At 37.9% G+C, this 72,089-nt stretch overlaps 3 protein-coding genes, 1 long non-coding RNA gene and 3 pseudogenes across 5 annotated transcripts; 6 read left to right on the top strand and 1 right to left on the bottom strand.

Moving 5' to 3' along the window:
* The first annotated feature begins 4,851 nt into the window (after positions 1-4,851).
* Positions 4,852-8,220, top strand: LOC110768428 (receptor-like protein 7). Its single transcript, XM_021972155.2, has one exon. It carries the CDS (start codon positions 4,925-4,927, stop codon positions 8,051-8,053), a length of 3,129 nt encoding a protein of 1,042 aa, XP_021827847.2. The 5' UTR covers positions 4,852-4,924; the 3' UTR covers positions 8,054-8,220.
* A 2,309-nt stretch (positions 8,221-10,529) lies between these two features.
* On the bottom strand, positions 10,530-25,043 carry LOC148293525 (protein FAR1-RELATED SEQUENCE 5-like). Its single transcript, XM_088254503.1, has 4 exons — positions 24,311-25,043; positions 10,919-12,480; positions 10,755-10,817; positions 10,530-10,655 (listed from the first exon to the last, which is right to left on the bottom strand). Exons 1-4 carry the CDS (start codon positions 25,041-25,043, stop codon positions 10,530-10,532), a joined length of 2,484 nt encoding a protein of 827 aa, XP_088110629.1.
* A 6,707-nt stretch (positions 25,044-31,750) lies between these two features.
* On the top strand, positions 31,751-34,209 carry LOC148293524 (uncharacterized). The gene is made up of 2 exons (XR_015836369.1): positions 31,751-33,242; positions 33,685-34,209. It is a non-coding gene; the product is annotated as an uncharacterized LOC148293524 (long non-coding RNA).
* A 7,701-nt stretch (positions 34,210-41,910) lies between these two features.
* LOC110768418 (uncharacterized) lies at positions 41,911-44,896 on the top strand (annotated as a pseudogene).
* Positions 44,897-50,404: 5,508 nt separating this feature from the next.
* LOC110768417 (secreted RxLR effector protein 161 pseudogene) lies at positions 50,405-51,145 on the top strand (annotated as a pseudogene).
* Positions 51,146-53,714: 2,569 nt separating this feature from the next.
* On the top strand, positions 53,715-57,354 carry LOC110762151 (receptor like protein 24-like). Its single transcript, XM_088253956.1, has one exon. The coding sequence runs from the start codon at positions 54,018-54,020 to the stop codon at positions 57,243-57,245; it is 3,228 nt and encodes a 1,075-aa protein (XP_088110082.1). The 5' UTR covers positions 53,715-54,017; the 3' UTR covers positions 57,246-57,354.
* A 1,523-nt stretch (positions 57,355-58,877) lies between these two features.
* On the top strand, positions 58,878-65,829 carry LOC110773789 (receptor-like protein 6; annotated as a pseudogene). The gene is made up of 3 exons (XR_015836389.1): positions 58,878-60,446; positions 61,459-62,520; positions 64,843-65,829. The product of XR_015836389.1 is annotated as a receptor-like protein 6 (transcript).
* Positions 65,830-72,089: the final 6,260 nt, after the last annotated feature.

Below are 72,089 nucleotides of genomic sequence, written 5' to 3'. Positions count from 1 at the left end.
TCGAACTCTGCACTGTCCATTTCTGTAGGCACGTCATCTTCCCCTTCCTGATTGCTGCTGGTCGATGCAAATGGAAATGCATAATTTATAATATCCCTAACTTGTTCATTAGGATCAACACTAGCTTCAACATTATCACTGGCTCTTGTGGCCCTTGAAGACGAAGCAATGTCTAATTGTTCCCCGTGATGGGTCCAAGTGATGTATGTCTTAATCATTCCAATCCTCACTAAATGAAATCGAACATTTTCAATTGTGTCCCACAACGTGTTGTTACAGCTCCTACAAGGACAACGGATTCTAGTTGCACCTGGGTTGTGTGTCCGTGCAAAGTCAATGAAATCCTCGATTCCATCCAAGTATTCGTCTGCGCACCTATTCGGGTTCTGTATCCACCTTCTGCTCATAATTCCTGGAACCACAATCACAATACAACAATTATGTTGTATTCTTAGCAAATCATAACGTCACCTTATGCCTCCGGTAAGGGCCCTATCCCATTCGGAAATGCATAGTCATGCCACGTAATTTACAGCTACATGAGATTAGATTTCGACGTGGATGAATTTCGGCAGCATCTCGCTACAGTTCTTGAGGTGTACTGTAGATATCAAATACCTACGTACCACCCGAAGAACGTACCGAGATGACACCAAAATCTCCACAATCGAAACCTAATCCTATAGCTGTAAACTACGTGACACGACTATACATTTCCAAACTGTCCAAAATATGGGACAATTCAAGAATTAATTGGACCGTAGTCGTGGTTTACCCACCCATGCGCGGTCCAACTAACCTCGAACGGGAACTAAGCTTTACAATAAAAAAATGTATGAAGTTAATTTCAATTAACTTCGTACATTGCCGTGCATAATTTAACAACAGAATACAAATATATTTTCACAAAAACAATATATAAATAAATTAAATTAATATTTTAAATAAATACAAAACTAATAAAATACCTTCTTCAATATGTCCTGAACTGATTTGCAGCTGAGAAAATGGAGAAAACGGAGAGAGAGAGGGGCAGAAGCAGAGGAGGCAAAACTGATTTTTCAGTTTGCCTCTGCAATTGCTGAAATGAATCTGTTAAAGAAGACGGCTTTGCGCGACGAACGATTAATTCGTCGCGCAAAGAAATAAGTCGCGCAAATTCCACTTCAGCGACGCGCAAACTCGTGCCGCCATCACATCTTTGCGCGACGAACACATTCTTTCGTCGCACATATAAATTCCGTCGCGCAAAATCGACATGCTTGGCGCGCAAACACGTGCTGACATCACACCTTTGCGCGACGAACACATTTTTTCGTCGCACATTGCAACTTCCGTCGCGCAAAATCTACATGCTTGGCGCGCAAACACGTGCCAACATCACACCTTTGCGCGACGAAACAATCATTTCGTCGCATATGGTCTTAGTCGCGTAATTGAGAATTTCCGTCGCGCAAAAGCCCAGTTTGACGCCACGATAACCACCGTGCGCGACTAATTTTCGGTTTCGTCGCGCAAAGTTGTGGCGCGAAACAACTGGAACACTGTTTGTTTTCCCGCTATTTATCTTGCGCGACGTATTGGTTTTTTGGTCGCGCTAATCATCATTTAGCGACGAACATACATTCATCGCGCAAAGATTTGTCGCGCAAACGTCATCATTTATAACCATTGAGTATTTTGTCCCATTTCTAGATCTCTGAATATTTGTTATTTGCGATTTTTGGGGTATACAATCTCACAGTATATACAAACACGTTTAACGGTTGGATCGTTGAAATTAGTTTTGTAGAGTTGAATGAACACTTTTTAGTTTCAAAACATATTTCGCGTTGTTCTCTTTGTAGGGAAATTGATAACCCCGAAATTTATTCGTATGGAGGTTGATAACCATACAAAAAGATTCTCCTCTACCATTCTCATAATTAAAAGGGTATGAATGATGATCTTCACTAAAATCCATGAAAAATATATGATTTAGATGGCAAAATTAAAATTAAGGCTTAGGATTAATGGTTTTGTATATCGTACCTTGCGCGACGGATATTGTTTTGTCGCGCAAAGATGTCATGTGCGACGAGTTCTGTCGTCGCGCAAGAATTAGGCACCAGAATATTTGTTCGCGGTGTTTTCCCCTTGTTTTACGCGACGGTCGTTTTTCCTATTGCGCGAAATTTTTTTGCGCGACGACAGTTATTGGTCGCTCTGTTTTGCGCTACGCATATTATTGTCCGTCGCGCGATGATCTTTTATACGACGAAACTTCTTCGTCGCGGGAGTGGGCGCTACGCATATGATTGTCCGTCGCGCGATGATCTTTTATGCGACGAAATTTCTTCGTCGCTCTGTTCTGCGCTACGCATATTATTATTCGTCGCGCGATGACCTTTTATGCGACGATTTGTACTTCGTCGCGCAAACTATCGTCGCGCAAATAGAAAAATGTAGTAGTGTTTGAACAGACTGTAGTTGTAAGTGGGGATGATAAAAGACTGAAAGTAGGTTCGTGGGTAAAGCTAAACGACATGCAAGGTTGTTATATAATGCGAACTTGAATTCAACCCAAATTGTTAGCACTGCCTCTCAATGACGTGGATTTTAGTATTAAATCTATAGGTGAAATTATTTCCATATTTCAAAACATAGTTAGTAAAATACGGGACATAAAAAACACAAATAAAATGTTTACACATAATATGTAACAAAAAAAAGAAGGAATATATGAAGTAGTTTACTTGTTTATTAATTTTTTTTTAAAAGATACATAAATTAAACACGAATAATGTGTAAATGTGTGTATGTATAATACAATCACTATATGCAAAATTTTCTAACTAAAGAGATCACGTTAATTTTTTGGGAAATGAAACTCAGTCTATAGATTATGCATTACATGAGAATGAATATGATTACCAGTAACAAGTCTTTAACTTGGTTTTTCACTTTTCTTTTTCTTTTGATAGTAATTAGGCTGTGTACCTTACCTAATTGAAAAAAGTTAATTGAAGGAAGTTAGAAAAAGAAAAAAGAAAAAAAGAAAGAGGTCCGATGTCACATATAATTGACTACACTCATACTTTTTTTTTTTAATACTTTTTAAAAAAAAAATTATTTTTGTTAGGGTGAAGCATATAATTGACCAGAATTTAGTTGTAAGTTGGGATGATAGTGTGAAACTAGGTTGGTAGGTAAAGCTAAACGATATGCAAGGTTGTTATGGAGCTCTTTGGTTCGAAATTTCCTCAGTGTCTTCGTGTCTGATGGTCGGATTGGGCCACAGAAATCATCTGTTTTCTTTGACTGGGTCATGAGCTATGACTATTGATCTCGGCCAAGTCAATACTCATCCAAAAATCCAAGTAGGTAGGAAATCATGTAGACTGTAGCAGAGCCCACTACACAAGATAGGGCAAGACTTCAAAGTCAACAAGTCAATCCAGAAAGCGATCTCACATCACAATTTCCACATTGTTCTCAATCCGACATGTCAATATCTCAGGTGACAAATTTTCCATCATTCACACACTATTGCAAAAGTGTAGAGTTTGCTTCTTTTGGTTGTTAAATGTTTAAAAATTCGAGTTTAATTGGGTTTAACTTGGAATAAAATGCACTGAGAATTTCTGGGTTAAAATTTCGTAGTTGGAAAGTAGCAAGTTGATATTGCATGCATGATGCAAATTGATATTGCACTAGTGTATTAAACCCGCTCATTTCTTTGGGAGCAACAGAACCTACAATTAATATGTTATTTTTAATTTTTCTTTTCACTATGGATAAATGCTTAAGAGTATCCATAATAGGCTTCCTAAACCACTTCCTTAGCTAAAATTTAGTAAGTTTAGTAAGAATCAGTTGAGAACTTGAGATATGGTCGAGTAGAATTAGTCTCGCTGAACAATAAGAGCCAATCAAGTCTTCTAAACCCAATTTCTAGTAAACACCGACTCATTCCAAAAAACAAAAGAAAAAAAAAACATAATTTTAGCAACCGACAACAATATGGAAAATGAAGAATAAAAACAATTCAAACTAATGTGGTAGCTAGTAGGGTAGTTAGAATCTAAGGGTTTTCTTTTGTAAGGAATAAATAGATAAATAAAAGAAAGAATAGTAATGGTTATTGACATGGCATAGAATAAATGGTACCCTGTAAATAAATAAATAAATTGGTAAAAAGTAACTTTTGTTGTCTATATTTTGACGAATTTTCCATCTGGGTTGTTGTATTTTTGATAAAATTGAAAGAAAATTTGACTGAGTTTATAATGTCCTTTGAATTGCAAAAGATTTAATTACAACTATAATGATAAAATTGACATAATCGGAAAATTGAGGTTTCCCTTTTTTTTTTACATAATTAAAAGTTGCTTTTTAAGATAAAAGATATCATGAAAGATTTGATTCCTCCCAATGTATAATTGTTTGGTTATTCACATGTCCAGATCAACTCTATTATTTTATCAAAAGCAACTCTCCATAGAAAAAAAAACAAACAAACAAACAAATGTAAACTATTTAAGAAACCAAACTCTTCCATTGCATGACAGCTATAACTTAACCCAACCCCAAACATACACGGAATTCTTTACAGCTTGCCATGCAAATTGCAATTATAAAGAAAGACTTTAAAGTGAACAAGTCAAGCTAACCACGAATCTCGTGGAGGCCTTTTTTGCTACATCATTATTATTTTTCTCTTGTCCTATTTTCCTGGTTACTACTACAAGATTAGGTGTCGGTGGAAGACTTCAAAGTCAAGCCAGCAGCGACGACAAAGATTTAATCTCATCAAAGCTAGGAGGTGTCCCTTTTCCACTTGTATTCTACCATGCATATATATATATTAAAGCCACCACAACCTTTCTTTCTCATCAGTTGTTTGTTCATCACTTTCCCTCATCAGCTAAATTTTTTTTCCAAAATGAAAACTTTGCTGCGTTACTTGTTCCTCCTCTGCTTCAATATCCTCCTCCCTGCAGTTCACAGCCAGTGTATTAAAGACCAGCAACAATCGTTGCTCCATTTGAAGAAAAGCCTTCAATTTGATCAACCTTCATACTCCTCAACCAAGGTTATATCTTGGGATTCAAGCACCGACTGTTGTTCTTGGGTTGGTGTTAATTGCACTAGTAATGGGCATGTTGTTGGTCTTGACCTTAGCAGCGAAACTATCTCTGGTGGCATCGACAATGCGAGCAGTCTCTTCCATCTTCAACATCTTCAAAGACTCAATCTGGCTGATAATTATTTTGGCTATGGCACTCGCATTCCATCAGCAATCGGAAAGCTTGTGAACTTGAGGTATCTGAATTTATCATATAATAATGGTTACTCCGGGAAAATTCCCATTGAGATTTCACGCTTGACAAGGTTGGTTGTCCTTGATATTTCCCAGTCAGTCTACCACCTTGAGGCCCCGAATATAAGCATCCTCTTTCAGAACCTCACACAGCTGGCAGAGCTGTATTTCGACCAAGTAGATTTGTCAGCAGTGGGGGCTGACTGGTCCCAAGCGATATCATCTTCACTGCCAAACCTGAGGGTGCTGAGCTTGTCCTATTGTCATCTTTCTGGTCCTATTGATCAGTCTCTTGCTAAGCTTCAGTCTCTCTCTGTTATTGGATTGGGTGGTAACGAAATCTCCGGTCCAATTCCAGGATTCTTTGCCAATTTTTCAAAGTTGACTTCCTTGACGCTCAGTGGTTGTCGGTTGAATGGAACATTTCCCAACGAGATCTTTCAGGTACCTACTCTAGAAACTATTTATCTTGGGAGTAATTACGAACTTGGTGGTTCCTTGCCAGAATTTCCCAAGAATAATGGATCTCTTCGGTCCTTGATTCTACGCCAGACAAACTTTTCAGGGTCACTGCCTGAATCAATTGGCAACCTCAAAATGTTGTCCATGATAAATCTTTCAAATTGCAGTTTCCATGGATCAATCCCCTCGTCGCTCTTTTCTCTTCCCTTATTGTCACAACTAAACCTTTCCCACAATCAATTCTCTGGTGAACTTGCATTTTCTAATGTTTCTTCCAACTTAGTTACCCTTGATTTAAGCTTCAACAATTTGGAAGGACAAATGCCTGTGTCTATCTTTAATTTTCGAGGCCTTGAATCACTTCGTCTTTCTTCCAACAATTTCAGTGCCTTTCCGTTCAATGGCCCTCAACAGCTGAAAAATCTTACATACATTGACCTTTCGTACAATAGCTTGCTGAGTTTATACAATGGTACTGATTCCTCATATTCCTCATTTCCTCAACTTGCTTTCTTGTATTTGGCTTCTAACAAATTGAGAACAATCCCATATTTCTTGAGAAATCAATCCACGTTATCCAGTGTGGACCTTTCAGAAAACCATATCCAAGGCAAGATACCCGATTGGATTTGGAGTGCCAATCTACTTTATACCCTAAATCTTTCTTGTAACTACTTGGTAGCACTAGAAGCTCCTTTATTTCATTCTACAGTGGAAACTCTTGACCTTCATTCAAACCAACTCCAGGGGAAAATCCCAATTTTCCTACCATATGCCAAGTATCTGGATTACTCGAGAAATAATTTCAGCTCTATACCATCGAACATTGGTAATATCCTCACAAACACATTGTTCTTCTCTCTTTCAATCAATAACTTGCATGGGCTCATTCCAGCATCAATATGCAATGCCTTATATCTTCAGATTCTTAATCTATCCAACAATTCTCTGACTGGCATGATTCCCCAATGCTTGACTGCAATGCGTGATCTGAGTGTACTTAACTTAGCGAGAAACAACCTCACTGGATCTATTTCTAATGTTGAAGTTACTGAAGATAGTTCATTGCAAATTCTAGAGATCGGTGGGAATCAGTTAGGTGGCAAGGTTCCAAAATCTCTAGCTAAATGCACTATGTTGGAGGTTTTAAACATTGGAAACAATAATATAACAGATAGCTTCCCATGCTTGTTGAAGAACATTTCCACCTTGCGTGTCCTTATTTTGCGCTCCAACAACTTTTATGGAGGCATTGAATGTCTCAACACCAATGGCACCTGGCCAGAGCTTCAAATCATAGACCTAGCTCACAATAATTTCAGTGGTGAAATACAGGGAATACTTTGGAGAACATGGCGGGAAATGATGGCTACTGAAAATGGTTCCTTATCGACAATCCTCGTTGGATCACATAAAAAAAGAAAACCGTTGAAGTGGATAAGCTGCAATGAACCTGAACAATCCTGCCTTAGCTATCCAAATGCTGGTTCTTCTTATGCACCTGAATCTTGCTTTCCAACCATAAGACAGTGCTATGACGCACTGGGTGATCTTTCTTCTGCATATGATGGTTCTTCTTATGCAGATGATGGTTCTTTAAAGTATGGTGTAAGTGTAACAGTTACTAGCAAAGGTTTCGAGATGGAACTGGTAAAGATTCTATCTATCTTTACCTTGATTGACTTCTCAAGCAACAACTTCAGAGGACCCATACCTAAGGAAATGGGAGAATTCAAATCACTACGTGTCCTTAACTTGTCCCGAAATGCATTCACGGGCGAAATCCCATCCTCATTTGGTAACATGCAAGTACTCGAGTCCTTGGACTTGTCACAGAACAAGCTGAGCGGGCATATTCCACCGCAGTTGGTGAAGCTTACCTCCCTTGCATCCTTAAATCTCTCATATAATCAACTGATCGGCAGGATCCCAACCGGTAATCAGTTTTCAACATTTGTAAATGACTCATTTACAGGTAACAAAGGACTATGGGGGTTTCCTTTGACGGTGGATACCAAAGCAGGATTTCCACCACCACCAACAGTGAATGGAAGGCCTCCAAATTATGGACGTCATCGTGAGGTTAATTGGGATCTTATTATTGTCGAAATTGGATTTACATTTGGCTTTGGAGTTGCCATTGGGTCACTTGTGTTGTGCAAGAGATGGAGTAAGTGGTATTACAGAGCTATGTACAACATCCTTCTCAAGATATTCCCTCAGCTGGAAGAAAGAATTGGTATTCATCGAAGACATGTTTACATAAATCAAAGGTGGTGGAGACGTTGAATTGATTAGGAGGAACCATGCAAGTGTGGACTCCTTGTTAATTATGCCTAGGGTATTTTAAGATCCAAGAAATAAGAATTGTGTCTGCCTTTCTGGTGTGTATCTTTTATATTTCATTTTATATTTGTGGAATGTAGCAAATATCACAAAAAAAATTATGATTTTATGATACTCGGAGTTGGAGGGTTAGAACACATTAATTATAGAACAAAGCAACTAAACTCTTTGGCTCGAAATTTCCTCAGCAACTTCATGTATGAGGTGAGAGACCAAACATCTACAATCCAAGATTACGGAAATCAATATGAACATACGCGTACATGATATAATGGGAACCCTAGACCACAGGCCACAGAAGTAAATTATCCCTCCCACTGGGCCATGAGCCATGACTATTGATTTGGACATGTCAAGCTAGCAATTTTTTCAATTCTACCATATTTAAGTTTTTTTTTCTTTTATTTCATTTTTAGATTGAATTAGCATACTTATAATCAATTACAATTTTTTGAAATTAATTTAAATTGAATTTGAACGTGACTAAATTGACCGACATAGGTAAAATTATAGGAACTATTTTAACATTTAAATTTTAAATCTATAATTTTTGCAAGGGGGTGCTGCGTAGAGTTTTTAATTTGTAATTCGATATAAACTTAGGCAAATTATACATATCGTATTAATTCTTGAGAATATTTAATTCAAATCACACTGAGAATATTCTATGTCAGAGAAAAACATGAGTACACGTAGGTGGGACATGGGAGTATGCCCTATCATATCCGTCCAATTTATTGGAGTCCGGTTTTCCTGTTACCAAAGTTCCTGTGCCCCCATGTTTCCTCCTTAGTTTTGTGACATGTGGCACACAACTTAACAGGAGTTTAACTCTGTTAAGTCTCTTTTAGTATTTTTTTTCTTTAATTAAAACAATTAAAATATATTATATTAGAATACACGTTTGACAAAAACATTTTGCAGGCCGCTTCATCTTCTACGCTACACTTCAACCCCTACGTCTTCTCTGCACTGCAAAACTCAGCCAGTTCATCTTCTCCGCTCTACAAAACTCAACCCCTGCATATGATTTGTTTTTCTAGTTCGCTCGTCGGCTGATGGTTCATCAGGTAAGCACGCTATGCTCTTCATGTTTTTTTCTTTTGTTTTTTGATTGCTGGTTTTTGAGCATCGTACGCAAAACTCAGCCGCTTCATCTTGGGTATATAATTATCAAATAAATTGCGTAATGGGTATATAATTATCAAAACTCAGCCCCTGCATATATTTCACTCGTTGACCGCTGGTTCGTGAGGTAAGCCAGGCTCTACTTCATAATTTTTCCCCCCTTTTTGGTTGCTGGTGTTGGAGCCATCGCATAAGAAGCTTTTAAACGATTAATTTGCGATAATTATATACCCATTATGCAATTCATTTGGTTTCAATACTTTTTTTCCAGAAAAAGAGAAGGAAGGAGGTTGATCGCTGAAGCATACCTCCAGCATTTGGTTCATCAGAAGTTAATTCCCATCCTGCCTTTTTAAATTGATCCTATTTTCAAGCTTTGTCTATGGACACTTGGCTACAAAGGCAATTCTGGGAATTTTTGGGTGTCCAGAGACGTTTTTCGGGTGTGAATCAAAAGCTAATCACCCTTATATACGTAGGGATGAATGCTTTATTGGGTGTCCACAGATACACTATTTAATGCATGCTTTATTGGGTACTAATAATTTGGAATCTGTTAAATGGTGAAATGGTTAAGAGTGGTGATTTGATGGGGATGCTGTCCTGAAATTACCCACAGAGTATACTTGGATATTGATATTGAGGGACAGCACTTAGGTACAGCTTCATGTCAATACTATTACATGAACTACTACAGGCTAAAAGTTAACAAAGAGGAAGCTCACAGCCCAGATGATGTTCTAGTGAAAAAGGTGCAAAGAAGAAGGGATCAAATTCTGATTCAGGAAAAGAAGGTGCAAAGAAGAAGGGATCAAATTCTGGTGAAAAAGGTTCTAGTGGTAGTCAAAGTAGTGAAGGTGGGCATGGTAGGCAAGGAGTGAACATTGAGAAGCAACCATTGCTGAGGTTCGTAGTGATGGGAAGGAAATCCTGTACAATAAAAATTATGTATTATTTTTCCTCTAAAATCTTTTCTATATGACCCAAAATTCTATGAAGTTTGTATGAGGTTCTGCATTATTAACATCATTGTGCATTCTTCATCATGTTCTGACATGGAGAGAGCTTATTTGAAAGTATGCAACATGATTAATGACTTCGTGGCTCGAAATGCAAGTAATATTTTCATTGAATATAATACTTCAACACCTTAAGAAGGCAGATATGCCAAATATCAGAATAAGTTCAAATGCAAAGACAGGACAAACATAACAAACATTCTAAATCAAACAGAGTTCTAACAAATTATGGAACCCTTGTCAATTGAGAGCTGAACAACCCAAATTCAACATTATGACGCTTGGTGACTCTTGTCAATTGAAAAAGGTGGATCTACTTCAACATTATAACTCTTGGCCCCGGCACTTGTGAATTGAGAGCTAAACAACCCAAATTCTCCTTCCAATGGTGATTGTGCCTACACTCATACAGTATATATATGTCAAAAGAGTGAAATATACTCAATCAAGAAAATAATTATGATTAAGAAAAGTTTTAACTAAATGCAATGAAGTACTTGCAACAAGTTGACCATGCTAACTGGAAATTCCATGCTTAAATTATTGACAGCAACAAGTTCCTACAATTTTTTGGGTTCAACCAATACCGTAAGAAAAATACAATGAAGCTACAGGGAAATAAACAAAAAAAGATGAAATTAATAACGAATTTATACAATACCTGTGAAAATTCTGATAGAGGTGTTGGAACAACTTTTGTAGTAGGAACACATATTGAATCAACACTGCTTGAATGTTGCAATTCTGTTTTTCGAGTTCTTCTCTTCTTTGTCAGCTTCTCCAAAGCATTTTTTGGCCTTTTAGAACTACCAACAACTCTTTCTTTAATTTTGATTCCTCTAACTTTAATAATATCATCATCAACATTAATACACTCATTTAACTCAGATCTACTATTCATTACTGGTGAGATCACTTCAAACGTTTCTTGACTTGATTTTTCTTTCAAACATGCATCCACCTCATAAAAAGTCTGGTTCAATTGTTGTATAACAATTTCATACGCCTTACCACACCCTGCTACCCTTGTTGCTAATTGAGTATGCAACCGACACAACTCTCTATAACGTCTTACAATTTCTAGCTTAGGGTCATTTGTACTTGAAGAGGAATTAATTTTTGCACTCATAGCCTTCACATTTTTTGTCCATCTCTTCAAGATGTATTGAGCTGGGATACTTTTAACATTTCTTGTAGAAAGAACCTTCAAGGCATGTGCACATAATATTCCTGCAAACTCAAACTTCTTACAACTGCATAAAGTTACATTATTTGTTGAGTCAAATGTAACTGTATGTTTCCAATTCTTCCCATACGGGATAACTTCATACTTGCTAATTGTTCCCATCTCATCATTGAAGTGCAAAGCACAATCATAAGCCTTACATAGCTCATCTTGAAACACTTTAAACACTTTCGGTGTATACACATTTGCTGCATGCTTCAATATTTCTACAGGAAATGATAATGTTGGGGAACTTTGACTTGCTTTAAATTCAGCTTTCAACTCTTCGTAACGACGATCTTCAACCAACCTTTGGAAGTGTTGAAAAAATCTGAGCAAGTCATATTTGTAACTAACATATTTTTTTATACAACTATTCATGCTTTCACTCCGCTGGGTAGTAGTAATATCTGCACAAAAAGTTTGTCGCCCATAAACTAACGCCCATTTCTCCCTTATTTTAAACAAGCGACTCAACCAATCATTGCCCACAAGAGTATATTTTTCAAGCATACTATTCCAAGCATTTAGAAAATCACCTTCATCCTCATAATCATATATGCAACTACTAAAATCTTTGCTAAAATCTTTGAACTTCTCAAAAACACCGCTAAGGTGTTTGGCTGCATTCTGATATATGTGCCAAATACATAAACGATGAGATGTTTCTGGCCATTTTAAAGCTAATGCTGTAGACATTGCAGCATCTTGGTCTGTAAGAATGCTCTTTGGCTTTTTTCCAGACATAGCCTTCACAAAAGTATCAAACAACCACGTAAAAGTTTGAATTGTCTCATCATATAATAATGCAGCACCAAATATAATAGTTTGCTTATGGTGGTTGACACCAACAAACATTGCGAAAGCTCTTCCTTCTTTATTTTTTCTATAGGTAGTGTCAAAACATACTACATCACCAAAATAATCATAATCTACCATCATCCTCGCATCAGCCCAAAAAATATTAGTGATCAAATCATCTTCATCCACTTGCACTACTAGATTTTTGTATTTGCGCGACGAAGGAGTTTTGGTCGCGCAAAGTACATTTGTGTCGCACAAATAGTAATGCGACAGAATATTCGTCGCGCAAAATATGTCGCGCAAAGATAGTAAAGATACACTTTGCGCGACGAACATATTAAAATTGACGCGCAAAATGAGCGACGGTAAACCTTCGTTGCACACTATTTCGCGGGACGATGAGATTTTTCGTCGGTCAAAGTTTTGCGCGACGAATATATGTTCGTTGCATTAACATAGCGCGAGGAATCATAAGCGTCGCGCTAAAGTACAGGGACGAGAGCATATTCGTGTCGAAAATATTTGCGCGACGAAATATAGTCGTTGTAAGGACACTGCGCGACGACTACCATGCGTGGCGCCGGTACTGTGCCACGAGTGTGTTCGTGATTAAAATATTTGCGCAACGAAATAGTTTTGTCGCATGTACTTAGAGAGACAACTTATTTCGTCGCGCAAAATAAAATAAATTCTTTAAAATTTATTTTTACGGTTGTGTATTTTGAAAAACAATTTGCGCGACGGAAACCGTCGTCGCGCTAAAGCAGAGGGACGAGAGTATATTCGTGTCTAGAATATTTGCGCAACGAAATATAGTCGTTGTAAGGACACTGCGCGACGAGTAACGTTCGTGGCGCAGGTATTGTGCGACTAGTGGATTCGTGTTTAAAATATTTGCGCGATGAAATATTTTTGTCGCATTTACTTAGAGAGACAAATTATTTCGTCGCGCAAAATAAAATAAATTCTTTAAAATTTATTTTTACGGTTGTGTATTTTCAAAAAAAATTTGCGCGACGGAAACTTTCGTCGCGTAAAAAATAAATATATTAATTTTAATTTAAAATTAAATTGAATTATTTTGGTAAAAAAAAAAAATAATGAAATGAAATTGCAATTAGAAAAAGGTAATAAAGAGAAATATGTAAAATGTTATAACATAATGTATTTAGTACAGTAGAAATATTTAAAATGTAATTAAGAATGTTAAAATCTAATCAAACAACCCTCCAAGATCTACATTGTCGTCTGGCAAATGCAGCTCGGAGGTCTGGACATGGTTGACAGGGGGAGAGGTGTGGTTGCCATGCTCGGAGGTCGACGGGGGAGTAAAAGGCGGGATTGAAATGCCGGAGTGAGCGAGGGACTATAGAATATGAGACAAATGACTCTTGAGGTCCCCCACCTCTGTCTTCAAAGCAGTCACCTCTTCATTTGACTCTGATGATTCACGGGGTCTAGGTGGCCGCTGCCTGGCATTCCCCATCCCTCGACAATATGTCCCTGAGCGCCTCCCGAGACTCTGATCCAAGGTTTCAGTCAGGATTTGAAATCCTGCATCCGATGGAGGAACCACGGACTCGAGCGGCGTATCGGGAGGAAGCTGGGAGGCGGACTCCTGAAGAACCAACTGGCTCCTCTTAATCATAGTCGTCTGTTGAACATAACATAAAATATGAATTAAAACATTCATATAATAACTATAAAAACTTGAAGGCTTACATAATAATTTAAATTAAAGGCTACTTACATGAAGGGACTCCGCCAACTCATTCCCAGGTCGAACATAAACGTCGCCAAATACGTCAATCTCTGGGAATTTGGACCCCCCCTTAAATTGAGCAGAAAAAAAAAATGTTAGTACGAAAAAAACAAATTAATATTAATGACATATTAAAAAATAGATAAAAACGACTTTATTATTACCTGGCGCCGCGCCTCCATCCTATAAGAGAAGGGCCTGGAACCTGAATGGTGGAGAAGAGTCTTCCTCTGCCTATTGCCCTTATTTGCTTTGGCCTTCTTCTGTTATACAAAAAATAAAAAGTATTAGTTGAAAGTGAATTTATAAAAAATTAAATACACATTAGTAAGAAACATGTAATAAGTTTCAATTTAATATATAAAAATACCACATAATCGGCCTCTTGAAAATGACCGCAGAGCCACTGCCAACTATCCTCCCGGCCCTCAAGCTCCTTCGGGCAACCCTCTTGAAGAGCAACCTGCGTATCATCATATGCCTGAAAATGGTGATGCAGATCGCTCTTCCACTGCTTGTACCTGTCAGCAAAGAGTCTGTTGATGTAGGCTAATAACTCTTCGCCGACGTTCTCCAAATTGTAGTTTGTCTAAAATAAATTCATTACATACATTAAATATTAGAAATAAAATTTGAAGGGAAAAACAATGAAAAGGTATAAAATACATACCGACAGGTGTCCTAACATCTCCATCCGCACCTGATCAGGCATGACCCTCCAGGACTTCCATTTGATCGGGCAATAAGTCCGAACGACGGATCCAATGTCATGGGCCAACGAGCTGTGCTGGTCAGCCGTTGGTGCAGCCCGATGTCGCGCGTCGTATGCGATGTTGATACGACTTTTGTTCACCCGGGTGACTTTGGCCGTCATCAACTGGCGACAGGGTCCTCGGGTGTTCTTCTTGGCTGCAAAGAAATATAAAATTAACATTAAATAACAAATCCTACTAACATTCTTGGTCTGAAACAACTAGAGTTGAAGGAAAATCTTTACCTGGTTGTGACCCCGACGCACTAGCAGCAGATGGCGACGTGGTGTCGGTCGTGCTGGGAGGGCGATGACGCCGCCTGGCACTAACTGGTTGCGCCACTGATGACTCTGATGACACCGGGGCCCGGGAGACGTGGGGAGAAACTGGCATGTCCTGCAACTGTGCTACACCAGTGGGAGCTGACACCGCAGTCGGGGGAGCTGAACTAGGTGAAGTCATCACCGTCTTACGACGTCTGATAAGTTGTGACATCTGATAAGGTCTTACAATTAAAAAAACATCCTTGGGTAAAATTATTATTTTGTAAAAAAAAAAACCTCAAAGCCTAAAGAACAACAAATTCAATATTTAAAAAACAAACAGAAACATGTATTCTTTATATGGCAAAAAACAGAAGCACATTTTTTAAAGCAAACAAAATAGAAACATGTATGATATTACAAAAATCAGAAGCACATAATAAAGAAAAATCAAATTGCTGCCCAATTTTGAAATAGTTTGGTTAGTAGCACATAGTTTAAAGCCCCCGAAAATTAATCAAAATACAAAAAACAGCAGCAAATGCTCCAATCAAATCTGAAATCTAACAGCAATACACCTAAAAATTCACAAATCGTACACCACAATGCAATTTCAATACAAAAACAAATCTGAAATAAAAAATACAAATCCAATAAAAAAACAAAATTGAAACAGCAATTTAAACACTTAATATGCCGCAATACAAATCCAATACAAATCCTAACCAACCATCAAATTAAGCAGCAATTTAAACAATTACAAAATAAATATACAAATTGAAACAGTAAAACAATTCCAAACTTAATCCGAAAATTTCTGAAATAAAACTTAAAAATTGAAAAAATATATATCAGGGAGCGTTGGGAAATTTACCAACTGGGTTTCGAGGGAGACCGGAGAGCACGGTAGTTCGGCAGTGGCGAGCGAGACAGAGAGTGGGGGGCCATCATCTAACAGGGATGAGCGGAGACGGAGGAGGCGATAGACTGACAGGGGACGGAGGGGAGAGGGACTGAGAGGGATGCGAGGGGACGGAGAAGAGAGGGACTGAGAGGGATAAGTGGGGACGGAGGAGACTGAGAGGGATGAGTGGGGACGGAGGAGAGAGAGCGGGCCAGAGGAGCCACGATATGCGAGGGATGAGAGGGTTCCGGGGAGAGAGGGACTGAGAGGGATGAGTGGGGACGGAGGAGAGAGGGATAGAGAGGGATGAGATAGAGGGAAAGGAGAGAGAGCGGCTGCTAGTTAGGGTTCGAATCGGAAATGGAGGCTGCGATTTTGATGTCGAGACTGAGAGAGTGAGAGAGGTTGAAGACAGACCAAAACTGCACGTTTCTTTCCCTAAATGTTTGCGTCTTTGCGCGACGAAAACACATCGGTCGCGCAAAGTTAAATTTCGTACTTTGCGCGACGGATAAATAAATGGCGTCGCGCAAGAAATTTTTAATACGCGGGATTATAACCGCCAAAAATTTGAGAACTTGCGCGACGAAATGAACAAAATCGTCGCGCAATATAAACCCTAAATCCTGAGAAGTACATTGAGCGACGGCAATTTCATTACGTCGCGCTATCATTTATTGCGCGACGAATCAGACATATTCGTCGCGCAAACTACAAAAAGTAAACAATATAACATGTTAGTGAATATGTTGTTTTAATGGGGCTACGCATTGTACGATGGGTGTTTCACCGATCCAACCGTCAAACTTGTTTGTTTATACTTAGAGATCGTGCACACCAAAAATTGAAAAAATGCAAGATTCATAGATAATGTTACGGGATCAAAATTTTCGACGGTTATAAACTAAAAATCACGATTTAACGGTTTTTTTAACTCCGATTTTGATGATTTTTTACGGGTGCACTCCTTTACTGTATATGAATACAATGATTGAATTGGATCGTCATTTAAAGATATTTACAATAGTTGATACCACAAAATTGTATGTTCTATTTAACAAACATATACAAAATGTATTCATTTTTTTTTAATATAGTGTTTTCATGACACACGGATTCTAGGAAAGTAGTTTCAACGATCCAACCGGTAGAGTTGTTGGTTTATACTCAGAGATCGTACACGCCAAAATTTAGAAAAAATATACACTCACACATGATGTAACGGACCAACATTTTCGACGGTTACAAATGAAAAATCAAATTTGAACGATTAATTTAACTCCAAATTTGATGATTTTTTACGTCTACAAACCTTGACCCCGTATGAATATAGTAACTGAATTTGATGTTCATTTAAAAATATTTACAGTTTAATTTCGCCTTTTTTTTTAAAACACACTTTGCGCGACGATTATATACGTCACGCAAAGTGAAACAGAAAATAATAAATAATTTATATTGATTATTTTTTAAACGATTATTGCGACGAGGCACAAGGTTCTTTCTGTTATTTCGCACTAAGTTGAGATTTTTAGGGACATGTCTTTTGCGCGACGTGTAAAGTTTTTCGTCGCGCAAGATTATTTTCTATTATTTCAAAAATTTGTTGCATATTTGTTAACTGCCGCGACGAAATCCGTCGTCCCGCAAAACCTCCTCTTACGACGGGTAAATATTTTCGTCGCGCAAGATTATTTTCTATTAATCAAAGATTATTGCATATTTGTTAACTGTAGCGACAAAATTTTTCGTCCCGCAAAACCCTCTTGCGCGACGCTATAATAGTATTCGTCGCGCAAAAATGAGACCGGTCAGAGACTACCGGTCGTTTTTTTACAGATTCTTTGGCCCTTTTTTGCAATTCCGACCTCTGTTCAGTTTTTAATCTATAACTTTCTGACCGTATGTTCAAATTTCGATTTCTTTATACGGTTGGATTCAGCACAGAAAAACAAACAACATTTCGCGAACCAAAAGTCAAAAACAGTTACGGATGAAGATTTCCGTCCCGCAAAAATGACGACCGGTCGTTTTAGACAAAAGTACTTTTTTTTTTTAAGTACAACTCAAGTACATGAGCATTGAGATTCTTTCTCAATTTGAGATGTCGCTGACCAATTGGGAAGACGTGCAACTTTTCAGACACGAGATTCATTTCCTAACCGTAATAATTTGCATTTACGCCATAATTAAATGTAAAATAATTTAATTACAAAAGTATGAATGACTTGAGTTCATTGCTTTTTACATTAATCTTCTCAGTAAGTATATCCAAATTTTTTAAACTTCGTTTTATTTTTCCACATACATATATAATTGGAAATTATATATAACAAGTACATATATTCAACAAAAGTAGAGTTGCCAATATATTTACACTAACGTAATTACATTACAAGAAATTACCAATACTAAAACATATTAAGCAACAAATAAATTGCATTATTCATCATCCGAACTATAATAACCTTCGTTGTCTTTGCTATCATCACTTTCAGTCTCCCAATCATCCTCATCCTCCTCCTCCTTCTCCATAACTACATCGTATCTAGGAAGATCACCGAGGTCAATTGTAATGGATTGAATTGGTATTTCTCTTGAAGACACTCCTTCGAGCTGAAATGGTTCCTGAACAACATTTGTATCGCGAAGCGTTTCCGCATCATTTTCCATGCAAGATTCTGACCGTTGGTCAGCGACATCGACGTCAGATGGGTCTAGTTTTGGTATAGCATATACGTTCCTGTGATCCATCTGCTGAACAACTTTCCACCCGCTCCCTGCTTTAGGGTCATCTACATAGACAATTTGTTTTGCCATGTTTACCAAAATGTATGGGTCGTCATCGTACTAAGTTCTGTTCATGTTCACAGATAGTAACCCTTGATCGATTTTAACACTTCCCTGCCTATTTGGGTTTGTATCAAACCATCGACACTTAAACATGATGACTTGGTATCGGTCTTTGTAAAGCAATTGCACGACAGTTGTGAGTTTGCCATAGAAATCAATGTCCGTACTTTCCCCTCCACCTGGAACATGGACACCGCTGTTTTGCGTACACAACTTGTCATCTCGTGCAGTCCCTAAAAACTTGACGCCATTAACATGACAACCCGAGAATAATTCAGCTCGAATTGGGCCGAATGCCAAGTTATACAACTCTTCACTGTAAGTGGGGGAATTATCTGATTTCAACTTATTCACCTAATATTATACAACAACATTCACATGTTAGTTTGAGAAAATGAAATACTACAATATATATGTCAATTACAAAACACTTTTAACTTACATATTCCAAAAACTATTTTGGAAACAATTCACGGTGTTTCTTGGAATACAAATGCGATGGATGTTCTCGCTTCATCATCTCTTCATGCTCATCTAAATATGGCATTATCTCATCACAATTGTTCAATACGAACCAATGCGCCACCTCCATGTCATTTTTGGAAAACGACTCTCCTCGTACAGGATCTCCAAAGGGTCGTGCACTTTGGGCAAAAACAGAAAGTTGCTCATTTCTCACACCTCCGTCATTATTGCGCTGAGGTCGATTGAAAGCCGTGTCCACGTCTTTTAAATACATTCCACAAAAAGTAAGCGCCTCATATTGAACCCAAGCCTCTACAATTGATCCTTCGGGCTTCGCTCTGTTGCGTACGCTTTTTTTCAGCTCTCCGAGTAGCCTGCCAAAATAAAATGAAAAATGCAAATTAGCAAGTAGGAAGCATGAGATAATGATGCTTACACGAATGATGATGATTATATACCTTTCCATTGGATACATCCAGCGATAGTTGACTGGACCAGCAAGCAATGCCTCTTCTGGTAAGTGAACCATCACATGAATCATACTCGTGAAGAAAGCCGGAGGAAATATCATCTCAAACTTGCATAAGACTTGGACAATGTCATGGCGCAACTGATCAATGTCTGTCTTTCGCAACGTTTTTGCCGTCAGTTGGGAAAAAAATCTGGACAACAATATGATTGGCTTCACTACATCTTCCGGCAATAGGTGTCGAATCCCCACAGGAAGTAGGCGTTGCATAAACACATGACAGTCATGGCTCTTGAGTCTGGTAAATTTACCCCCGTCAACATTCACGCAACGTGCGATATTAGAAGCATATCCGTCAAGAAACTTAACAGACGAGACAAACTGTAGAAACTCTTTTCTGTCATTCGGTTTCATTGAAAAAAATGCAAGATCTCTTATAGCTTTATCAGTGCCCCTTTTCAGCCATAAACCCCTTCGTATGCCCAATCTTTCCAAATCAAGACGAGCTTTTATCGTGTCCTTTGTCTTCTCCTTGATATCTAGAACCGTTCCTATCAATGTGTCAAACACATTTTTCTCAACATGCATAACGTCGAGATTGTGCCTCAATTTTAGTTTCGACCAATATGGAAGCTCAAAAAACATAGACTTGTGCGTCCAGTTCATATGTGTAGCAGGTCTGGTCCGACTAACTGTTTTCCCAAATGGAGCAAAATCCAAACCATTAAGCTGTTCCAAGATTTGATCACCGGACGATTCTCTAGGTCTTGCGCGACGCTCTTTGTTCCCGTCGAACTCTTTATCCTTTTCCCGCCACTCGTGGTCCCATGGCAACCATCTTCGATGCCCAAGGTAACACACTTTTCCAGCGTGCCAACCAGAAGTTACATCTTCCTTGCATACAGGGCATGCCATATAACCCTTTGTGCTCCACCCCGACACCATTGCATATGCGGGAAAATCATTCACAGTCCACATAACTGCCGCCCGCAAAGTGAACATCTTCCCAGTGGATTTATCGTACGTACGCACACCGTTTGTCCATAAATCCTTGAGCTCATCAACCAACGGCCTTAAGTACACATCGATTGACCTGCCAGGATCCTTAGTTATCAAAACATTCATCATCATGTACTCTTTTTTCATGCATTTCCAAGGCGGCAAATTATATGGGAATACGAAAATCGGCCAAGTGCTGTGGTGTTGGTTTAGAACCCCGTACGGATTGAATCCGTCAGTGGCAAGTCCCAACCTAACATTTCGGGGATCAGCAGCAAACTCGGGGAACGTTCGATCGAACTCTTTCCATGCCTCCCCATCTGCAGGATGCCGCATCACATCGTCGTCTACCCGTTTTTCCTTATGCCATCTCATGTCTGTGGCAGTATGCGTCGACATATACAATCGCTGCAATCTTGGCTTCAGGGGCAAATAACGCATGACTTTTTGTGGAACCTTAGTCATTCTATTCTGAGACGTCTGTTTGAACCTCGACTCATTGCATATAGGGCATGTATCCAATGTTTCATACTCTTTGTAGAATAACATGCAATTGTTTTTGCAAGCGTGGATTTTTTCAAAACCCAATCCAAGACCACTCAACATCTTCTGTGCATGTCTGTGGTCTTTCGGCAAACAATTGTCCGTCGGAAGCATTCTCTTGAAAACCCCCAAAAAGTAATCGAAACACAGGTTCGACATACGATACTTTATTTTTTTGGTGCATTAGCTCCACAATCGCCGTAAGAACGGAAAAGCTCTCGCACCCCGGATATAACTCTTGGTTGGCATTTCTTAACAGTTCTTCATACTGTTCAAACTCTGCACTATCCATTGGTGTAGGCACGTCATCTTCCCCTTCCTGATTGCTGCTGGTTGATGCAAATGGAAAAGCATCATGTATAATATCCATGACTTGTTCATTAGCATCCACAATAGGTTCAACATTGTCCACTCTTGTGGCCCTTGAAGACGAACCAATGTCTAATTGTTCCCCGTGATGGTTCCACCTGCTGTATGTCTCAATCATTCCATTCCTTACTAAATGAAATTGAACATTTTCAATTGTATCCCACAACATGTTGTTACACCTCCTACAAGGACATCTGATTCTAGTTGCACCCGGGTTGTGTGACCGTGCAAAGTGAATAAATTCCTCGATTCCATCCAAGTATTCGTCTGCGCACCTGTTAGGGTTCTGTATCCACCTTCTGTTAGAAAATCACAACATCACCTTATGTCTCCGGTAAGGGACCTATCCCATTCGAAAATGCATAGTCATGCCACGTAATTTACAGCTACATGAGATTAGATTTCGACGTGGATGAATTTCGGCAGCATCTCGCTACAGTTCTTGAGGTGTACAGTAGATATCAAATACCTACGTACCACCCGAAGAACGTACCGAGATGACACCGAAATCTCCACAATCGAAACCTAATCATGTAGCTGTAAACTACGTGACACGACTATACATTTCCAAACTGTCCAAAATATGGGACAATTCAAGAATTAATTGGACCGTAGTCGTGGTTTACCCACCCATGCGCGGTCCAACTAACCTCGAACGGGAACTAAGCTTTACAATAAAAAATGTATGAAGTTAATTTCAATTAACTTCGTACATTGCCGTGCATAATTTAACAACAGAATACAAATATAATTTCACAAAAACAATATATAAAGAAATTAAATTGATATTTTAAATAAATACAAAACAAATAAAATACCTTCTTCAATATGTCCTGAACTGATTTGCAGCTGAGAAAATGGAGAGAACGGAGAGAGAGAGGGGCAGAAGCAGAGGCAAAACTGATTTTTCAGTTTGCCTCTGCAATGGCTGAAATGAATCTGTTATAGAAGACGGCTTTGCGCGACGAAGGCTTAATTCGTCGCGCAAATAAATAAGTCGCGCAAATTCCATTTCAGCGACGCGCAAAGTCCTGCCGACATCACATCTTTGCGCGATGAACACAGATATTCGTCGCACAAAACAAATTTCGTCGCGCAAAATCGACATGCTTGGCGCGCAAAGACGTGCCGACATCACACCTTTGCGCGACGCCAAAATCGTTTCGTCGCACATGATATTAGTCGCGCAATAGAGAAATTCCGTCGCGCAAAAGTCCAGTTTGACACGCACGCAGCCACGCTAGCCTCCTTGCCCGGCTACTTTATTTTCGTCGCGCAAAGTTGTGGCGCGAAACACCTGGAACACTGTTTGTTTTCCCGCAATTTATTTTGCGCGACGTACTGATTTTTTGGTCGCGCAAAACATCATATGGCAACGAATAACTAGTCGTCGCGCAAACGTGTTGATTTTTAACATTTTAATATTTTGTCCCATTTCTAGATCTCTGAATATTTGTTATTTGCGATTTTTGGGGTATACAATCTCACAGTATATACAAACACGTTTAACGGTTGGATCGTTGAAATTAGTTTTCCAGAGTTGAATGAACACTTTTTAGTTTCAAAACATATAGAGGTTGATAACCCTACAAAAAGATTCGTACGTAAATTGATAACCCTGAAATTTATTCGTATGGAGGTTGATAACCATACAAAAAGATTCTCCTCTACCATTCCCATAATTAAAAGGGTATGAATGATGATCTTCACTAAAATCAATGAAAAACATATGATTTAGATGGCAAAATTAAAATTAAGGCTTAGGATTAATGGTTTTGTATATCGTACTTTGCGCGACAGACAATTTTTGTCGCGCAAAGATGTCATTTGCGACGAGTTTAGTCGTCGTGCAAAACATCCTAGAGCGACGAATACATCGTCGTCGCGCAAACAGTTGTCGCGCAAACGTGTTCATTTATAACATTTGAATATTTTGTCCCATTTCTAGATCTCTGAATATTTGTTATTTGCGATTTTTGGGGTATACAATCTCACAGTATATACAAACACGTTTAACGGTTGGATCGTTGAAATTAGTTTTGTAGAGTTGAATGAACACTTTTTAGTTTCAAAACATATTTCGCGCTGTTCTCTTCGTAGGGAAATTGATAACCCTGAAATTTATTCGTATGGAGGTTGATAACCATACAAAAAGATTCTCCTCTACCATTCCCATAATTAAAAGGGTATGAATGATGATCTTCACTAAAATCAATGAAAAATACATGATTTAGATGGCAAAATTAAAATTTAGGCTTAGGATTAATGGTTTTGTATATTGTACCTTGCGCGACGGATAGTGTTTTGTCGCGCAAAGATGTCATTTGCGACAAGTTTAGTCGTCGCGCAAGAATTAAGCGCCAGAATATTTGTTCGCGGTTTTTTCCCCTTGTTTTACGCGACGGTCGTTTGTTCTGTCGCGCAAAGTTGTTTTGCGCGACAAAATTTATTGGTCGCTCTATTTTGCGCTACGCATATGATTGTCCGTCGCGCGATGATCTTTTATACGACGAAATTTCTTCGTCGCGCTAGTCTGCGCTACGCATATTATTGTCCGTCGCGCGATGATCTTTTATGCGACGATTTGTCCTTCGTTGCGCAAACTATCGTCGCGCAAATAGAAAAATGTAGTAGTGTTGTATAGCATAAAAAAAAATTAGGATCATTCAATTGCATTTGTTGCAGATACTCTAACACACCACCTGTATCTCCTAACTTCATTTCTCTTGTTCGTTTTGAATGTAAGTAGTTCTTGTAATCATCAGGAATAAATCCAAGACTTTCCCGACCACCAGCTTGTCTACTTAAAAATTCAAGAGTTGCTTTGGGAGCAATTCCTGAACTATCAGCCATATCAACTTCAGCTATTTGTGCAAGAGTGATCTTCCTATGAGACCTAAACAAATGAGTGTTAGACGGACTTGTAGTCACATGGTTATGCTCATAAACAAATTCTATGACACGATACTTCTCATTCAAATGACAACTAATTTTCATTCTTGCTAAGCATCCACATCTTGTCTCAGCACGATGATATTTCACATTAGAAACACGCTTATCAATTTCACGCTTACCTTCAACGAAGCAAACAAAAAGCCTGTCTCTCAACTGGCCACTTTTGAATTTGTGACAGCTACTTCTTCTAATACTAAAACCAATATTGTATGCATATGCATTGTAAAATTTAAATGCTAAGTCTTCTGTCTCAAACTCCATCCCAATCACAGGAATTAGTTGTTTTTGAATGCTAGAATGAACCAAATCTATTTTTTCATTACCTTTCATAGCTTGTGATGACTTTTCGTTGCTTTCACCTTCTGAAATGTTCAAGCCAGGGCTTGTTTCACCTTCTCCATCTTCCATGCAATTATTTTCCATATTCATATCCTTCAAAAATTGAATCAAACAAAATTTATACATCTAAAATATCTTCCACATAACAATAAAAAATTACAATTAATTCAATAAAAATTAAACAGAGGTAAGTACTGTACAATCATATGTTCATATTAGTTACTGATGAAACTAGAAAATGGACGTAGATGAAAACCAAGACATTGGAAAAACAGTGTTTGAAGAAAAATTAATATATTTTATATTAGTTGTTACTGTAGATGAAAATGAAAAGTCATCACAAGATTGAAACCAAATGAATTTGATTCAAATGAATGGCATATTGGGTATATGATTGTCGCAAGTTATATATTTATAAGTTTTTCATAAGATGCTCAAAAACCAGCAATCAAAAAGCAGAAGAAAAAAACATGAAGAGCAGAGTGTGCTTACCTGATGAACCAAGAGCCAACAAGCGAACTAGAAAAACAAACCATATGCAGGGCTGCGTTTCGTGGAGCGGAGAAGATGAAGTGGCTGAGTTTTGCAGTGTTTTTACGTCTGTAGGGGTTGAAGTGTAGCGTAGATGATGAAACTGCCTACAGTGTTTTTATCAAACATGTATTCTAATATAATATATATTAATTGTTTTAATTAAAGAAAAAAATACTAAAAGAGAGTTAACAGAGTTAAACTCCTGTTAAGTTGTGTGCCACATGTCACAAAACTAAGGAAGAAACATGGGGGCACAGGAACTTTGGTAACAGGAAAACCGGACTCAATTTATTGGACCACATGGCTCTCTCTGTCGACACGTAGGTGGGACATGGCAAAGTTTCACGCTCTCTTTTTCCTGGTGACAGACGGGAAGAAGACTTCAAGGTAAAGCCGACGACGACGACAAATAAATAATTAATCTCTTAAGTACATATATTTTTTTTATTAATTGGGCAGTGCCATTCTTCTAAACAACCAATCACCGGGATTTGAATTGTGGATGTTTCTTGAGATCCTGCTTGCCTGCCACTCAATTTAAAAGCCACCAAATCTAGAGTTACAGAGTATCATGGAATCTGTAACAGAAACAACCTTGCTCTTTTTGGTTGGAGATTTCTTCACCATCTTCATGCCTGAGGTTGAATAAAAAACTCATCTGCTTTTATAAAATCAGTCAAGGTTCAATTCATCTTCTCCATTTGATCTACCAAATGATCTAAGTGGCATGCACACGTCGCAGGGTAAATCTATAGGTGAAATTACCTCAATACTTTCAAGGTTATAGTTAGTGAAATACGGGAACATAAAAAATAAAAAAAAACAGTGAAAGACTCAGCTATTATAGACTATTTATTAAAATATTAAAGTGTAGTTTTGGTTTTTTTTTTTGTATTATTCAAAAATTTGTAAAAAAAAAATACAAGTATTAAATGTAGAGAATGCATAACGTGCTATATGCAAATTTATTAATTATATTTTGAATGGGTTATTCACGTGAAAAACTTTCATACTCCCGTTTCTTTGTCTTCTTCCTATCTATCTCCTCATGTCACTTATCAAAGGGGGAAAAAGATTATCCGACTACATTTATAGCGATTATCAAAAGTAAAAAGCTGTCGGAATGTACAAATATTTTGTTAAAAAAAAAAAAAAAAAAAATCCAATGAGAAATTGGTGTCCAAAAAATAATATATATTATCATTAGTAAAAGATCAATGTAACAAATTGCAAAAGAAACTCATTACAATCCTAAAATATATCCTATATCACTAGTCCTCGAAGCCCACTTCCAACCGAATGAGGTGTTTGAATGTAGCTTTTAGGTCTTCATGTGACTTATATGTAAAGACGGCTTCTTTGAAATGCAACTTATCCCATGATTCAAGCACACCTACATACAAATAGTTATATTCTGAATTGAAAACATATAAATATTTTTTTGGATGAAATAAAATGTTATGAGGAATTAAAAAACATAATACATGCCTTGAACGAAATAAAGAAACGGGTGATTAATCTAATTTTTACACATAACAGAAAGTGGCTTTTTCGTTCAATGTTTTTCAAACGCAAACTCAAGATCTTAATCATGATAACCACAGATTGATCTTTATGAGGTTAAAAAAAATAATAATAAATTAAGAGTTTAATAACATACCTGAAACATGACAAAATGGATCAAATAAAGAACTAAGGCCAAAAATGCTTGTCTAGACCTGCGCCAGAGGTATCCCTTGAACTATAGCATGTCTTTCTTGGGTTCTAAGTGCCATCGGAGATATAATTGCTTGCAGCTTTGTCTGAGATCTGCTCCCATCTTGAAACAAAGGAAACCAGTAACTAGATAAGTTTTTTATTTAGTTTTGAGGTATTGAAATGTCAAATAAAATGATAAAGTTTATTTTGCCACAGTTCTAAGTTGAACATGATGTAAGAAGTATGTCAATTATTCTATCTATATTTTAGTAACAAAGCTGAACATTATCCAGTCCAGAAAATGCTCACTCTGAGCGTGTGCCTTTGTAAGCATATAATTCATATAACTGCCTATCCTAATTCCTAAGTAACCTGAGAAAGGAGAACTAACACATTCTCTTTCAATGTAATTCCTATTGTTGGGTGAGAAAGAAGCCTGAGGTTTTGTGGGTGCATTTTCATGGCAAATAACCCTGATATAAATTTCTCTGGTGTACATTTAGCTAAACACAAAATTTTTTAATTGAAATAATGAAACATATGTATAACACCTAAAAGACCATAAGAAGGAAAGAGTATTACATGTTCAACAAGTGAGGTTCTGGTAAGGGTAGAAAGAAGTGCTCTTGATATTGTCTTTGGCCCACTCACAAGCCAGATTTTTTGCAAAATGATTGATTGCAGCTGAAAATGGAGAATAGGAGGAAATGAAAAAGGCTTTAGCTTTTGTCGTAAGCAGTGTATAGCTTTTTTTGGTGTATTTTTCTAATTTTAATTTAATTTTTAAAGAATTTTTTACGATAAACAACAACAAAAGTAAGAAAAATAATAGGTGGCGTTGTGGTATGAGGACACACGTCACCAACACAGAAAAAGCACCTGTAAGCAAGGTCTAAAATATCGTTGATATCGGAAATATCGGTAGTCCAAAAACACGGAAATTTCGATGGAAATATCGGGATATTATTGATATCGATAAAAATTGAATAAAAACCACGGAAATTGTAAGAAAAACTTGGAAATTTTTATTGAAACTTTGCAGGATGTTTATTTAGTCAATTGTCTATTAGTTTATCACAAAAAATTGGAAGAAAATGCATTGTATGATGGATTTAACTGATTTAAGTTGATTATATAGTGAGCTGGCAAACATTGTAAGTATAGAAAATATGTAGTAATTAATGAAAGAAGTTTAAACACACCATAATCATTTATATATAATGAATTACTATAATATTTTACACTTTATACATTGCATGGTCAAAGATTCATTCTCATGTGGAAATTTGTTTCTCTTGCAAAAAGAATTCAAAACAAAACTATATATATATATATATATATATTTTAATATATTTTCACAAAAACATAAGTGATATGGCGGTTAAGGTGTTGAAGAAGTAAAATGGGAGGGGTTCGAAAACCCTTGGTGTTTTTTTTAATATAGAAATTTATCCTAGATAATAAATATTAGCTTGTAAGACTTGCAGACATCTTAAAGACCATATAAATATTAAATGCCGAATATATAATCACAAACAAATCCGCAGCGGAGTTGGATAAGGCGCTGGTGCGTGGTTGACAAAGGGAGGGGTTCGAATCCCTCCATGCGCAAGAGCGAGACTTTTCAGCATTTTTCATGTACTTTTGGGTTTCATATCGCGATATATTGCCCAAATAATACAAAAAAATGTTGAAAATATAATGATGATAATTAAGTGGATAAGTGTGAAAATATCGATATTTAAATCATTGCCTGTAAGAAAAAAATGTTGAAAATATAATGACGATAATTAAGTGGATAAGTGTGAAAATATCGATATTTAAATCATTGCCTGTAAGAAGCTGCATCAATTCTATTTAAAATAGATTTTATATGATTTCACTCCTAAACATCAAAATAAATACATTACAATTCTGAAAATTTCACCAAAAATTCCTACGAAGTCCTAGTGACATTCTCCTCATCCTAAAGCTTGGAAAATCTTACTTTTATTTATAAAAATTCAAAGTGACAATCAAAACTCAAATTAGTTTGTAAACAAACAAAACACTAGTTAATGTTTGCTATCCTAACACTCTTGTTTCTTTGATCCAATGATTACTATGAACTTAATTATGTGGAATCATGATTTTAAACCTCTAGAATCAAAGAATTTGTCGTAAGCTGTACGTAGCTTTTTTCGGTGTACTTTTCTAATTTTTATTTAATTTGTTAAGATAAACAACAAAAAAGTAAGAAAAAGAAGAGGTGGTGTTGTGGTATGAGGACACGCATTACCAACACAGAAAAAGCACCTGTAAGAAGTTGCCACTTGTCGATCAATTCAGTTTAAAATAGATTTTATATGATTTCACTCCTAAAAATCAAAATAAATACATTAAAATTGTGAAAATTCACCAAAAATTCCTACAAAATCCTAGTGACATTCTCTTTGTCCTAAAGCTTCGAAAATGTTATTTGTACTTACAAAAATTCAAAGTAACAACAAAAACTCAAATTAGTTTGTAAACAAACAAAGCACTAGTTAATTTTTGATAATCTAACACTCTTGCTTCTTTGATCCCTCAATTATGTGGAATCATGATTTTAGACCTCTAAAATCGATGGATTTGTTGTAAGGAATGAGTAGCTTTTTTCGGTGTATTTTTTTTTAAATTTAATTTGTTATAAATATTTTAAGATAGTAATTTCCGATGACTGCTAATTCCCCTTGTAAATAAAAAAATTATTATCGGCGACCATATGTTGCCCCCGGAACTAGGTTGTGATTTCCAACAGCTATGAATATGCCCTCCGAAACAAGCACAACTATTACCGACAAGGATGAGTTTGGTCATAAATATAACGGCATTACCGAGCGGACATATTTCCCCTAGAAAATAGTCAAACAATTTTGAGGGCATGAGAAGCCCCTCGGAACTTATTTCTGACAAACAAATTTTGTGTCATTAATAAAGTTGGTGCAAAGTTTTCCCGCCAAATAAATTACATTTCCGACGACCATAGAGATTTTTTTTGAAGGCCGTTACTTTGTGGAAATAAATTCCAGCACCGTAACATATTTTTAACGGACAACATTTTTTTCGTTGGAAAAAACACTTTTGCCGAGGGAATTTGGGAGCCCTCAGAATAAGTTGGTCGGTAATGAACCCTTTTTTTTTTTTTTTTTTTTTTTTGTAGTGAATACAGAGCAACTTTGCTCTTTGGTTCGAAATTCCCTCAGCATCTTTATGCCGGAGGTCGGACCAAACATCTCCATTCCAAGTTTATGAAGAATTCCTCTTCCAATCAACCCAGAAATTAACATGAAAATATGTCCATATAATGGGAACCCTGGACTTAGAGCTATGACACATGAGCCATGACGTTGTGTTTATATTGAGTCATTGGCGTATTGACTGACCTTAGGCCATCCTCAATGGTTGGAGCTTTAAAAGAGGTTTATAAAGCCTCATTTAGAGCTCTGATGGAATCTTTGGGGCTCTAAAGGCATCTCTCCCACAGTGAGAGGCTCTACATCCAGGGCTCTATATTAGAGGTTTGATATTTTTTTTTTATGATGTAATTTAATTAAGGTGCTATTTTTGTTTTTTGTTAACTTATTTATGTTAGTTTTTTGTTGTTGAACATTTCAACCCAAAAAATAAAAAATTGGACAAGATTTGAAAACATGGTTATAAAAAATAAACCTAGCCATTTAGAACTTGAGGGCCTGAGTCAACTTTACCAAAAAAAAACCAAAAAACAATGAGACAAGCTTGTTGCAATTGGCCAATTGATTAAAAAAATAGAAAAAGTAGTCAGCAACTATCAAAATGGGCGAGTATGACTCTGTTGAGTCGCAAGGCAAGTGAGCCAAAAAATTGTTGGGCTGGCAGCTTTTTCCAAATGTGGTCCCCACTGAGTTTCAAGGGCTGCAAGCGGGTACACAGATTTGGCTTCGGTTAGGCTCTACCGTTTAGAGCCTCAAATTTATACCATTGGGGATGGTTTTTTTTGAATAGATGGGCTCTAACGAGGACTCCTAAGTGAGGACACTATATGAGGATCAATTTCAGCCATCCAATCTAATCTCAACGGCTGTAGAGAAAAAGCAAGCTTACAATGTAAGTGTGTACGCTACAATTTCCCTCCTTTGGCATTCGCGCCTTTTCTTCTTCCTTCATTTCTGCATTTAATTGTTTTGTGAATTATGACTACAAACCCCAAAATCTGAAAACCCAAATACCCAGAAGCTCATAACGCCACCCAAAATCCAGATTAAAGAAAAAATTGTTTTCATTTGTGCAAAATCTTACAACCCAAAATCTCATTCCGTTTTCCATCTGGATTTTGAGGCAGGGGTAGTAGAATAGAAACCAAAACCAGCACGTTGGTAATCCACATCACGCGTTTCTCTCTCTCTCTCTCTCTCTCTCTCTCTCTCTCTCTCAGATAGAAACCAGAAAGACGCTTTTTATTTGGGTGAAAACCCTAACTGGAAAGTTCATCACTCTTGAGGTTGTGACTATCGACAACGTGAAAGGCAAGATCCAGAGGTACTGTTTCTCTCTCTTCCTCTTTCTCTTCCTCACTCTTTGCTGTAGAAGATACTTTGTATCAAGAAACTTGAAAGATAGCAATTCACGTTGCTGCCCCAATTTGATTAGGACGAAAGTATGGATGATTCTGATGTTGCTGATGATGATATCTTTAGTATTTAATTGTTTTTGGTTGTATAGAAAACAAAGACGAAAAATTTGATTTTGAATGATTCAGGTGATTATTTCATAGGGGTCAATGCTAAGTGATTATCTTTTAGTCTTGAATATGGGTGATCTGACAAGACATATTGAATTTCTATTCTGTATCTTGCAAAGAAGTGGGTAATATGGATTTTGGTATCTTATTCTGTATCTTGCAAATAAGTGGGTAATATGGATTTGGGTATCTTATTCTGTATCTTTTTTTTAAGAAAGAGGTATCCGATTGTGTATCTGAATGTCTTAATAACAGTGTGAATAGTATGAATTTGGGTATCATATGAGTATCTTTTTTAGAAAGATGCAGTAGAAAACTATTACAATGGCTAGGATAATTGTTGGAATTGGCCCAAATTATATTGATTAATTAAGTGTGTAAGGGCCACTTTATTGATGGCTTTCTTCCTTGTCATGCCGTGGGTTTTTTGAAGTGGGAAATGATGGCACATGCCATCTTTGGTGAAAGGCTAGAGACAAAGAGATAGTGGGAGCTGTACATGCTTTCGGCTTGGTGGAAGACAAGGTGTAAGTAATGATGGGTGGGGTTCTTTGACCAACATCATTATGTTTTCCTTTGGCATGCATGTGGGCTGTTTTTTGGAGACTCTTTGGCTGGCCATCACGTGGGTTTGGTGTCTTGGGCATGCGGCTGTTTTCTCTTAGAGTTGCTGCATGGTTTTATAAAGGGGTGCGGCAAGTGTGAGAGAGAGAGAGAAGAATTTCAGTTTCTTTCTCCTATGTGTGAAGCCGTGCGCCATGTGAGAGAGAGAGAGATGAAGGAGCTGCTGCTCCTCTTTGTTGTGGCTGCACATATGAAGACAGTTTGTTTGTCTGATCAGTGAGAGAAAAATCCATTTCTCTACTGGTCTTTGGGTGTGGCACTATTTGTTCTCTCCTTTTGGTATCGGTGTGTGAGTGACTTGGGTGTATTTGGGATTTGGGTTGTGAGAGTTAAACTCTGTAATTCCTAGGATAGGTGAGAGGGTTAATCTTCTTTGGTTGAAATCTCTTTTGGGATACTAGTGGAATTTCTCGCTGTCTTCGAACTGGATGTAGGCTACACACGGACCGAACCAGTATAAATCCTTGTGTCGTTTGGATTTCTGTATTTCATATTTTGCTCTTGTTGTTTCAACGGTTTCATATCAACCACCACAGTGCAATCCGCTTCCGCTGCGCACAACAATAATGTCATTTATGTTTTATGGAAAGAATACTCTTAAGTCTGAACTGGCCACATGAACAATCCAGTCTTCCTTTATCACCGATAATAGTGTCGATGTGTATCTGAACCAACACGATAATACTGTGAGTAGTTTGGATATCAGTATCATATGAGTATCTTAATGTGTTCATTATAGTGTATGGATACTGGTATCAGAGTCTGTATCTGAATGTGTTGATTATATGTCATTCGTATGGATTTAGGTATCCTTTTTGTGTATTTATTGTAATGTGAGTAGTATAGATATGAGTATATATGTTTATTGTAATGTGTTTCTTCTTCTTAAATTTTGTGAAAAAAGAACCTTTCCTCTCCCCATAAAAGAAAATTAGCTTGTGAGTAAATTAATCTTACATAATGAGGTGGATAAATCACAATTTGACGCATATCTACTTAGAAGGAGAATGACTTCTTTTGACGCATATCGTACTTAGTGTCATTTTAGTTTACTTGTACTGGTGTACTTTGACAGCTGTAGCTTACATGACAATTGCATATTAACCTCAGAAAATTTGTCCTTTGCAGGAACCGAAAAAGTTCAATGATTTTCTGCACACTCTATGTATATTCTGCCAGGAGAAAGCCCTCAGCAGTTTCTGTGAATTTCTTGCATCCAAAGAGCTCACCTTGATTTCAAAGACAGAAGCTATAGACAGATTTCGTGCTTTTATGCTCTTTCCGGTTATTGAAGTGCTTGTTTTCAAGTCAATTACAGTTTTTGTATCTTTCTCATTTCTTTCAGCAGTCATTTATTTGAATTTTTGTTCCTATATGTTCCCAATGCAGTGAAGTTAGGGATGATGAAGCTAGGAATTTTCTGGTCAAATCAGAGCCAAAGATGGAATGAGTGCTTGAGTGCTTTAATTGGTGTCTTGTGGCTATTTGCCGAGAGTTACATCAATGTACAGAACCCACATTACAATAAACACATATCTATATGAGTATCATAATGTGTTTATTGTAATGTGGTTTTGTATCATAATGTGTTTACATCAATGCTACAATATATAGATGTATGTGTAGACAATGAAATTTGGATTTTCGTGTTTACAGTATGATTATGGCTGAATGTTTAACTGCCTTAGTTTTGAACTTGAGAGGTATTACCAATCGTGTGAACACACATGCAACACTGTTTTGTTTTGATTACGGTGATGTGAATATATTAGCAATTCAGTCTGAACACAGAGGTGCATGTTGTTTAATTAGAAAGGTTTTTTTTTTTAACTTGAGAAGCTGAAGAAAATATGTACATACAATATTGTCATACAATAACCGTGATACAATATGAGAATGGTGGATAAAAGGATGCTATGCCATATTGTCATACAATAACTTGAAAGCACTTCCCAATGTACATATGTGAAAACAAAATGTAATAGTCGTTTGGGTTTTACCCCTTACTAGTTGATCAGTTTACAAACAGAATATTGAAAGCGATTCCCCATGTATCCCAGTGGTGGGTTTGGGGTTGGTTTCAGTTTCTTTATCCTTGGTTTCGGTTTCTTTATCCTTTAATCTTGAGACTCAAGACGACATGGTTGATTTCAAGTTTCAACATATCTTCTTGTTGCTTTGGTTTATTTTCTTGTCCTTGCTGTTTGACTAGTTTTGTCATTTAATACCCATCCCAAGTTATTATTTGTTGATAGCATAAAAATATACCCATCCCAAGTAATTATTTAGTACATAAATTCCTCAACAGACTATGTTATTCACAATCCCATTACTTGCTAGACATGTGGACACACAAACGCTTGCTACCTGTCTCTCCTTTGTGTAATTATGATTTCACTTTCTTCTCTCGGTTGCCACTCTTTATTTTTTTATTTATTCTTTTCTCTCTCTCTCTCTCTCTCTCTCTCTCTCTCTCTCTTCTCCTTCTCACATCCTTAGCCTCGTCCTCCTCTGTTTTTTCCCTTGTTTTATCATCTGGGTAGCTCTAGTTTTTAGTTTTTAGTTTTCTTATTCATTCATTACTGGTTTTGGGTTCAAATTTGCTTTTTATTTTTCGTGACCCCTCTTTGTTATGCTCATGTTCATAAAGTGGTCACCTTTGGCGTTTGAAATCTGTGTCTTTTGTGTGTTATGGATCGGTTTGTGTTTTTTTGGTATGTCAATGGGCACTTCTATGAATAAGAAGAAATAAGGAGGAGATAAGAGACGGAGGGCGATGGAAAATTTATAGAGATGGAAAGAAGATAGGAACGAGAGAGAGAGAGAGAGAGAGAGAGAGAGAGAGAAACTGATGGAGAAAAAAGAATTAAAAAAGAGAAAGAGAGCCAATTGAGAGAAGAAAGAGAAAATATTTTTAAAATATGAAATAGAGAGAGAGAGAGATATATATATATATATATATATATATATATGCAAAATCGAGAGACAAAAGAGAAACAATAATTTAAAAATGGAAACACGATGCAGCAAGCGTTCGTGTGTCCTCGTGTCTTGCAAGCAATGGGACAATCGGTTTTGAGTGCTTGTGAATAGCATTCCTCCACGCGTTTAAGTGCCCGTTTGGCATTGCTTATTTAGGGTGATAAGTGATTTTTTAAAAATTTTGCGAAGCCCAACCCGTTTGGTAAACTGTGAGAAAATCACTTATCGTTAAAAATTGCTGTGAGAGAAAGCTATAAGGGAAAGCAGCTAATGAGGTGCTTTCATTTTCTGATTATGCAGGAATCAGTTTCGAAGAGGCACTGGGTTTAATGATTATGTGGAAATCAATACCAACACTTTTAACATAAAATTTACCAAACGCCAAACTGCTTTCTCTCAGAGCAAATCTGACAGCGATTATTTTCACAGCACATCAATGCCAAACTTGCCCTGACAAGTAAAAGGATAATCGCTTTTGAGCAATTGTGAATATCATTTCTCTATGCCTCCTCATTTTACCTTAAACCCCATGAAAAGTCTCTTGCATGAATAAGTTTTCCATAATACCCCTAACCCTTAACCCCAAACATCTAAACCCTAAACCCTAAACCCTAACCCTTAACCCTAAACCCTAACCCTTAACCCCAAACCTCTAAACCCTAAACCCTACAACATAAACCCTACAACCTTAACCCTACAACCTAAACCCTAACCCTTAACCCTAAACCTCTAAACCCCCAACTGCTAAAACCTAAACCCTAAACTCTACCAATTTAAACCCTACATACGTATTTCTTAGCACCAATTCTTTGTATCCCAAGTCCAAAAAGCTCCTTCTCAATTCCTAAGCTATTGTTTGTTTGATCACATAAAGACGGCTTTGATACTTGTTGTTAGTTGTATCATTTCTCAAATTTGCCATCTATTATGGCTTGTGTATTTTTCTAATTGGTAATTTATTTATTGTGAATTTTAGAAGTTAAATCGTATAAAAATAAAATGAAATAGTCGAAGATTGACATGTCATTTTTTTGTTATTTATTGTCTTTTTCTTTATCAAATTCATAAGAAATTAAATACAAATAAGAAAAATACACCAAAAATTGCTACAAATAAGAAAAATACACCAAAAATCATGATTCTACATATTTGAATAAATGGAAATCATTGAATCAAATAAATAAGAGTGTATGTGATAGAATGTTTTGATTTGTCTATGAACAAAGTTGAGTTTTTATTATTGATTTGTATTTTTTTAATTTAGAATTAGCATTTTGGAGCTTTAAAGAGAAGATAATACCACAAGATGTTCATAGGAATTTTCTGGGTATTTTTATGATTTTAAATTTATATATTATGAATTTTAGAAATTAAATTTTTGATAAAAAGCCTTTATAATTTTTTCCCCCAAAAATTTTCGCGTGCCGCCCTTTTTTCACCAAATTTAAGTTTGGTGCGTCTTTTTTTTGGGGTCAAATTCTCTCTCCCTTACAGAAGCGTCATATTCTATCTCCAATCTCTAATTCATTCTTTAATCCCAAATGTTCTCTCAGATCTCTTCCTTCTCAGACTTTGCAAATTTCTCTCTCTCTCTCTCTCTCTCTCTCTCTCATCAAATCCCATCGAAACCCTCCCTCTCTTTCTGTGGCTTCTTCTCTGTCTCCCTCTCTCACAATCTATGGCTTCTCTCTCACTGGAACATTCAAGAGCTTCAACCCCTCATCAGCTACAAGAAAATTGCTCGAGGCCAATTGCTTCGAAGGTGAAGGCTGCGTGACAATTCCCAAGGTGCAATTTTGTAAAGCTCTAACCTCCATGCTTGATACAAAGTTTTGGTATCAGTTTAGGATTGATTTGAATTCTAGATGTCTGTAGCTTGCTTTAATTGTGGATTCCATGTGAATGTTTGTTTTTATTTGGATTCTATATGTATGTGATTTTATTTGATTGAATCCAAGATCCTACTTGCATTTGTGATTTAATTTGATTGATTAAAGATGAGTTACTTCAAATGGTGAGATTTGGTGCTGAAATGGTGTTGCTCATATGCTTGCACAATTGTCTAAGGCCTTTGAGATAAATGTTATGGCTTAATATCTATGTTTGCACCAAAGCAGGTGGAGCTTTCAAGAGAGTGTTTTTGATTGATAATATCTTTTAGTAGCTTTGATTGCATCTCTTTTTGCACCATGTAGAGTTTAATTAGCTTTGGTTACGTTTCAGAAATGTATCAAATATCCCTTTTCAGTTTCTGTTTTCACATAATCATCATCCCTGTTTTTCAAGTATTTCATGTTCTGTTATTGACTTCAAGCGTATAATATTGCATTTCGTGTGGCATTATTTGATGTTTTGTTCACCAAAAGTACTTAAGCCATTGCTTCCACTATTTCTATCAGAGCTGCCGAACTTGGTATTAATCTTGCTATTGTAGATATTGTCATTCTTTATGACAGTGATAGGTATTAATCGTGCACTGAGATGATACATTTCCAGCTATGCATTGATGGCTTTGGTTGCCCTGCAAATTTGGTAATTATTGTTGGAAATCCCTCCTTAATGGGAATAGTTTTTGTCTTAATGATGATGCTTTTGGTAGGAGATAAGGTGCAATGATGGGTGAGGTTCTTTGACCAACATTATTGTTTCCTTGGACATGCGGCTGGTTACTTTGCATGCACATGGGCTGTTTTTTGGAGGAGAAAAATCAGCCATTCTTTTATGGTTTATAAAAGGGAGGGAAGGGTGCATGCATGTGGTTTTTTAATTTTTAATTTTTTAAAACTTGCCAAACAGAGTATGAGAAGAGTATCACAAGAAAGGTTTCTGGTTTCAATTATGTGTCCTTTGTATTACTTACAACATAATTTAAGAAGGGGAGAAAGGCTTGCTAACCAAGTTGATCCAAAGTCAAGCATGGATATAAATGATTTATGTCCAATTATTACTTCAAATTTCCCGAACTCAAATTTAGTTTCGAACTCCATATTCGAAAATAATATAGTAGGAGTTTGTAGAAATTTCAAGATATGTTTTTTATTTTGATGAAATTTTGGTGAATTTTTAGAGATAATAACATATAAAATTATACTCTGATGACACATGGCTACATGATAATGACACTTGTATGAAGCACTGATGATGCACAATTTAAGTGTTGCCATACGTAATTCTCTTCCATTCATTACTATTTATTTAATGTTTTCACTTTTGAAAATCATAACAAATTCATCAAAAAGAAAGCAAATGCGCCAAAAAATTCTCTCGTGACATTTTCTACATGTTTTGAAATTTAAAATATAATTTGCACTTTAAAAAATTCAAATAATTTATCAAAGTCAAGTTTTCTTATATGCTAAGATTGTGCTCATTACTCTTTCTCCAATTCATATTTCAAATTTCCCTATCGCATGAAGTTTGTAGAAATATTGGGTGTATTTTTCTATTATTTATAAAATTTAATTTGGTGAATTTTTAAAGATAAATATGGGCAAAATGATACTCTAATGACACGTAGCTAACCGATAATGACACATGTATGAATCATTAATGAAGCACCACTCCTTGTGACATTTTCGGACTATCACATGTATGAATCGTTAATGAAGCACCACTCCTTGTGACATTTTCGGACTTTATAGTCGAATATAATATCACAAGGATTTTGTACAATTTTTTTGTGTATTTTTCCAATTTTGTGAATTTTGAAAGATAAATTTTAAAAAATAACAAATTCATCAAAATGGAAACTTGGATGTCGAAGAGATAAGGGAACTTGGGATGTCGAAGAGATAAGGGAACTTGGGATGTCGAAGAGATAAAGGGAACATAGAAAGAAAGTGGGAGAGAGAAGGAAAAAGGATGGGTAATGCGACAGGATGACTGTGCTGGGAAGGAGGCGTATGTGGTGGCAACATACAAAATGATGCTCGTTAGAAGCATTGATGATGCACTCTTCCAAAAACCATAGTATTTTATTAAATAGTAGAAAAATACGCACCCCAAAAAATTCTACAATAGTATTTTATTGTGAATTTTAATACTGACGTTTATCCATAGAAATTGCTTGACTATAAGACCGTACTCGCTTATGTGAAACAAAGTTCAAACCCATATTCCATTTTATACCTGCAACATACAAAGTTTAAATAAGATATACTTAAACTATAATGAAAACATGAAGATACAAATCCGATACCCATACCCATACTACTCACGCTATCATCAACACATAAGATACAAAAATGATATTTATCATCAACACATAAGATACAAAAATGATATTTGCTAACACTATTGTCAACACATTAAGATACCGAAATGATATCTACTAACACTATTGTCAACACATTAAGATACAAATGATGCATACTAATACTATTGTCAATACATTAAGATACATAAATGATACTAACGCTGTAGTCCGTACACACACAAATGCATACACATGGAAATTTGATATAGAAAATAAACCTCAAAGACCCATGGTACAAAAAATCATGTAAGACTGAAAAATAAATCTGCCATATTAGCCAATACCAAATTGAATTCGTATAGAGAGCAATTTTACATATAACCCATCAAACTATAAATTAAAGAAATGTACCTCGTCGTTCCCATTTGGTTGCTTCTAAAACCAATTGATGTTAAGCACCTAAGCAGACCCAACAAGTAAAATCAAACATAAAATTGAACTGAGTATTCTAATTCAAACTTATTAAATCCTAGATCTACCAAAGAAAAGAGAGATCCTACCAAGCCAATGCCCAGGGCTTGATGATACACAAAGAGAAAAGTACAATGACACCACACTATACTCTCCCACTTTTACCTCACTCAAACACTTAGAGTGGTACACAATTATTCTCTCACTCTCACAATATTAGAGTGGAAGACTGATGACTTTCGGATGGTGTTCTCACCCTTCTCTCTCTGTCTCATGACGTCTTCTCTGGTGCAACACGCTCTCTCTGCTCCAGCTTTGGTTGCTACCTCCTTATATAAATCCATGCAGCAAACTCTCCTAATGAGGGAAACCGCATACCAACCCACGTGATGGCCAGCCAAAGAGAAAAAACATTCTTTATCATTGGACCATGCATTGTCTCCCACCAAAGACATCATCATTCCATGCAATATTATTAGCCACCAGCCATATTCCCTTTAATTATAAAAAGAATATCTCAAAAGAACTCCTCCAAAATTCATCACGTGAAGCTTGAGAAGGAGCCAGAAAGTTGTGGGAGACTACTTTCTTCTTCCATCATGGGCTGGACCAATATGCCAACAAACTCAAAGATTTGAAAACCAACAGTATAGAACCAGAGTCAAGTGCTCACTTGTGGTCTCCAATCATCAAGTAATGAACTCAAGGCCACTTTGATGAAGCAGACCAGAATCACCAAACTAGCCAAATGAAAATAGAAAATTGAATTACAGAGGTAGATGTAACTTGCTTTGTATGGTATGAATGACCAAACAAGAAGAAAAAAGAAAAGAGAATTGCAGGGGTACACCGTGGGGGAGGGACGGAGGAGAAGATTAAACCAGGAAAAAAAATGGTGTTCTTCATGAGAGTATCTGTTTTTTTTAGGAAGGGATATTTTTGGAGGGAGAGAGGACAGAGCATGCTCAAGAAGAAGAAAAAAAAAAAGAATTAAAGGGGTAGACCGTAGGGAGGGAGGGAGAATAATATCAAACCAGAAAAAAAAATGGTGTTCTTCAACAGAGCATCTGTTTTTTGGAGGAATGGATATTTTTGGAGGGAGAGAGAACATAGCATGCGAAAGAAGAAGGATAATAGAGAATTAGAGGGGTAGACCGTAGGGAGGGAGGGAGGGAGGAAAATATCAAACCAGAAAATAAAAATTGTGTTCTTCAAGAGAGCATCTGTTTGGAGGGAGTGATATTTTTGGAGGGAGTGATATATTTTTGGAGGGAGATAGGAGAAAGCATGCGGATGAAGGGAGTGTTTCAGTGCAATAATTTCAATTGCAACTGCTTTTTGGAAAGCCGTTGGATATAATCCAACGGTGTTCTCATATTAAGTCCTCATTTAGAGGTTCTTGCTAGATCCTTGCCCTTTTTTGAAAGAGTTGTTACTTATTAGAGCCCAAAGGTGGTGTGGCCCATTTTAGAGCCCCTATTGGGGATGGCCTTAGTGAAATAAAGAGCCACCGAAAAATCCAACTAGACAAATAGGGCAAGACTTGAAAGTCACACGAGTCCATACACAAAGCAATCTCACAATTCAATAAGTCTTTCTGTTCAATGACATATCAAAATATCTCATGCGACAAATTTTGCACTTGTGCTACAATTACTTATAACCCACGCTATTGTAAAAACCAACGAAAATCTGTTTTACCATCATCCCTGCCGTTCACAGCCTCTGCACTAAAGACCAGCAACTATCATTGCTCCATTTGAAGAAAAGCCTTCAATTTTCTCATGACCCTGATTCCGATTCATACCCAACCAAGGTTATATCTTGGAATTCAAGCACCGATTGTTGTTCTTGGCTTGGTGTTAATTGCAGTAGTGATGGGCATGTCGTTGGTCTTGACCTTAGCAGCGAAGCCATCAACGATGGCATTGACAATTCGAGCAGTCTCTTCGATCTTCAACACCTTCAAAACCTCAATTTGGCCGATAACTCTTTTACCTATGGCACTCGCATTCCATCTGCAATCGGAAAGCTTGTGAACTTGAGGTATCTAAATTTATCATATAATGGTTATTCCGGGCAAATTCCCATTGGGATTTCCCGCTTGACAAGGTTGGTTGTTCTTGATATGTCTGGGTCAGAAGACTCCAACATTACGTCCCCGAAGTTAAGTATGCTCTTTCATAACCTCACAGAGCTTGCAGAACTATATTTTGACCATGTACATTTGTCAGCAGAGGGGACTCACTGGTCCCAAGCGATATCAAATCTGACGAACCTGAGGGTGCTGAGCTTGCAGGACACTGGTATTTCCGGTCCTCTTGATCAATCCCTCACTCAGCTTCAGTCTCTCTCCATGATACGATTGGGTGATAACCAAATCTCCGGTCCAATTCCAGGATTCTCTGCCAATTTTTCAGAGTTGACTTCCTTGAGTCTCATCTCTTGTGGGTTGAAAGGAACATTTCCCAAAGAGATCTTTCAGGTACCTACTCTACAAACTATTGACCTTTCGGGTAATGAAGAACTTCATGGTTCCTTGCCGGAATTTCCAAACAATGGATCTCTTCGGTCCTTAGTTCTAAGAGAGACAAATTTTTCAGGGTTACTGCCTGACTATTGGAAACCTCAAAAAGCTGTCCTTCCTAGATCTTTCATCTTGCAGTTTCTATGGATCAATCCCAAAGTCAATAGCAAATCTAACACAATTGGTTGGTTTGCATTTGGGATTAAATACGTTCAGTGGTTCGATTGATTCTATTAGCTGGGAAAACCTTATTAATCTGGTAGACCTCCAGGTGGATGACAACCTACTTGAGGGGAGTATTCCATCGTCTCTCTTTTATCTTCCCTTATTGACACAACTAGTACTTTCCCGCAATCAATTCTCTGGTAAACTTCATGCATTTTCTAACACCTCTTCCGACTTAGAATATTTGCACCTTTCAGAAAACCAGATTCAAGGCAAGATACCCCATTGGATTTGGAGTTTCAATCATCTTTATTACCTAAATCTTTCTTGCAACTCTTTGGTAACTCTAGAAGCTCCTTTATATAATTCTAGTGTGTCAATAGTTGACATTCATTCAAACCAACTCCAGGGTCAAATCCCAACTTTCATACCATTTGGTTACTATCTGGATTACTCAAGCAACCATTTCAATTCTATACCATCTGACATTGGTTATTTTTTCACTTCCACAATGTTCTTCTCTCTTTCAAGCAATAACTTGCATGGGCTCATTCCGGCATCAATATGCAATTCGACAAGTTTTCTTATGAGTCTTGATCTGTCCAATAATTTTCTGAGTGGCATTATTCCCCCATGCTTGACTGCAATGCGCAGTCTCAGAGTACTTAATTTAGCAAGAAACAACCTCACTGGAACTGTTTCTAATTTTCAAGTTACTGAATATAGTTTATTAGAAATTCTAAAGCTCGATGGAAATCAGTTAGGTGGTCAGTTTCCGAAATCTCTAGGTAACTGCACACAGTTACAGGTTTTAAACTTGGGAAACAATCGTATAACAGATACCTTTCCATGCTTGTTAAAAAACATGTCCACCTTGCGTGTCCTTGTGTTGCGGTCCAACAACTTCTATGGAGGAATTGGATGTCCCAACACCTATGGCACCTGGCCAGTGCTTCAAATCATACACCTAGCTCACAACAATTTCACTGGTGATATACCGGGAATATTTTTGACAACATGGCAGGTAATGATGGCTCCCGAGGATGGTCCCCTGTCGATTGTCAAATTCCAACTGGGTACAGTTATTGCCGGAAAACCAATGTCGATTGATTATTCTTTTAAGGATCGTATAACAGTTACCAGCAAAGGTTTAGAGATGGATCTAGTAAGGATTCTATCTATCTTCACCTTGATTGACTTCTCCTGCAACAACTTCAGTGGACCAATACCTAAGGAAATGGGAGAATTCAAATCACTACGTGTCCTTAACTTGTCCGGAAATTCTTTGACAGGTGAAATCCCATCCTCATTTGGTAACATGCAGGTACTCGAGTCCTTGGACCTGTCACAGAACAAGTTGGGCGGGCAAATTCCACCACAGTTGGCAAAGCTTACTTTCCTTTCGTTCTTGAATATATCATATAATCAATTGGTCGGCAAGATCCCAACCAGTACTCAGTTTTCAACATTTCCAAAAGACTCATTTACAGGAAACAAAGGACTATATGGGGGCCTCCTTTGACAGTGGATAACAAAGAAGGATTATCACCACCACCAACATTAAATGGAAGCCTTCCAAATTCTGGCCATCGTGGGATTAATTGGGATCTTATCAGTGTTGAAATTGGATTTACAGTTGGCTTTGGAGTTTCCGTTGGGTCACTTGTGTTGTGCAAGAGATGGAGTAAGTGGTATTACAGAGCTATGTACAGGATGGTTCTTAAGATATTCCCACAGCTGGAGGAAAGAATTGGAATTCATTGAAGACATGTTCACATAAATCGAAGGTAGAGACGTTGAGGAGCAATGCAGCTGGACGCCAATCCATGTATGCCTGAAGGCTTGGGGATGTCCTTGTCAATCTTTTTCTTTATTTCAAGATACACGAAATAAGCATTGTGCTTCTGCTGTCATATTTTATCTTAATAATCATTTATCTTGTATCATGCAATGTGAGTGCAAAACATGTTACTATCGTTTGCTTGTTTAATTTTAGCCATGGTTAAAAGGTTGTCATGACTTTCATATGCCTCCATCCTATTCCACTACGGAAGCTTGGTCAATTCTCTCTTTTCCTCTGTGCTGTAGAAGGGCTCGTGGAGTTCTTTTTAAGTTTTAAGGATGGTTTGGGAATTTTGTAATCTTAGGGTTTTTTTTTAAAAGCAAAATAAAATTAAACAATGAGATATTTTAAACTATTCTAATATACGGCCCTAGAATTTGAGGTAGTTAGGGTTGTTATCCTAGTTTGGGCCATGAACCATGACTATTGATCTTGGCCAATACTCACCGAATTTTTATTTTATTTTATTTTTTGAGAAAACACTCACCGAGAAATTTAAATAGGAAAGCAACTTGTATACTGTAGCCGGGCCAACTTGACAGATGGACTTCAAAGTCAACAAGCCAACTAGTCAATCCATAAAGCAAGCTCACAATTTCCACAATGTTCATAGTCTCAATCCGACGTATACGGTATATCAACATCTCATGCGACAAATTTTCCATAATTCTCGCTATTGTAAAAGTGTAATTAGAGTTTGGTATTTTGGTTGGTCAATGTTTAAAAATTCTAGTTTAACTTGGAGTAATGCACTGAGATTTTCTGGGTTAAAATCTGGTGGTTGGGAAGCCTTCCAAATTATGGTAATCATGGGATTAATTGGGATCTTATCAGTGTTGAAATTGGATTTACAGTTGGTTTTGGAGAATTCGTTGGGTCACTTGTGTTGTGCAAGAGATGGAATAAGTGGTATTACAGAGCTATGCGTGCAAGATGGTTCTCAAGGTATTCATCGAAGACATGTTCACACAAATCAAAGGTGGAGACACTGAATTGATTAGCAATGTGCTTATGTTGTCATACTTTAGCTTAATTATGCCCTAATAATTTATGTAAGTTATTCAATGTGAGTTCAATGCAAACTGTCTTTGGTTTCCTTAGTTTTTGTTTCTTTTAAAGTTTCATTATTGCATGGAGTTCAACCATGTCATGACTTTCATATGCCGTCTAATCCTATTCCACTTGGAACCTTGGTAAATTCAATGAACACCTTGGTATACACCTTTCGATAATTATTGTGAGGCAAAGCCTTAAGTTCATATATTTTTCTATTAATTAGGCAGTGTCATTCTTCTCTGCAATTGATTACCATTTTCTCTACTATTAATGTTCATTTCACGTCTAAACGACCAATCACAAGGATTTGAATTGTGGATGTTTGTTGAGATCTTGCCTTGCCACTCAATTTTATAGCGTATCATAGTCAGATCTGATAACAATATTAGTTAGTTAGTTTGTATTCAGTTAAGCAGTCACGTGTGTGCTCACGTGCTGGCTGTTAGTATTAGCTGTAATTAGTTAGGTTGTTAAGTCTCGGTTATAGAGATATATGACACTGTTGACACTCAATTGTATTCTCATTCTGGAAAATCAATATACAGAGCATATCATTTTCTTGAATCTTCTTCTTCCTTCTCAGCTTTCTCAATTCTTAAGCTTCCTCTTCTAAACTGCTAACATGGTATCAGAGCCCTCAGTGGCTATCACAAATTCGATCCTCATTCTCTAATTTTCTCCTTCTCATTCTCGATCCCCAATTTTTCTCTTCCGTTCTTCAGATTTTTCTGACTTCCATGGCGTCTCCTTCATAGTTTCTTTGATTTATTTGATCTTTCTTCCTCCTTTCTTCGATTTCTGTGGTCTATTTCACTGTGTTTCTTCTTTCCTCCTGAATCTTTGTTCTCAATTTCTCTTATTTTTCTTCTCCCGGTCGATTTCCTATTTTCGATTGTTCTTCACTTGCTCTATCATGGCGTCTTCTCTCAAAATTGAAAGTCTCCTTGGTCTGCTCACGATTCGATTGAACGATGGAAATTATCTCAAGTGGAGCTATCAGCTCGAAGCTTTGCTTCAAGGTTATGACCTATTTGGGCATTTTGATGGATCGGTGGTTCCTCCTCCGAAATTCGCCATCTTGGATGAGGAAGGTGTTACTTCTGAGATTACTGAGGCTTACAAGGCGTGGTTGCGTACTGATAAAGCCTTATTAAGCTTGCTTATTGCCTCTCTCTCTGACGAGGCAATTGAGTATGTGATCGGTAGCCGCACAGCACGAGAGGCATGGCTCAATCTTACAGATCGTTATGCGTCCGTTTCTAGGGCTCGCATCAATCACTTGAAGACTGAGCTGCAGACGGCTCAGAAAGGCGGAGATTCCATAGAACGTTATCTCCTCCGTCTGAAACATGTACGCGATCAATTGCAAGCCGTTGGTGTGAAGCTTTCGGACGATGATTTCATTATTGCAGCACTGAATGGTTTACCACCGGAATACGATAGATCAAGACGGTATTGATCGCTCGTGATACCCCGATTTCTTTCAAGGATTTCAGAGCTCAGCTTCTTGCGGCTAAACAGACTGCTGAGGCGAGAATCGTTACTCATTCTGCCATGTTTACTCCACATTCTATATCCAATGCTTCTAATGCATCTACCTCTGGGAGCTATGGCGGTGCTTCTTCTTCTTCTGTTCATCCTAGTCAAGGTTTGCTTGCTACACCAGTTCAAGGACCAATTGGCTATATTGGGAGTGCTCCTTCGAACTTCTCTGGTTCTCGTTCTAATTTCAATGGCAATTATGCCCGTGGTAAGGGTGCCTATGGCAGAACTGGTTCCTCCTCCACTGGTTTTCGTGGTGGTTTTTCATCAAATAAATATGCTATTCCATAGTGTCAAATTTGCAGTAAGCGTGGACATACAGCTGCTAATTGCTATTTTCGCAATTCTTCTCCATCCAATGCTGCCTCTGCTTCTGTGCTTGAGTGTCAGATTTGTGGTAAGAAGGGTCATGGAGCGTTAGACTGTTTCCATCGGTCTAACTATGCCTTTCAAGGTCAGCGTCCTCCTCCCTCCTTGACTGCTATGACTGCTCAAACAACCTATAATCCAGATCAAGTGTGGATCACAGACAGTGGTGCTACACATCATATGGTGTCTAATTTGGATCAGCTGACCAATGTGACTGCTTGTGATTCTGCTGAGACTGTTACTGTGGGCAATGAGGAAGGTTTGCATATAAGTCATATAGGCAATGCTAAACTTCATTGTGCTGATTCTTCTTTACGCCTTCCCTCTGTCTTTCATGTGCCGCAACTCAAGGCCAATTTATTATCTGTGTACCAATTATGCCAAGATAACAATTGTAATGTTGTATTTGATGTGTCTGGATTTTATATACAGGACAAGTTCACCAAGCAAATCCTCTTCCAAGGCAAGAGTAGTCACGGTCTATATCCCATCCCTAATTCTGTGAGGTCGTCTCTGCAGAAGTCAAAGCATTCAAAGTCAAAGCATTTAAATTCTGGTTCAAGTGCAGTCGCAGCTTTTCTTGGTCAGCGGGTTAAGTCTTCTCTATGGCATCAACGGTTGGGGCATCCAACTAATGAAGTGGTGCAACGTATGCTCAAGGGTTACAACATCTCATACAGTGATGATTGTCAGTCTTTTGTTTGTCCTGCTTGTCTTCATGGGAAAATGCACAAACTTCCCTTTCCTACTACTCATGTAAGAGTCTCTATCCCTTTTCAGAAAATACATAGCGATGTATGGGGGCCGTCTAGGGTGAAGTCTGTGGATGGCTATAGGTTCTATGTAATCTTTGTTGGTGAGTGTACTGGTTATATGTGGTTATATCCACTCTATCATAAATAAGAAGTATTTCCTATGTTTGTCAAATTTTATGCCATGCTTGGTAATCAGTTTAATGCCAATATCAAGTGTTTTCAAAGTGATGGAGGTGGAGAGTTTGTTAGTAAGGCTTTTACTGATTTTTTGGCTTCTAAGGGCATTGAACATCAGTTTTCTTGTCCATATACTCCTCAGCAAAATGGATTGGCTGAGAGAAAGAATATGCACTTGATTGAAACTGCTATCACTCTTTTAACTGCTGCACATCTGTCTAGTTCATTTTGGTTTCATGCCACTGCTCATGCTGCTTATTTGATAAATCGAATGCCTAGTAAGAGCTTGTCTTCTCAGTCTCCTTATTATCGGCTTTATGGTACTGTTCCTGATATTACACATATTAAGGTGTTTGGGACTGCAGTATATCCATATTTGAGACCTTACAATGTACATAAACTTGAACCTAGGACTGCTTTGTGTGTTTTTCTTGGATATGCTCAAGGATATAAAGGAGTTATATGTTACAATCTTCAGACTGGAAAATTTGTGATATCTAGACATATAGTCCACGATGAGACCTGCTATCCTTTTCATGGTTTTACAGAATCCAGTTCCATGCCTTCATTTATGTCTTCATCTACTACAGCTCCACTAGTGATTTCTATGCCTAATTTAGTCTCTAGTGATTCTCATAGTTCACTGTCTCAAGAGAATTCAATGCCTCAAGATATTGGTACAATTGATTCCATGCAGCATGATATTGGTACAGATGTTGTTTCTAATACTCTAACTGATCAGAAATTACAAGCTATTCTGCCTATTGCTTCTTCTAGTGATGATAATACTCTAACTGATCAGCAATTACAAGCTATTCTGCCTATTGCTTCTTCTAGTGATGATAATTCTTCTGCATCTAGTGTGTCATCTACTCCTCAGTCTACTAATGTTCATCCTATGCAGACTAGGGCTAAGAGTGGTCTTAGTCAACAAAAGACTTTTCCTGATTATCAGTGTTATCATACTAGCTTACCTATTATTCATGACGAGACTGAACCTCTTTCTTATAAAGTAGCATCTCAGTCTCCTGCTTGGCTTCAAGCAATGCAAGAAGAGATTGATGCATTACAGATGCAAGGTACGTGGTCTTTGGTCCCTTGTCCTCAACAGAAAAACATTGTTGGTAGCAAATGGATTTACAAAATCAAGAGACATGAAAATGGTTCTATTGCAAGGTATAAGGCTCGACTGGTAGCTCAAGGGTTTAGTCAAAAACCAGGCTTAGACTTCAGTGAAACATTCAGTCCTGTTGTAAGGCATACAACAGTAAGGTTAATTCTCAGTCTCGCAGCTATGCACAAGTGGTCTTTGAGACAATTGGATATTAAGAACGCATTCTTACATGGGGAGCTTGAAGAAGAAGTTTTTATGAGGCAACCTCAAGGTTTTGAAGATGCCAAGCATCCTGAGTTTGTGTGTAAGTTGAATAAGTCTCTGTATGGACTTAAGCAAGCTCCACGGGCATGGAATGCCAAATTTACAGGATATTTGCCAGCTATAGGGTTCAAATCATCTCATTCTGATCCCAGCTTATTTGTCAAGCATGAAGGCACTGATATTGTCATTTTATTATTATATGTTGATGATATCATCTTGACAGGTTCCAATGCACAGTTAGTGCAGACAGTGATTGATGATTTAGGAGCTGTGTTTGAGATGAAGGACATGGGTCGACTTACCTATTTCCTTGGCCTTCAGATGTCTTACAATTCTACAGGTGACATTTCCTTGTCCTACTCCTTGCAAGCCACATAATCAAGTTTTAATGTCTAAAGGAGAACCACTGCATGATCCTACATTTTATAGAAGTATTGTTGGTGCCTTGCAATACTTAACTTTCACAAGACCTGACTTATCCTATGCTGTCAATACTGTGTGTCAGTATATGACTGCTCCCACTGAGATACATTTCAACATGGTCAAAAGAATTTTGAGATACATTCAAGGTACTTTGAATTATGGGATTCAATTTACTCATGGTCCTTGGCAACTACAAGCTTATAGTGATGCTGACTGGGCAGGGGACATAAATACTAGGAGATCAACTACAGGTTTTGTGGTTTTGCTTGAACATAATCCTATCTCGTGGCAGTCTAAGAAGCAAGGGTCTGTATCCAGAAGTTCAACAGAGGCCGAGTATAGGGCATTGGCTAATACAGCTGCAGATTTGGCTTGGATTCGACAGGTTTGGCTAGACTTGAAAGTGTGCTTGCCTCAACCTCCTACCATCTTTTGTGACAATCTATCTACTTTGGCACTTAGTAGTAATCCTGTTTATCATTCACGAATCAAACACTTGGATACAGATTTTCACTTTGTTCGTGAAAGGGTTCAAAGGAATGATCTGGTGGTTCAATATGTTCCTACTCAAGAGCAAATTGCAGATGTGTTTACTAAAGGACTGCATAGTCCTATTTTCTTAAGTCACTGTATTAGTATGCGACTTGGAAATCCAGAGCAGGATCCAGAGTTGGATTTGAGGGCGAATGATAACAATATTAGTTAGTTTGTTTGTATTCAGTTAAGCAGTCACGTGTGTGCTCACGTGCTGGCTGTTAGTATTAGCTGTAATTAGTTAGGTTGTTAAGTCTCGGTTATAGAGATATATGACACTGTTGACACTCAATTGTATTCTCATTCTGGAAAATCAATATACAGAGCATATCATTTTCTTGAATCTTCGTCTTCCTTCTCAGCTTTCTCAATTCTTAAGCTTCCTCTTCTAAACTGCTAACAAGATCTTCCCTCGAATCGGTAACAGAGCAACCCTGCTCTTTTTGGTTGGAGGAGATTTCCTCACCATCTTCATGTCTGAGGTTGAATGAAAAATTCAGCTGCTTTTACAAGATCGGTCAAGCTTGCAATTCATGTTTTCCACTTTACCTACCAAATTATCTAAGTGGCATACACACGTCACCCCCCACCCTGTACTCCAAGTCAATCCTATACAGACTACAACAATCTCGAAATTCCACAATGCCACAGTTTCAATCTACCTTTTTGTAGAATTTCTCTTCCAACCCATAAAATCAACATGAACAAATAGGTAAATAGGTGGAAATCCAAGAGAACCTAATGAAATTTCGGTGGATATGTCTTTCATAAGCCTCTTAATCCTATTTCCACTGCGCCACCTTTGTCAATTCATTTCAAAGCAGTGTTAAAAAGTTGTGTTTTCATATCAAAGATTTTGGTAATGTTAAAAGCGTATGAAGTCAAGTTCTCTTATCATCAAAGGCAACAATCCAGAACAATAAAAACAGAGAGTATTGGAAAAAGAAAGAAAAAGGCTGTACCTTTTAGTTACATCAATATCCATGTCCATCTCTGTTAGTTTATGGGAGAAGAGGTTTAAGAAATGTTGGTTTTAATGTTTAGGACAATAACTTGACTATGAATAGAAAACTTTTGAAAGTAACAAAGTGATTTTCTTTGAATGGAGGAGAAAAGGTACAAAGCTTAAATACAGGACCTAGTGGGATATAAGACAGCTGGTAGTTTTTCAGCTTTCATATTTGCCAAGGTGACAAGCCTATATACAGGAGATATTTTGGATTCACTGACTTTGCTAAGTCGGTTCGCTCATTCTCCATTATTCTAGATTTTTCCGTATTATTCAAGATACATGTGTACATTAATTTTATAGTAAATTGAGCTTAGACCCATAAAATTCATTTTTAATCACCTATAACCCTTTCCTTTATTTTTCTATTTAAAATACCCATTTTTTAAAAATAAAACCCGATGACTAGGATCCAAGTAAGCAAGTTACCTTATCTAGCTTAAAATCTGATTTTTATTCTATTTTTCAGATTTCAAAACTACCTCTATTTACAAGTTAACGTGTTATGTGGGGGTGTTACTAATGACACACGTTGAATTTGGAAAGATTTTCAAATGGTTGTAATGGATGTAGGAATTAATTTAGAAACTTATTTGAAATTAAATATTAAATTCAACATTAACGTATTAGTAATCTACATGTGATTCACGTATTGGTTTATTTAATAAAAAAATTATGTTGTTTTCCTTTTATGAATTATATTACTAATAATCTATTTTATTATAGTTTTATGAATAATAGTGTACATTCTAATTATGTTGAAAAATATTTTGATAATCTATTTATTATTTGTTTTATGAAAAACATTTTTTTAAAATGAACCTATTTTTTCTCTAAATAATCTACCTAGTAAAACAATGTACCTATACAAGCCCTTAATTTTAATAATCTCCTTGTAATCTGCTGCTTCCAGGACCTCCTCCGGCTCAAGAATCTTCTCATTTTCAAATCAACGACTGAAAAGTTCAAAGCAACAGTTTCTAGGTCCACTGGGAGCTTGCCGGGTTTCTTCCTTTCTAGTGTCTTTTTTTTCGGGTTTTTTGTTTGGTCTATGTTTGTATTTGAATGGACCCAATAGGTGTGGCTTTTCGAAAATGTTAAAAGGTACTATCTGCGTCAGACTGTGCCTATGGAGCTTCAAAAGGTTGACTTTCTAGGATGGAACTTCCAACTTATTGACCAAGGCAGAAGGGTTATCATATAGTTTAATTTGTTTGTGACTCCAAACTTTATTTTTCAATAAATTTTCACGTACCGGGAAAGTTTTATAGGAAAAAAACATATACAAAATAACCTCCTCATGGTAACATTTTCAGTTCGTTTTAACCGGAACTATCTTCAGCTATACAATTCTTCCAACTCAGAAATTCAACATGAACATTTAACAACATCTACTTTCTTTGTCTTGGCAAGTCCTTGCCCCTGTTACAGATAGAGATGGGAGAAGACTTCGAAGTCAAGCCTGCATACTAAGTCCCAACTACATGTTAGACTGTAGCCCCACTAGACAGATGGAGAAAGACTTCAAAGTCAAATAGTCAAGCAACCCATAAATCTTGTGGAGGCCTTTTCCACGATACTAAGAACCCACTGAGAATTCTGGTTTGGCTTTGAATGGGTAGTAACACACTGAGAATTTGTGTTTCTAGTGAGTTTCCTTGTCATCCACTTTCTTCCCCTTAGCTCTCATACAATAGTCAATAGGGATCAAAATGGGCATAGAAAGGCAAGTGGATTTGCCACTTCCAAGTTTTTCTAATTTGTGACAGACTTTAAAGGCCTCAGAGGTGATGGTTGTTTGCAAAGTCCCTGTCTGCTACGTGCGGTGCTGCTCAACTCCCTTTTCCTTCCATTTCATTTGTCCTCATTACTGAAAATGGATGGGATGGGAGAAGACTTCAAAGTCAAGCAAGCAACAGCCATCAACAAGGAAGCCTTTTCCCAATCCCACCATATTAAAGCCACCACAACCCTTCTCAGTTTCTTCATCACTTCCCCTGTTCAGCAACTCTAAAACCAGATAGTTTTATCCAAAATGAAAACTTTCCTCCAATATTTCTTCCTCTTATTCTTAAATATCACTACTATAACAATCTGTGGTAAAACCATCCCTTCAGTTCACAGCCGCTGTATGAAAGACCAACAACTATCATTGCTCCATTTGAAGAAAAGCCTTATATTTAATGGAGATTCTTATGATTCATACCCTACCAAGGTTATATCATGGAATTCGAGTACCGACTGTTGCTCTTGGCTTGGTGTTACTTGCAGTACTAACGGGCGTGTTGTTCGTCTCGACCTTAGCGGAGAATCTATCTCTGGTGGCATTGACAATTCCAGTAGTCTCTTCAATCTTCAACATCTTCAAAGCCTCAATTTGGCCAATAACATGTTTGGCTATGGCTCTCGCATTCCGTCAGCAATCGGAAAGCTTACCAACTTGAGGTATTTAAATTTATCATATAATGGTTATTCTGGGCAAGTTATTCCCATTGAGATTTCACGCTTGGCAAGGTTAGTTATCCTTGATATATCTAATATGTATGACAATGGTGATCCAATACTTGAGAGCCCGAATTTAAGCATGCTCTTGCTGAACCTCACACAGCTTACAGAGCTTTATCTTGATGGAGTAAGTATCCCAGCACATGGTAATCACTGGTCCATAGCGATATCATCTTCACTGCCAAACCTGAGTGTGTTGAGCTTGTCATCTTGTAATCTTTCAGGTCCTATTGATCAATCCCTCGCTAAACTTCACTCTCTATCCGTGATTAGATTGGATCATAATTACCTAATCTCTGGTCCAATTCCAGGATTTTTTGCCAACTTTTCAAACCTGAGGGAGTTCAACTGGGGTGGTAACAATATTTCCGGTCCAGTTCCATTATTCTTTTCCAATTTCTCAAAGTTGACTTCCTTGAATCTCGTGGCATGTGAGTTGCGTGGGACATTTCCCAAACAGATCTTTCAGATACCTACTCTACAAACTATTGACCTTGATACTAATGGTGAACTTCATGGTTCCTTGCCAGAATTTCCAAAGAATGGATCTCTTAGGTCCTTGGATCTAAGCCTTACCAACTTTTCAGGGTTAATGCCGGACTCTATTGGCAACCTCAAAATGCTCTCCACGATAAATCTTTTGAGATGTAATTTCACGGGATCAATCCCGAAGTCACTGGCGAACCTAACACAATTGGTTTATTTGGACTTGTCAGCAAACATGTTCAATGGTCCAATTAGTTCTATCCACTGGGAGAAGCTTAGTAATTTGGTATATCTCCAGTTGAATGACAATCTACTTGAGGGGAGTATTCCGTCTTCTCTCTTTTCTCTTCCCTTATTGCCAGAGATAGTACTTTCCGACAATCAATTCTCAGGTAAACTCAGTGAGTTTCCTAACGTCTCTTCCTACTTAGTTACCCTTGATTTAAGTTTCAACAATTTGGAAGGACAAATGCCTGTGTCTATCTTTAATTTTGGAGGCCTTGAATCACTTCGTCTTTCTTCCAACAATTTCAGTGCCTTTCCGTTCAATGGCCCTCAACAGCTGAAAAATCTTACATACATTGACCTTTCGTACAATAGCTTGCTGAGTTTATACAATGGTACTGATTCCTCATATTCCTCATTTCCTCAACTTGCTTTCTTGTATTTGGCTTCTAACAAATTGAGAACAATCCCATATTTCTTGAGAAATCAATCTGCATTATCCTCTTTGGACCTTTCAGAAAACCAGATTGAAGGCAAGATACCCCGTTGGATTTGGAGTTTCAAATATCTTTATGACTTAAATCTCTCTTGTAACTCCTTAGGAACTCTAGAAGCTCCTTTCTTCTATCCTGATGTTCGTAAGCTTGACCTTCATTCAAACCAACTCCAGGGGAAACTCCCAATTTTCCTACCAAATGCCTTCTATCTGGATTACTCACAAAATAATTTCAGCTCTGTCATACCAACAGACATTGGTGATTTCCTCACTTCCGATACTTCCTTCTTGTCATTTTCAAGCAATAACTTGCATGGCTACATTCCAGTATCGATATGTAATGGGGGTTTTGGAGTTCTTGATCTGTCCAATAATTCTCTGAGTGGCATGATTCCACAATGCTTGTCGGCAAAAGAAAGTCTTGGAGTACTTAATTTAAGGAGAAACAACCTTACTGGAACTATTTCTAATTTTGAATTTCCAAAATTTTGTGAATTAGACACTCTGAACCTTGGTGAAAATCAGATAAAAGGTCAGTTTCCAAAATCTCTAGCCAATTGCACAGGTTTACAGGTTTTAAACCTTGGCGAGAATCATCTGGTGGATACTTTTCCATGCTTGTTGAAGAACATATCCACTCTGCGTGTCCTTGTTTTGCAGTCCAACAAATTTTACGGACGCATTGAATGTCCCAAGACCCATGGCACCTGGCCAATGCTTCAAATCATAAACCTAGCTCACAACAATTTCAATGGTGAAATACCGAGAAGATCTTTGACAACATGGCGGTCAATGATGGCTAATGAAGGTGATTCCCTAGCAAAGGTCAAATTCTTAGAATTTTCACACCCAGCAGGGAGAGACGGGGTTGGTTTTTCTTTTGAGGATGGTATAACAGTTACTAGCAAAGGTTCACAGATGGATCTGCTAAAGATTCTATCTATCTTCACCTTGATTGACTTCTCATGCAACAATTTCAGTGGACTAATACCTAAGGAAATAGGAAAATTCAAATCACTATATGTCCTTAACTTGTCCGGAAATGCCTTCACAGGCGAAATCCCATCCTCGTTTGGTAACATGCGGGTACTCGAGTCCTTGGACCTGTCACAGAACAAGCTGAATGGGCAAATTCCACCACAGTTGGCAAATCTTACTTTCCTTTCATTCTTGAATCTCTCATATAATCAACTGGTCGGCAGGATTCCAACCAGTACTCAGTTTTCAACATTTTCAAAAGACTCATTTATAGGAAACAAAGGACTATGGGGGCCTCCTTTGACAGTGGATAACAAAGCACCACCAGCAGCATTAAATGAAAGCCTTCCAAATTCTGGCCATCGTGGGATTAATTGGAATCTTATCAGTGTTGAAATTGGATTTACAGTTGGCTTTGGAGTTTCCGTTGGGTCACTTGTGTTGTGCAAGAAATGGAGTAAGTGGTATTACAGAGCTATGTACAAGATGGTTCTCAAGATATTCCCTCAGCTAGAGGAAATAATTGGTATTCATCGAAGACATGTTCACATAAATCAAAGGTGGAGACACTGAATTGATTAGCATTGTGATTATGTTGTCATATTTTAGCTTAATTATGCCCTAATAATTTATGTAATGTTATTCAATGTGAGTTCAATGCAAACTGTCTTTGGTTTCCTTAGTTTTTGTTTCTTTTAAAGTTTCATTATTGCACGGAGTTCCAACTATGTCATGACTTTCATATGCCTTCTAATCCTATTCCACTCGGAACCTTGGTAAATTCAATGAACACCTTGGTATACACCTTTCGATAATTATTGTGAGGCAAAGCCTTAGGTACATATATTTTTTCTATTAATAATTATAGATTTCTGGTGGATATGTCTTTCATAAGCCTCTTAATCCTATTTCCACTGCGCCACCTTTGTCAATTCATTTCAAAGCAGTGTTAAAAGTTGTGTTTTCATATCAAAGACTTTGGTAATGTTAAAAGCGTATGAAGTCAAGTTCTCTTATCATCAAAGGCAACAATAAAAACACAGAGTATTGGAAAAAGAAAGAAAAAGGCTGTACCTTTTAGTTTCATCAATATCCATGTCCATCTCTTGTTAGTTTATGGGAGAAGAGGTTTAAGAAATGTTGGTTTTAATGTTTAGGACAATAACTTGACTATGAATAGAAAACTTTTGAAAGAGTAACAAAGTGATTTTCTTCGTGTAGAGGAGAAAAGGTACAAAGCTTAAATACAGGACTTAGTGGGATATAAGACAGCTGGTAGTTTTTCAGCTTTCATATTTTTCAAGGCGACAAGCCTATATACAGGAGATATTTTGGATTCACTGACTTTGCTAAGTCGGTTTGCTCATTCTCCATTATTCTAGATTTTTCCATATTATTCTAGATTTTTCCATATTATTCAAGACACATGTGTACATTAATTTTAATAATCTCCTCGTAATCTGCTGCTTCCAGGACCTCCTCCTGCTTAAGAATCTTCTCATTTTCAAATCAACGACTGAAAAGTTCAAACCAACAGTTTCTACTAGGTCCACTGGAAGCTTGCCGGGTTTCTTCCTTTCTAGTGTCTTTTTCTTCTCCTTTTTTTTCGGGTTTTTTGTTGGTCTATGTTTGTATTTGAATGGGCCCAATAGGTCTGGCTTTTCGAAAATGTTAAAAGGTACTATCTTTTTTTCCTAAAAAAAAACACTTTTTTGGGGGGGGGGGGATTTGTTAATGTGAAAATGGCAAGTCTAGAGAATTATGGAGAAGGCTTGTTCGGTGCATTGTGCTTTCTGTGAAGATGCAATGGAAAACTATTGTTGGCCATTAGAGATAGGCATGCGTCAGACTGTGCCTATGGAGCTTCAAAAGCTTGACTTTCTAGGATGGAACTTCCAACTTATTGACCAAGGCAGAAGGGTTATCATATAGTTTAATTTGTTTGTGACTCCAAACTTTATTTTTCAATAATTTTTCTCGTACCGGCAAAGTTTTATAGAAAAGAAAAAATACAAAATAACCTCCTCATGGTAACATTTTCAGTTCGTTTTAACCGGATCAGAAATTCAACATGAACATTTAACAACATCTACTTTCTTTGTCTTGGCTCTGATGGTTTTTGTAGGGTTTCTTTCAGCACTTTAATTAGTTGAATTAAACAGCCTTATATGCCAAAGTCCCAACCTGGTACATGTAGATTGTGGCACCACTCATGGGAACCTCAGAGCAAGCAAGCGTGAGTGTGAATTGTGTATCAACTTTCTTCAGTGATGGTTACTTGTTAAGTCCTTGCCCCTGTTTTAATTCTGTCCAAATTTTCCTAGTTACAGATAGAGATGGGAGAAGACTTCAAAGTCAAGCTAGCAACAATGGAGGCGGCCTTTTACCAATTCAACCCTGTGTACTAAAGCCACCACAGGCATTCATATTTCTTCACTTTCCCTCGGAGTCTCTAAAACTAAAAGTTCATCCAAAATGAAAACTCTGCTCCAATATTTCTTCCTTTTCTTCATCACTGCCATCTGTGTTAATATCATCCCTGCAGTTCGCGGCCAGTGTATTAAAAACCAACAACTATCATTGCTCCAATTGAAGAAAAGCCTTACATTTTATAATGATTCAACTGGATATTCTCCAGTTTCGTCAACCAAGGTCTTATCATGGAATTCAAGTACAGACTGTTGTTCTTGGGTTGGTGTTGCTTGCAGTACAAGCGGGAATGTTGTTGGTCTTGACATTAGCAGCGAATGCATCACAGGTGGGATTGACAATTCGAGCAGTCTCTTCGATCTCCAACATCTTCAAACCCTCAACTTGGCCAACAACAAACTTGGCAGTGTGGACCACAGCATTCCATCTGCAATCGGAAAGCTCACGGATTTGAGGTATCTAAATTTGTCCAAAACTGATTATTCAGGGCAAATTCCAATTGAGATTTCACGCCTGACACAGTTGGTTGTCCTTGATATTTCTAACATTTACAACTCCCTTAAGATCCCAAATTTACGCATGCTCTTTCAAAATCTCACAGAGCTTACAGAGCTATATCTTGATGATGTAGATATATCAGCACAGGGGGCTCAGTGGTGCCAAGCAATATCATCTTCACTGCCAAACCTGAGGGTGTTGAGCATGTCTGGAACTAGTCTCTCAGGTCCTATTGATCAATCCCTGGCTAAACTTCAGTCTTTATCCGTGATTCGATTGGATTTTAACGATATCTCCGGTCCAATACCAGCATTCTTTGCCAACTTTTCAAACCTGACGGTGTTGAGCTTGGATTTTAACAGTATCTCTGCTCCAATTCCAGAATTCTTTGCCAATTTTTCAAAGTTGTCTTCCTTGAGTCTCAAATATTGTCAGTTGCAAGGAACATTTCCCAAAGAGATCTTTCAGGTACCTACTCTACAAAATATCGACCTTTCGCATAATTTGGATCTTGATGGCTCCTTGCCAGAATTTCCAAAGAAGGGATCTCTTCGATCCTTGGTACTAAGATGGACAAAATTTTCAGGCTTCTTGCCCAACTCTATTGGAAACCTCAAAATGTTGTCCACGATAGATCTTTCAGGTTGCAGCTTCACTGGATCAATCCCAAAGTCAATGGAAAACCTGACAGAATTGGTTAGCCTGTACATGCCATCACAGAGGTTTCATGGTCCGACAGACTTTATTCACTGGGAAAACCTTGTTAATCTGGTACATCTCCAACTGGAATTCAATCACCTAAATGGGAGTATTCCATCATCCATTTTTTCTTCTCCCTTGTTAAAGGTGTTGAAATTGGCTCAAATTTGCTTGTGATGTGTTTTGTTATGGGCACCTACCTTAATGTTGTGAGTTTCACGTGATGGAGTTTTGGTGGAGTGCTTTTGCACTTCTATTAATTAGGCAGCCGAAAGCAAGATGGAAAAGTGGAGAAAATCATGGTGCATAAATAATGTATAGTTTTGGACATTATTTTGTGGGGGAGTCTAATTGGTTGGTGACATTTTGGGTTCCTTTATTTGTCCGTTGGAGCTGTCCACTTTGAGAAAGAATTGGTTTCTTTCTCTTTGTTTATTCCAAGTGGGTGTTTTATGTCACTAATAATGATGACTTCCAGCACATGGTTTGGCTTCTTTTTCCTCTTCACGTGGGTTGGCATTGGCTGGCTGGCTTTTGGAGTTGCTGCATGGGTTCATAAAAGGAGATGGAGGGTGCGGAAATGAGTATGCATGTGTGTGGGCAGTGTGCCGCACCATTTGGGTGCCGTGAGCACCATTTCTCAGAGAGGCTAAAACAGAAGTGAGGGACACTTCCACACAGAGAGAAATACTAGAGAGCATCTCCATGATGGTGGAGATAAACTCCTCTTTGGCTACACGAGATGTTGAAGGAAGATCAAGCCATTTCAAGGTTGAGTCTTCTTCATTTGTTCCTTGTGTTGGTGGGAGGTTTATTTCTTTGTATTGTTCTTAGTGTGTTCTTTCCTAGTGAGCAAGAACAATTCATGTGTTCTTGGCTCTTGTGTGTGGTTAGCTTGAGAGTGACATGGGTGTATTTGGGATTTGGGTTGTGAGAGTTAAACTCTGTAATTCCTAGGATAGGTGAGAGGGTTAATCTCCTTTGGTTGTAATCTCTTTTGGGATACTAGTGGAATTTCTCGCTATCTTCGAACTGGATGTAGGCTACACACGGGCCGAACCAGTATAAATCCTTGTGTCGTTTGGATTTCTGTATTTCATATTTTTCTCTTGTTGTTTCAACGGTTTCATATCAACCACCACAGTGCAATCAACAAAAGGAACTACTACTTTCCCACAATCAATTTTCTGGTCAACTCCATGAATTTCATAACGTTTCTTCCAACTTAATTACCCTTGATTTGAGTTTCAACAATTTGGAAGGACCAATACCTGTGTCTATCTTGAGTTTCAGAGGGCTCTATACACTTGATCTTTCTTCAAACAATTTCACTCGCTTTCCTTTTAATGGTCCTCAGCAACTGAGAAATCTTTCGACCATTGATCTTTCCCACAATAGCTTGCTGGTTTTATATAATGGTTCCAGTTCCTCATCTTCCTCTTTTCCTCAAATTCAGGATATGAACTTGGCTTCTAACAAGTTGAGAACATTCCCAAATTTCTTGAGAAACCACATCTATTTAGAACGTTTGGACCTCTCAGAAAACCAGATTCAAGGCATGGTTCCCAATTGGATTTGGGGGATAAGTTCTCTTTCTCAGCTAAATCTTTCATCCAACTCCTTCTCAACTCTCGAAGGGCCTTTACCTAAATATTCCAGTGTGTCTGTTCTCGACCTTCATTCAAACCAACTTCAGGGGCAAGTCCCATTTTTCTCACCAAGTGCCCGTTATCTGGATTATTCAAAAAATCGTTTCAGCTCTAGTTTACCAACTGAAATTGGTGATTTCCTTGCTTCCACTGTGTTCCTCTCTCTTTCAAGCAATAACTTGCATGGGCTCATTCCAGTATCAATATGCAATGCAAGTTATGAGGTTCTTGATATGTCCAATAACTCTTTAAGTGGTATGGTTCCCCAATGCTTGACTGAAATGAAGAGTCTTAGAGTACTTATTTTAAGGAAAAACAACCTTAATGGAACTCTTTCTAACAGATTTACTGGATATTGTGGTTTAAGAGCTCTAGACCTTGGAAGGAATCAGATTAAAGGCCAGCTTCCAAAATCTCTAGCCAGTTGCACAAATCTAGAGATTCTAAACCTTGGAAACAATCAAATAATGGATACTTTTCCATGCTTCTTGAAGAACATATCCACCTTGCGTGTCCTTGCTTTGCGATCCAACAGATTTTATGGCGACATCGGATGTTCAAAGACCAATGGTGTTGAAATTGGCTCAAATTTGGCATGTGGGTCAATATTGGTTTGCCATTGGAGTTGCCCATGTGAGTAAATGTTGGCTTGCTATGAGGTCAAAATGTGTGGCTAGTTTGGTAGCCATCCATTGTTGAGTTTGGTAGCCAACATATGAATAGTTGAAGCTTGCATTCACACTCTTGCATCTTTGGCTATAAATTGGAAGCAAATGGTTTCATTTGTAGGATCACAACCAAGTGTGAGAAGAAGAGAAAAATTGTTCTTTCTTTTCAATTATTGTGAGAGTGTGACTTGGGTGTATTTGGGATTTGGGTTGTGAGAGTTAAACTCTATAATTCCTAGGATAGGTGAGAGTGTTTAATCTCATTTGTTTGTAATCTCTTTTGGGATACTAGTGGAATTTCTCGCTGTCTTCGAACTGGATGTAGGCTACACACGGGCCGAACCAGTATAAATCCTTGTGTCGTTTGGATTTCTGTATTTCATAGTTTGCTCTTGTTGTTTCAATGGTTTCATATCAACCACCACAGTGCAATCCGCTTCCGCTGCGCACAACAAGTGGTATCAGAGCTCCAGTTCTTCGATCCGGTGGAGTTTTGTGTTTGTGATGATGAAACCAGGAGACTTGTTGAGAAAATATGAAATTATTTTGACAGGAGAAAAATTCCAGACTTTGGTGTTGAAGATGAGAGCCTTGTTATTGCAACAGGGGCTGCTCAAAAGGTGCTAAAGGGTATCTAAGCATGGCCAGCAACGTGTTCCAACGATGGAGAAGGATGATGTCTTGAATCGGGCACTCACTGCGATTGGATTGCAGTTAGCGGACGGTGTTCTTCGTGAGGTTGCCGATGAGACTGCACATGCTGGGCTATGGCTGAAATGGTGGAGAATACATATATGACCAAATCATTTCCAATCGGTTGTATGCCAAACAACGATTGTACACTCAGTGGTATGGCGGAAGGTACACTTAGTCAAAACTATCTTGTTGAGTTCAATAAGATTTTCATGAATGTGTAGGTCATGAATATGAAAATAGAATGATAAGGATCATGTAGTAATGGAGGAAAATCGCGTTCCAAGGTGAATGTTCAGGAGGACAAATGCAACTTTGCCACAAGGACGGGCATTTGAGATTTGATTGCCCATCAGTCAAAGAAAGAAAAAGAGTCTAATAATTCCTCTTGCAGGTGCTTTTGTGGATGTCGTAGGGAGGATAAAATTTATGTTCCTCCTATGATCGATGATTCCGGTGTGCCGTGCTTGGGGTGTGATTTTTTACTTGTCTTTGGTGACTTTTGAAATTTTCTTTACGGTGGAGTTTCAAGAGTTTTCGTGGGTGTTCCTTGTGGGTAGTGTGTAGTTTGTTGCTTTGATTTTCTCTATGTACTTTGGGTAGCATTGTTTATGGCTACATGGGTTTTTTTTTTTTCTTTCGATCATTAGATTTTCAAGTGAGGGTTTTGATTGTAAGGGGTTATCTTTCGGGAGGATGATTCCCTCCTATGACAGCTGAAATTGTTCGTTCTGCTACTTGGTCGCCCGGGCTATGCGTGTATCGTAGCGGAAGAAGCTTGAGGTTCAAGCGTTTAAGGTTTTGTGCGGTTTATGCATGTACATTCAGCTGGTGTGGCTTGGTTATGAGGATGACATTGAAGAGGTTCTTCTGTTAGGGTCATCCGGTTCGATCGAAGCACACATTTTTGGTTGCAAGTTCAAGGAGTGCTTGAGCTTGATTTGGTAAGAGGAAGATGAGCGATAGAAAGTTCTACTGTGGCTTGGTAAATTTGTGCCAAGGTGGAGATTGTTGAAATTGGCTCAAATTTGGCATGTGGGTCAATATTGGTTTGCCATTGGAGTTGCCCATGTGAGTAAATGTTGGCTTGCTATGAGGTCAAAATGTGTGGCTAGTTTGGTAGCCATCCATTGTTGAGTTTGGTAGCCAACATATGAATAGTTGAAGCTTGCATTCACACTCTTGCATCTTTGGCTATAAATTGGAAGCAAATGGTTTCATTTGTAGGATCACAACCAAGTGTGAGAAGAAGAGAAAAATTGTTCTTTCTTTTCAATTATTGTGAGAGTGTGACTTGGGTGTATTTGGGATTTGGGTTGTGAGAGTTAAACTCTATAATTCATAGGATAGGTGAGAGTGTTTAATCTCATTTGTTTGTAATCTCTTTTGGGATACTAGTGGAATTTCTCGCTGTCTTCGAACTGGATGTAGGCTACACACGGGCCGAACCAGTATAAATCCTTGTGTCGTTTGGATTTCTGTATTTCATAGTTTGCTCTTGTTGTTTCAATGGTTTCATATCAACCACCACAGTGCAATCCGCTTCCGCTGCGCACAACAAATGGCACCTGGCAAATGCTTCAAATTATAGACCTAGCTCACAACAACTTCAATGGTGAAATACCGGAAAGATCCTTGACAACATGGCAGGCAATGATGGCTGACGAAGATGGTTCCCGACCAATTGCAAAGAGCAATGTCCTTTCATCTGAAGGGGGACAGTATACTGGAGCTGTTTATTCTTTTAAGGATGCTATAACAGTTACTAGTAAAGGTTCAGAGATGGATCTTGTAAAGATTCTAACTATCTTCACCTTGATTGACTTCTCATACAACAAATTCAACGGATCAATACCTGAGGAAATGGGAGTATTGAAATCACGTATATCCTCAACTTGTCCAGTAATGCCATCACAGGCGAAATCCCATCAAGCTTAGGCAACATGCGACAACTTGAGTCCTTGGACCTGTCGCAGAACAAGCTGAAAGGGCACATTCCACAACAGTTGACAAAGCTTACTTTCCTCGCATTCTTGAATCTCTCAAACAATCAACTGGGAGGCATGATCCCAACCAGTAATCAGTTTTCAACATTTCCACCATCCTCCTTTACAGGTAACAAAGGATTATGGGGACCTCCTTTGGACAACAAAACAGGATTGCCACCACCACCAACACGGAATGGAAGCCTTCCGGATTCTGGATCTGGACATAATGAGATTGATTGGAATCTTATTAGCATCGAAATCGGATTTACATTTGGGTGTGCAATTGCCATTGGGTCACTCGTGTTCTGCAAGAGATGGAGTAAATGGTATTACAGAGCTATGTATAGCATCCTTGTCAAGATATTCCCTCAGCTGGAGGAAAGACTTGGTAACCATAGAAGACATGTCCACATAAATCAAAGGTGGGGACGTTGAAATAGCTATGAGGAGCCATGCAGCTGGCCTCCATGTTATGCCTGGAATATTTTAGTGTGTATCTTTCTGCTCTGTTTTCAATAAATTTACTTGGCTCTGATGGTATTCGAAGGGCGAAATTTCCCGCCCACTTTCCCCGCTGCTTTCCTTCAGCACTTTAATTAGTCAGTCAACAATACTAACCAAAAAAATGAAAATGGGAAGGCAGCATTGAACAGAACAGTCTACTTATGCTAAGTCCCAACCAGCTACATGTTAGATTGTAGCCCCACTAGACAGATGGAGAAAGACTGAAAAGTCAAATAGTCAAGCAACCCATAAATCTTGTGGGGGCCTTTTCCACGATACTAAGAACCCACTGTATATAATATATCCATTAGCTCAGCTGTCTGTTATTTTCAGTCCCTCAATCCAAATTTCCCACTTGCCTGAGTTGCTACAATTACTTGACTTAGTTGGAGCTGATGCTGTTATATTTTTCATAATAGTAATTGTAATAACTCATGCCATTGTTCTTGTTAAATTATAGCTTAGTTGATCAATGTTTAAAAAATTCTGGTTTGGCTTTGAATGGGTAGTAACACACTGAGAATTTGTGGTCTGGAATCTGGTTTTGCTTTAAAATTTTGATTCTTTGCAGTAAACAGAGCTAAGGGGAATATGAATGACCCAATTTTCGGTTTCGTGGACTGTGTTTCTAGTGAGTTTCCTTGTCATTCAATTTCTTCCCCTTGGCTCTCATACAACAGTCAATAGGGATCAAAATGGAAATAGCAAGGCAATTGCCACTTCCAAGTTTTTCTAATTTGTGTTAGACTTAAAAGGCCTCAGAGGTAGCTTTGATAAAGAGTTTACGATAATCCCTCTCCTTCGTGAGAGTTCTCTCTCCTTAGTGAGAGCCTCCCTCTTCTTCGTAAGAGTCCCTGTGTTTTTTTTAAAGATGTTCCCTGTTTTGGGGCTTCCTCCTTTCTCCTAATTTTACTTCCCTCCACCCTCTCAACGACCCACTTTTTTCACTCACTTTCGCCATCTCAACAACCCACAACCTCCTCCCTGTTCTACACCACCAGCCCCTCCCCGTCCCATTCCCTTAGATCCCCCACTTTGAATCCAAACCCCAGTTCCTATCTTCAATAACCCACAGCTGGTTTTCTCTCTGTGCCACTTTGTGAAATCTTGTCAATTCCCAGAGGGTTCCTATTTACTCTGACCAAAAGTCCGAGGGAGGCCATGGAGTTGCTCAACCCCAATTCCAATTGGACTTGCTGAATTGTTGTGAGTATCCTTTGAGTTTGTTGTGGGTTTTATTGGGTCTGTTGTGGACCTTTATGGCTTTCTATGGGAGTTTTTAGTTGTTCTTTTTGTTTAGTTCTCCTTTGTTTTAAGGTTCTAATGAATTTGTTATGCTGGAATGCTAGAGGTGCTGGTAGCACCAAGTTTCGTTCTAACATGATGGAGTTAATTGCTAATCACCGTCTTGACATTCTATTTGTCTGTGAACCCCGGATTAGTGGTCAAAAAGCTGTAAAAATGGTGAAGTCTCTTGGATTTTCTGGTTTTGAGATTGTTGACCCGATTGGGTTTTCTGGGGGTTTATGGCTGCTTTGGAACGAAACTAAAGTTAAAGTAGATATCATTGGAACAACTGATCAGGTCATCTCAGCTTGTATCACTGAGCATGGTCAAGCCCCTTGGCTATTTTCAGCAATTTATGCTAAACCTTGTGCTGTGAAAAGAGCAAACCTGTGGGAGTATCTATGCTTTGTTGCGGACTGTCACAACTTGCCTTGGATGTTAGCGGGAGACTTTAATGAATTGCTTGCTGCTGATGATAAATTGGGTGGTGTGCAGGTTTCTAGGCTGAGGGGTTTTCGAAATTGGTTTGATGCTCACAATATGGTGGATTTAGGCTACTCTGGGCCTAAATTTACTTGGACAAATAAAAGAGTTCTTGAAAGGCTTGATAGAGCAATATGTAACTTGCAGTGGAGGGGGCTGTTTGCTGAAGCTAATGTGATACATCTTCCAAGAACCAAATCTGATCATAGCCCCATAAAAATTTGTTTGAAGTCCAGTCTTACTACTTCTCCTACTAATAGGCCCTTCAGATTTGAAGCAATGTGGTTGAAACATGATGAGTTCAAGGAGTTTATCACTCAACGGTGGGAGCAAGCAACTGGTGATGCGTTGAAGAAATCTTGCTGTTTAATTGAGCCTCTGAAACAATGGAATACTACTGTTTTTGGGCATCTTCGACAGAAGAAAGCTATCATTTTAGCCAGGCTGGCTGGAATACAGAAAGCTTTGTGTATAGGGCCAAATTTGGATTTGAGCAATCTTGAAGATGTTCTGATTGGGGAGTACAATGGCATTCTTGATCAAGAAGCTTTATTCTGGCAACAAAAGTCTAGATTGAAATGGTTGCAAGAAGGGGATAGAAATACCAATTTTTTTCATATGACTACAATTATTAGGCGAAGGCGCAATAAGATTGAGAGACTGAAGAATTGTGATGGGGTATGGGTGGAAGATGCTGATGGTCTTAAAGAGCTGGCAATCACTTATTTTTCAGCTCTGTTTTCACAATCTGTTTCTCTTGACTCCACTCAAGATATACCCAACCTTTATCCTTCTGTTCAGGAGGCTGATTTGAACTACCTGGTTAAGAGTGTTGAGCTGGTTGAAGTCAAGGAGAGTTTGTTTAAAATTGGAGGGCTTAAGGCACCAGGTGTGGATGGGTTCCCTGCCTCCTTTTATAAGAAGAATTGGGATCTCTGTGCTGATGACATCTTCGCCATGGTTCGTACCAGAGTCGGCCCATAGCATGTGCGGGCTGTGCGACTGCACAGGGCCCCCAAAATTTAGGGGCCCCCAAATGTTTTTAGAAGCCCAGCAATATATTATGTATTTTTTATTCCAAAAATATTATTATTATTTCCTAACTATCAGATATTTGTTCCTTCTTGATTCTGCCGTGTTGTGTGCATCTCTCCTCTCTCTCTCTCTCTCTCTCTCTCTCTCTCTCATATTAAACTCTCCTGTGTTGAGAGTTAACTTAAACCAAGTCCACCGAATTCAAAGCCACATTTAATATTCTATTCACTTTGTAAAAGCATGCCCATGCTTTATGTAGGATATGTTTTGTTTATTGGCTCAAGGAGTGATGCTACTGTGGCTAATTTTGTATTAGGCATGCTGTCGGCAGTGTGCTCTCTTGTCTCTAGAATGTTTTTATTGTTTCTGCTGAAAGGTCTCTCTCTCTCAAAGAGGGGTTGCCTCTATTCGCATTTTGTGCTGTTGTTGTTGTTGTTTGAATTCGTAGTACGAAGCTTATGAGTTTTAGCTTTAGTCTTCTTCCTTCTATTCTCTTTCGTGTCTGTGTGAGTGAGTGTTTTCTTGCTTGAATTTCTTTGGGTTTCATCTGCGTGCTTGCTGTGGTGGTTGGTTTGTTTGTCTGTGAGTTTGCTGGTGTTGGTTTTTAGTTTTTCTACATCCTCCATCAAAATAAAGCCCTACCCAAGCTTTAGCCCTTTCCCCAAAATCAATGTTCTTTTCTCCCTCCCTCATTCACATGAGAATTCACCAACCATTGAAATTGGAAAATCAATTTATCAGCTCTGTGATTTGGAAGAGGGACTAAAGAAATATTTCTGGGAAGCTCCTTATGAAGGTGTTCTTCCCGTGTCAGGAAATTTTGTTTCTATATGGATTTTTTTTTTCTACTTGTATACGTAGGGCCTCGACATCCATATTTGCACAGGGCCTCCAAAATCAATGGACCGGCTCTGGTTCGTACGGCTTTTCATGAATGTTCTGTCCCTGAGCAACTCAATGATACCCTAATCACTCTGATCCCCAAGGTTGAGAACCCCCAATCCATGGTGCAGTTCAGACCCATCAGTCTTTGTTGCACTCTTTATAAGGTAATTTCTAAATTACTGGTTGCTCGATTAAGGCCTATGCTGCCTAAAATCATCAGTCCTAATCAGGTTAGTTTCATCTCTGGAAGACAAATCACAGATAACATCCTCATTGCTCAGGAATTGATGCATAAGTTCAAATGTTCTAAGGGTAAGAAGGGCTTCATTGCCTGGAAAATTGATCTATCTAAAGCCTATGATAGATTAAATTGGAAGTTTATTGAAAAGGTCCTTGGTGAAATAGGCTTGCCCAGTAATTTCATCCAGCTGGTTATGAGTTGTGTTTCTTCTGTCAAATATCAAGTTTGTGTTAACGGCGAGCTTTCCCAACCTTTTATTCCAAAGAATGGTATTCGACAAGGAGATCCCCTATCTCCCTACCTCTTTGTGGTTTGCATAGAAAAGCTATCTCATATCATCTTTGATGCTATCAATAAGGGGAAATGGAAACCTGTTAAATCCTCCCAAACTGGGCCTGCTGTATCGCATTTGTTTTTTGCTGATGACTTAATCCTTTTCGCTGAAGCTAGTAAGCAACAAGCTAGGGTGATGAAAGGATGCTTGGATTTATTTTGTCAAGCCTCTGGTCAAATTGTCAACTTTGACAAGTCTGCTGTATTTTGTTCTCCTAATACCAGCAGGGCGTTGGCTCAAGAGATCAGTTTCATTTGTGGCTCCCCTTCAACAGACAACCTAGGAAAATACTTGGGGATGCCCATCTTGCACTATAGGGTAACTCGATCCACTTACAGCAGTTTGCTTAGTAAGGTTCATTGCAGGCTTGCCAATTGGAAAAGTAAGTTGCTTTCTTCAGCTGGGAGGGCCACTCTAATCCATGCTGTCACATCTGCTATTCCCATATATTCTATGCAGACCACAAAATTGCCTGTTAGTATTTGTGAAGATTTGGACAGGTTAAATAGGAACTTCTTCTGGGGAGGAAGTGATAGGAAGATGAAAGTCCACCTCTGCCAATGGAATCTACTGTGTAGACCTAAAAACAAAGGTGGTTTGGGTTTCAAGAAGGCTAGGGACATGAATCAAGCTTTGTTGGCTAAAATCGGTTGGAGGATGCACAACAAAGATAATGGCTTATGGGCTCAGATTTTTGAAAAGAAATACCTCAAGGGTCATTCTATTATTGATCCTAATTTGAAAACAAGAAATTTGTGCTCCTCAACTTGGAACAGTATTCTTTTTGGAGCTGAGCTGCTGGCAAAGGGAATGATCTGGAGGGTTGGAAAGGGTGATTTGGCCAAATTTTGGACAGATAAATGGCTATTTGATACACCTCTAATGCAACATAATGGGGTGTTGAATATCCAAGATTTGAATTGCAACGTTGACAACTTGTAAGGTTCTTATTTGAACCAATATTGTATTTTGGCTCTTCTCTTAAACCAACAAACCCTTGTAATATTAACTAGATTCTAGGTTAGAATTAGTGTGGGTTGAAGGGCTTCCATGTCTCCTGGTTGCAGTTCAAAGGTAAAATCATTTGCATTGTTCACTTGGATTAATCCATATTCACTTGGATTGATCCAACGTACATTCATGCTGCTGTCTGTTCTTTGTATTAATACTTTCTATGAAAGTATTAATCCATGTTGCGTCTGTCTTCATGATGTTGGCAGATTTCTTTGTTCTGTCCTTCTTCATTCCTTGTTGAAGGTTTCCTCCTTAGCCCAACGGGTGTGTGTGTGGAGATTGGTTAATTTGTGTGTGGAGACATAATATATTATAACATAATATATTGTAGGGAGCATGTCTTTTGTTTGTTTAATTAACCCATACTCTTGCTCCTTACAAAATGTTTTCTTGTCTCCACCTTTTTAAAGTGATGGGATGTTGTTATATTGATTCTTCTCTTTGTTCAATTACCTTGTGCGGCTCCTCTTGGTTTTAAAGAAACACACCCATGTTTTTTATATCATTGTGTTGAAGAGTCCATGTGCATGTGTTTCTAACAAAAGCATGGGATGATTATTACATTTCTTTCCCATGCTTATTTCTTGAAGAATCCAACGGCTCTTTGCTCAAACACTCCCATGTTTTCTTTATTCCTCTCCATACCTTGTCTGCCCACATGTTCTCCAAAAGGTATAAAACAATTCCTTATATTGTTTTGGTTTTTGGAGCCGTTAACTTGTTAAGTTCTTTTGTCTATGGCTTTAAACAAACAAGTGTGTTTAATGACTTCTCTATATATATTCTATACCTATCGGCTGGAGAGGAGAGGACTTGTGTTTGAAACGGTTTTTGCTTCTCATTTCTTATCCTTGAAAAACCATTTCTAAGTTCCTCAAGAACCACTCATGCTAGTCATGTGAAAACAGAAAATCTGCATCTTTGATGCAGAACCGGTTCTATGTTTTTGAAACATTTTATATTTGTTATTGAGCATTCAAAAACTATTTTATTGTCTCAGCCATTGTTA

The sequence above is a fragment of the Prunus avium genome, chromosome 6 (genome assembly GCF_965620075.1).
Source record: "Prunus avium chromosome 6, drPruAviu1.hap1.1, whole genome shotgun sequence".
Taxonomy (NCBI): Eukaryota; Viridiplantae; Streptophyta; class Magnoliopsida; order Rosales; family Rosaceae; genus Prunus; species Prunus avium.
This window is presented reverse-complemented; position numbering and strand designations above follow the sequence as displayed.

Coding starts and splice junctions, on each gene's coding strand:
- LOC110762151 (XM_088253956.1), top strand. CDS start 54,018: ATGAAAACTTTCCTCCAATATTTCTTCCTCTTATTCTTAAATATCACT.
- LOC148293525 (XM_088254503.1), bottom strand. CDS start 25,043: ATGGAAAATAATTGCATGGAAGATGGAGAAGGTGAAACAAGCCCTGGC. Junction 12,481..24,310: donor TGATCCTAATTTTTTTTTAT/GCTATACAACAC, acceptor ACAAAAATCTAG/TAGTGCAAGTGGATGAAGAT. Junction 10,656..10,754: donor GCATGGTCAACTTGTTGCAA/GTACTTCATTGC, acceptor GTATGAGTGTAG/GCACAATCACCATTGGAAGG.
- LOC110768428 (XM_021972155.2), top strand. CDS start 4,925: ATGAAAACTTTGCTGCGTTACTTGTTCCTCCTCTGCTTCAATATCCTC.